This window comes from Abrus precatorius, unplaced genomic scaffold (assembly GCF_003935025.1).
Source record: "Abrus precatorius isolate BTA unplaced genomic scaffold, Abrus_2018 Scaffold7, whole genome shotgun sequence".
NCBI lineage: Eukaryota > Viridiplantae > Streptophyta > Magnoliopsida > Fabales > Fabaceae > Abrus > Abrus precatorius.
In genome coordinates, this window is record NW_020874417.1 from 16139018 (window position 1) to 16199965 (window position 60948).

At 35.9% G+C, this 60948-nt stretch overlaps 2 protein-coding genes and 2 non-coding genes across 4 annotated transcripts; 3 read left to right on the top strand and 1 right to left on the bottom strand.

Moving 5' to 3' along the window:
* The first annotated feature begins 3624 nt into the window (after nt 1-3624).
* On the top strand, nt 3625-4266 carry LOC113871548 (acanthoscurrin-2-like). The gene has a single exon (XM_027508639.1). The coding sequence runs from the start codon at nt 3625-3627 to the stop codon at nt 4264-4266; it is 642 nt and encodes a 213-aa protein (XP_027364440.1).
* Nucleotides 4267-46022: 41756 nt separating this feature from the next.
* LOC113873984 lies at nt 46023-46129 on the top strand. The gene has a single exon (XR_003506048.1). It is a non-coding gene; the product is annotated as a small nucleolar RNA R71 (small nucleolar RNA).
* Nucleotides 46130-52985: 6856 nt separating this feature from the next.
* Nucleotides 52986-53735, bottom strand: LOC113871549. Its single transcript, XM_027508641.1, has one exon. The coding sequence runs from the start codon at nt 53733-53735 to the stop codon at nt 52986-52988; it is 750 nt and encodes a 249-aa protein (XP_027364442.1).
* Nucleotides 53736-54526: 791 nt separating this feature from the next.
* LOC113874007 lies at nt 54527-54633 on the top strand. The gene has a single exon (XR_003506069.1). It is a non-coding gene; the product is annotated as a small nucleolar RNA R71 (small nucleolar RNA).
* The last annotated feature ends 6315 nt before the right edge of the window (nt 54634-60948 follow it).

The following is a 60948-nucleotide window of genomic DNA, read 5'->3' on the forward strand; positions in this document are numbered from 1 at the left end:
GTCACAATTAATTTAATAAGTTTTTACTGCTATATAATAATAGCGATGGTTACAAAATCGTTAAGATTAATTTACAAAACTGCAACAAAGCTATTTTTTGTTTATAATAATAGCGATTGTTTTGTAATAATTATTTTAAGCTGCTTGTTAAACCTGAGAGAGTATTAATGTTTTCTAATTAAATTATTAATTCTACTATCTATTAATATAAAATTAATATTGATAATTATTTTACGTGAAAATAAAAGTAACGAGCCCTTCAAATATAGAAGTACCATAAATTTTATCTTATTTTAGTAAGTAATTATTGTTAATGGTTGGCACGGCCATTGAAATTACCGCAAACTTTTTATTTTTTTATTTTTTACATTTTAGTATTGGTTATAACGGCATGGCATTTTCCTTATTTTTTAACTTTTATATCTTAGTAATGGTTACAATACAATGACTGCAATATTAATTTATAAACGTTCACTTTTGAGCCATTATGAAACTGCCACTGTATAAAGTTTGGAGTGATTTTAACCACTGTCGCTGTTACTAATAACAACCATTAAAATTCGTTTTTGTATTTGGTGTCGTAATAATTTTCTTTTTCTCAAACCCATAATCCTTCGTCACCAGAGACGCCATAACTAAGCAAACCTTAACCATCACCCCCAAGCTTTGACTAGAATCGCGGCTGTTTTTGTCAAAATTGTTCCTCACAAACCCAACAAAACTAAACCAACCACCTTCTTGAACACGAGATGGGATGATAGCATTTTTTTTAATGTTTAAATACTATTTTTCTCTTTATACGAAATCTTTTTTTTTTTCAGTTACAAAAAAAGTTTATAATAAACAAGTCCCTGTATGAAAATATTTTTAAAATAGTGCCTGTACATGACTTCCATGTAACAATATTATCTCGCGTTAAATTGGTAAAATATACTGTACTTCTACGTTTGAGATAGTTTGAGACCTTTCTCACACATAAAAGAGTCATTATCGTTAATTTTATATATTAATAGATAGTAAAGTTAGTAATTTAATTTTAAAAAATATTAATACATTCTAATTTTTTTATATTAAAAAAATCATAATCATTAATCTAAAGAAGGTATAATATCTTCTTAAATTTATAATTGCTGTAATAAACCTTATTTATTTTGATTCTTACATTAATTTATTTTTTCATTATGATCTTTATACATAATAAAAAATTTATTTTAGTCCTTATACAAAAAAAATAATTTAAACTATATGAATTAAAATAAAGTATTTACTATGGTAGCTGAAAAATTGAAAGGACATTATATACTCTTTTTAAATTAACAATTATGATTCTTCTAATGTTTTAAAGATTAAAAGATATTTACATTTTTTAAAATAAATTATTAACTTAATTATATATTAATATAAAATAAATAATGATAATTGATTCACGTGTGAAAGGACATAAAATATTTTTTAATTTATAAAATATTATAAAAATTACTTTAAAATAAAAAATGTGATACATAAGGACTAAAATTAAAAAAAAAATTATATACACCGAAACAAAACTCCTTAAGTAAATGTTAATAATGGAGTGAAATTTAGTGATATTAAATGAATGTAATATATTATTATAAATATGTTTTTAAAAAACGTCTTTACATGCTTATTAGTGTGGGAAGAGTATTGGTTAAATAATTAAAAGTGATTTTTTTTAATAAAAAATATGTTAGAATGCATATTATTTTTAAATGTCTTGCATGCTAACTAGTGTGGTGCTTATATTGGTTAAATAATTAAAAGTGATTTATTTATTTATTTATATAAAAGTATGTGATAGAATGCACTGAAAATCATGAGAGGAGGTGCACTAATAACTTCTTTTAACAAAAACATTAAAGGCACTATTTAGCATTTTCTTTTTAAAAAATATATTAACGAAATATTTTTTTTAACAATATACTCTTAAAAATACTTCTTGTTATTGATCACTTTAATTTTTTTAAAAATTTATCAAGAATAAAATGTATTTTAAAAATAATGTTAAAATTAAAAAATGTGTTACTGGATTTTTTTATTAAAATAGAAAAAGTATTAATTAACTTTAACTACTTTTATTAAATTTTGCAATTTAGTTAATTATACTTCGTAAAAGAGAACAAAGAGAGACTATCTATACCAAACAAATATTAATTGTTAAAAACAAAATTATAAAAAATTATTAAAGTCTCAAAATAAACATAAAATGGAGTACACTTGCAATAATAATAATCATGAATCTCATTAATATCTGTATGTTTTATCCATTGTTGATGTTCTAGGTTCCAACCACACCCTATCTAATTTTGGAGGATTCAATTATTATTTGGTGTCCCCAGTCATTATCTTACCAAACTAACCTTCTAACTTCACTAGATCCTATACTTCCTTAAATCTAACAAAACCGTACCAACCTCTGCTCTCTCCTGTCTGTTTGTGATGGAAATGAAGATTTGAACCATCTCATCCCTTCTTTTAAATATATTCCACGTGTCCTTTGCATTTGTATAATATAGTACAATTTTAATTTCCGTAACATTATTTTGATATAACTTTTGATATGACTGTTGTTCTTTCTGTTACTGTGTATATCTCCAACATCATTTCAGATGTACTATTTCTGGAGCGCGTCAGAAGTGTACAAGATTATGCTTAAAGTGGTAATTATCTATAACTCAAAACTAATTTAACAAGCTAACAAGAGTTAAGTGCTCTATTATCAAATCAACTGAAAATATCACACTTTATATTGCATTTGAATTACGATAGATTTATAAACACTAATGTAAATAAATTAATAAATTGTTAACCTAAATTCATGGGATTAAGATTAAGGAATTAGTTATAAATAAATTTTATGAAAAAAATAAACATAAATATACTTTTTTTTAGTATTTATTTTAGATGCTTAAATTCAACCTTAAAAATTAGACTTACGAAAACTCATAAATTAAAACTTTTTTTAAAAAATAAAGTTTTATTGTCATAAATAAAGACTATTTTAGTGATTTTTGTATCTCAAAGTGATCAGTCTCTGTTGTGATTGAAGATATCTTTTGTGCGCACCAAAATATAGACTTTTGTATGCTTTAATCATATTTTACAGACAACAATGAAATAATTATACATTTGACTCAAAACACAAACTTATGATGCGAAATTAAATAAAATTAAATCGTTAAACATAGAATAAAAACAGCATCTGGATTCCTGACAGCAAAAGGTGTCAGGATTTAGAGAAGCACCGTTAGTTTCTGCAAAATCAAAAATTGTTAGTATTTGTCACTTTGGCAATTACTATGAGGGAAATGGCACATGACATTCTTAAATTCGCACTTCTTTTGATTCTACCTAACCATCTGATACCCACACTTAATAATAAAGATTCCTCATTCTCGAGACATCACAAGTCATAACTATTTTCACTTGCAATCTTTTATTACTCTCAACCGTCCTCTACCTTTTCTTGTATATATAAGGCCGTTTGCATGCATCCCATCCACGTCAACAGGTTTTTTCCGTCGCAGAAAAGCTCATAGTGTGAGTGAGTGAGTGAGAGAGAGAGAGATGGGAAAATGGAATACCCTTGTGTTGCTTGTGCTAATCATGGTGCATGCAAGTGCACGTAATGTTCCAAGTGGTGGTGGCCACGATGAGCAAAAGCTGGACGTGCATGCAAGTGCACCGCGTGCAGAATCACCTAGAAGCAATGGTGTTGGTGACAAGAAGCACTTTGTGTTTGGAGGAGTTGGTGGATTTGCTGGGGTGGGTGGTTTCGCTGGTGTTGGGGGAATAGGGAAGTCTGGTGGGGCTGGTGGCATTGGAAGGTTTGGAGGACTCGGTGGTGGGCTTGGTGGAGGAATTGACAAGTTTGGTGGAATCGGTGGTGCTGCAGGAATTGGCGGGTTCCATGGTATTGGTGGTGGAGCAAAAGGACTTGGAGGTGCTGGTGGTGGTGTAGGTGGCTTAGGTGGTGGTGTTGGAGGCTTGGGTGGTGCTGGAGGAGCTGGTGGTGGTGGAGGCTTGGGTGGTGTTGGTGGTGGGGGGGTTGGAGGCTTGGGTGGTGGAACTGGTGGAATGGGAGGTTTAGGTGGCGGTAGCGGTGGAGGAGGCGGCTTAGGTGGGGCTGGTGGAGGCTTAGGTGGAGGAGGTGGTGGTGTTGGGGCTGCTGGTGGAGTGGGTGGTCTAGGTGGAGTGGGTGGTTTGGGTTGTGGTGTTGGAATCTTTCCCCACTGTCATGATCCTTGACTTCATCATATATTCTTGCACTTTGCATGGATCTTCTTGTTAATGTAGGGCTGCCAGTATTGCTTTTCGTTATATTATCTAGTCCAGTCATAGCTTTTGATTCGCATGTAATGTTATTTTCGACTTCATGTTGTTATTTTGTCTACTAAATTTACTGTTTGAGGTTTCTTGTCAATAAAGGCCGCTTGCATCAATAATGATCCTAGTTACTGATGTCATTGTTTGCTTGCTTGCATGTACTCCACTTGTACTTCCACTGCGTCTTTAATTTCAATGCCATTTGTAGTTGAGTTTCTTTTTTCTTCTTTTGGTCTGTGTAGCTCTTTTTCAACTTCAAACTGCATGCATGGGAATTTGTGGCAACCTTAATTGGTACATTCCTTTGAATTGTCAGTGTAAAGTAATGCTTGATACCCAAACTATAATAATTTCTTACAGTTTTATAATTAACTTCAGTTTTGAAGGCAGCATTTAAATGAAGTAAATTTTATTGAAAAATATAATATTTATCATATTATAATATATTAATATTTTTTAATAAAATTTATTATTATTAAATTCTAAACTAAGGTTAACTTTTTTTTAAAATTTGTTAAATTCGTTATTCATCGTAGTTCCTAAATATGTTAATGTCAGAATTTTAACAAAGTTGACTCGTTAACAGGTTTTATATATCATTCCAGTTATTTTTTTAAATCGGTCTATTCATTTAATACTCACTATCTAATTTATCTTAGCTTTATGTTAAATTGGACATATTTATTGAATAAATATCATATTCTTAAAAAAATTATTTAAAGGACAACTAATTTAAGTAATTTAAAAATGATAATATATTTTGAGATTATATATCCATTAATATATTTTAAAACTTAATCTTCTGACCTATTTTCAAATTAAATTCATTAGCTTATTCAAAAATCAGTTTTTGTCCTATTTAAAAAGTAATTGTTATGAAATATATATATATATATATATTGAAATGGACTTTCAAGTTGAATTAGATAAATCTATTTAAGAAAATTAGATTGGAGCTTAAAATAATTAAATAAAAAAATATACTCAAACATTACAAAACTTGATTTAGCTTAATTTATTTTCATCTTTAACAAAAATAGTTAATCTACTAAAACTTTGAATTTGAAAAATAAAATAAAATAAAATATCACCTATGTATGCTATTAGAACAATCGATCTCTATCAACGTAGTTATATATATAGACCAAATACAGCCAGCTAAGTTATAATCTAAATTCTCCCAAGAGTTTTCCCTTTTACTAGGCCAGTGATAAGTGAAACGTGGTTACAGTCTAAAGATTGACCATAATTAGAATCTATCTAGAAATAAAATTGGATCAAATTAACCTGAACAAGAAAATTACAAGAAAGAAAGAGAAAATTGTGCAGATGCTTTTACCAGCAAACGACCATTGAATTAATGTGGATTTAAACTGTGTTCGTTTTGCCTACAGTTGCCACCACAAATATGTTTAACTATTTTTCGAATGTTTCAAAAAAAATGTTAAACGTATTTTATTAAATATTTTACATTAGTACAAAAGTATGTACTGGATATCTTTTTATAATTTTAAAATAACAAATAATTTTATTTTCAGTAAAATTTTATTTTTAAATTCTTAATGTTTTGTCTCAGACATACATTAAAACAACCAAATATTTAAAAATATATTTATATGCTTTGTCAACATTTAAACTAGAGTTTTATTTTAGTTGAATGATAAAGGAATATGTCCACAATTTCATTCTATCAATTCCATTCCACTCGTAATTTCCATGAATCCTCTTCACTGGAATTGAAATTAATTGAATTAATTTAAGTTAAAAGATATTTTATCAACACTTCTTTCTTAGGGAAAACGTCACCTAAAATTATTTGCATCCACTTGCACCATCCACCTTCTTTCTTATGTATATATCATTTAAGTGAAATAATTTTTATTAATAAAATAAGAATATATTATATGAGACACCATAAAAGGCATGTATGCATGAAACACATGTCAATACAAGAAGATTTCGGCAATAAATAGCTAGTATGCTATTGTGTCTATGCGTTGAAGTAAATGAAAAAGACCTAAATATCTTGTGGGAACTATTGTTCATGAATTTATGAGATTTTGACGTTTGAATTTAAATTTGATTTCCATTTCGTGATTAGATTTTATCCTATTGTGTTTCTCTCTTAATCCTAATTAATTGTATCGTCAGGCGACCGTACCTCGGTTAATTAATAGATCTATAGGATAAAACGAGACAAAGGATTAGGTGAACCAAACCAATCTTTCTCTTCTAATCGTTATTAAATTAATAAGTTCATAGGTTCCTTAAACTTTCTCAAATTGATGTCTTGCATAACCATTGAGATGTTAATTTAGAGAAAGAATATTAATATTGCATGACCATTGGGTATTAATAGTATTCATATGAATGATTGGTAATCACAAGGAAATCAAATTTAGAGTTAAACAGAAAAATAACATAAAGGGTTGAATGAGAAAACTCATATGCCCTAGGTTTCTCTTTGATAAGTTTAACCAAAACGTGCATTATATCCCTTACTCTTAGTTTTATAATTGATTTAATAAATTCTTGTTTTAATTAATCTCGTATCTTTGAAGCTCAAACAATTGAATTAGAAAATTCTTAGTAATTGTAAATCAATCCTTGTGGGATGATATTTTGAGAACTTAATTTAAGAATCTTTTATTTCTTCTCGATGGGTACACTTGCCCTCCGTACAAGTTTTTGACTCTGTTGGCGGAGATTGCTTTTTCAATATTAAGAAAATCTCAAATTTAATTGATTTGAGTAGTTTGTGTTTTACTTTATTTTAATTCTATTTTGTTTATTGTAAAATTTTTCTTTTATATTTTATAATTTTTCTTTTTATTTTATTTTAATTTTTTTATTTCACAATTCCTTTTAATATATGCTCACTCATTCTAAGTGCTCTACAGCTTGTTTTTTTGATTTGGAGATTGAAAGAACAGTTCGTAGACAGAAGGAAGAAGATCAATTCAGGATTACATGACACCTACTGCTAGAGGCACCCCTGGAAGCATCGTAGCCCCTAATGTGGAGGCAAACAATTTTGAATTGAAACTAGCACTCACAACCATGGTCCAAAACTCCATATAGTTTGGAGACATGCCTAACGAAGACCCCAATCTCCATCTGACAAAGTTCCTTCGATTGACAGATACCATCAAATACAATGTAGTCTTCAATGATGCTATTCGACTCTGCCTTTTCCCATTTTTAGTATCTAAAAGGGTGAATGCATGGTTCGCCTAACTCCCAACCAATTCCATCACAACTTGGGAGGATCTCACTCAACAATTCTTGGGAAAGTACTTTTTCCCATCAAGGTCCTCGGAGATATGTTGCTTCCAATAAATAATATGAAGAAGAATCCTTATTCGAGGCATGAGAGCGATTTGGAGAGCTTTTGAGGAGATGTCCTCGTCATGATTTTTCGACGTGGAGACAGGTGCAAATCTTTTACAGTGGCCTATCAATCACCACCAGGGCTACAATTGATGCCACAGCAGGAGGGTCCCTCATAAGAAAAGATCCAGATGATGCATACAAGCTAATAGATGAGATGACATCTTCTAGCTTCTAGTGGCACACCGCTGACTCTTATGACATTAAGAGGAAAGAGACTGCCCCAGTCTACCAAGCAGAGAGCAGCAGCCCACTAATGAACCAAATGGCAGCCCTTGCAAAGCAATTAGAATCTTTAATGAAGGCTCAAGATCAACCTATAAGAGCTTTTGCAAGCCCAGAATCTAAGCAAGAAGAGGCAAATTTCATGGGTAATCACAATTCAGGGTGGAGGAGTAATCTTCCTAAATCTTGGGGGAATGACTTTGGAAGTCAAAATTCAAGTGTTTATCACCTTCCCTATATGCAAAATCAAAGAGCAAGACCAGAAGGGAAAAAAGCCCCTAGATCTCAGTCTAACTTTCAAGAACAAATGATGCAATATGTGCATTACTCTGATAAGAGGATGACAGGGCTTGAATCCAAGTTGGACCAACATGTTAAGAAAATTGATAAGAAGTTTGCAGAAGTCAAAGCTGAAATACTGGCTAACTCTTCTAAGATGAGTGCAGAATTGGAGCAAATTACGAACCTTCTGAGTCAAAGAGTGATGGGAACATTGCCATCTCAGTCTGAACCTAATCCAAGGGAGCAATGCAACGCCATCACCCTCAGAAGTGGAAAGAAATTACAAGAATCGCAGAACAGAGGTGTAACGCCTCGCATTTTGTAATATTAATTATTGTTATTTATATAGATCTAAATGCATATATATGTGTGCATTTTTGGATATATGTTGTGAATATGTGTATATATATGTGCATGCATGACTGGTTGGGCTAAAAATGGGCTAAGTGCAGGGTGTGATTCTGGGTTGTCCTCGCTGTAGCGAAAGGATTCTCGTTGTAGTGAAAGGGCCCTGGGAGGAAGGAACAAAACTGTCAACTTCTTGCTGTAGCTAGAGACGTCTCGCTGTAGCAACAGACCGACAGTTTGGGGTGCATATCTGGGTGCAGTATCGTTATAGCGAGAGGGCCTTGGGAGGAAGGACCAAAACTGTCATCTTTTCACTATAGCGAGAGACGTCTCGCTGTAGCGACAGAGAGATAGTTTCGGGTGCATATTTGGGTGCAGTCTCGTATAGCGAAAGGGTCTCGCTGTAGCGAGATTCTGCAGAAACCACGGTGCAGTTTCATCTGAGATTTTCGCTGTGGCGATAGAGGGCGTCACTCTAGCGAGAATTTCTCGCTGTAGCGAAAGTGTCGTAACCAGAGAGGATTTAAAGGGGTTAGGGTTCGAGGAAGGGGTTAGGGTTCAAGGAGATTTCATTTCTCCCTTCTCCTTTGAAATTCCTCTGATCCCTTCACTCCCAAACCTTATTCTACCAATTACATTGCCTCCAAAGCCGTTCGGGAGCTTGATTGAAGGTTGGATTTAAGTGGGGAACGCTTGGAGGTGAGTTTTAATGGTTAAGATTTTGGTTTTTCATCCTTGCTCTATTTTCTTGGTTTCCCTGGGTTCTCATGGAGTTTCTCCATGTGTTTAGGACGAAATCTATGAGGGGGAGAACTTCTTGGTGGATTTTGTTGTTACAATCTCTAAACGCTAGCAAGTGCACTAGGAATTGCAGCAAGTAATGAGTATTTTTTAATATCAGAATATCGTCTCCACAGGGAATTAGGAAATCAATTATCAATTCATAGAACAATAACCATTTGAGCTATAAGAAATTGGAAGATTTGTAACATTTAGAAATCAAAAGCAGGAACAATTAAAAGGTAAGAAACTTGCAGTAAAAACAGAGTATGAAAGTTGTGATGAAATGAGATAGGAATGAAGAATAGTTAGGAATTTATTTCACAAGAATGTCAATATCAATTCAAGCATGCCTCTGAATATTCAAGTAATTGGTTAATTGCCAATCAGTTTCTCTTATTAATAGTCAAAGTTTAATTCCTTAAATCATTGACCCTAATAAGCAACTAAACCCCCCTAATCCCTTAGGTGAAGTTCAATTTCATGTTGCATTAAGACTTGGAACCTTAGAATTGCATAATTAGGTCTCCTTATCCTAAGAAATCCCCAATTCTGATCGCTAACTCAGATCAGAGAAGCAAATCCAACTTCCATTGGTAAATGTTCCTCTTTGATTAACCATACGAATTTCCATTCACAGATTGCAATAACAGCAGAATTAACAATTCAATTAATCCAAGAACTCAAATTTCAGAAGCAAAAGTCAAATTAATACATCAATTCAAGTTCCATAAACTCCTAACTATGGAGAATTAAGCAAACATTGTAACAGAGAAAGAGAAAGAAGGAGAAGAAGAGAAGAATTGCAAAGAAGCCATCTCCATGAGCTCCAATCCAATGCCTTTTCTTGGAGCTTTGAAATTCGACCCCAATCCTCTCTCTCACTCTCTCTCAACAAGAATCTAACAGAAAAAAATAAAAATGAACCAAAGACCCACCCGAGTTCTGAGCTTAAAACAGGTATTTATAAAAATCTCAATTCTGTTCGTTATCACTCTTGCTGATAAGAGTGGCCACGCAGAAGCTCATGTAGTTTTTAGAAACTAGAACTATCACTTTCGCTGCTAAGAGTTGCAACAGAAGAGGTCGAGTGGTTGCACGTGATCACTTTTGAGAGCAAGAGTGATCACGCACAGCTTGCCTTGATTTACTCCTCTCTGGAACATCCACTTTCGCTGGCAAGAGTGGTAATGTAGAGCTCGCTGAAATTTTTCCTTCTCTGGAACACTCACTTTCGCCAGCAAGAGTGTTAACACAGAGCTCGCTGAAATTTTACCTTCTTTGGAACACTCACTTTCGCCAGCAAGAGTGTTAACGTAGAGCTTGTTCTTCTGAGTAACTTTCTGGAACACTCACTTTTGCTGGTAAGAGTGACCACGCCCAGACTCCCTTCTTCTTTTAAGCTCTGGAACGATCACTTTTACTGGCAATAGTGATCACGCCCAGTGTTTATTCCTCTTTGATGTCTGGAGTGATCACTTTCACTGACAATAGTGATCACGCCCAGTTTGTATTCCATAATTCTTGTGCTTTGAGTCCAAAATTGCTACTCTTCTTCTTCCTTTCCATTGATTTTCCATTTCCATGAACCTTGCTCAGATTATTCCTTCAAAACAAGATTAAATTCTTAATTTCTGATAAAAAAAATCACACCAATGTTAAAATAACTACAAATTGAAATAAAACTTTCAATCATTCTATTTTTCTGAGTTTTTCTACTTTTCTCATGTATTTTCCTTATCAAATGGGTTGGAAATATGCTAAAATATTAGTAAAATATGGATTCATAAGATTTAGCGTGTGGGTCTTCAATCCAAGGTAAGGGGGACTCTACCCTATCTCAATGTATTATAATTCTTGTGTGTTTTGTTGATTAATGCAATGTGGCTGAGATAGGGAGTAGAAATTGTGTGTTTAATGGAAATTAGTGTGCAATGTGATGTGTGCTGGAATAGTTAGGCCCGTGGGAGAAATTATGTGTGTTGAAATGCCATTGATTGATGAATTAATGATATTGTGAACAAATGTTGGCCTGAGGGCCATGTAATATGGATGAATATTAGCTATATGCCGTGTAATATGAAATGAATATGGGCCTAGTGCCGTGTATTTGAATGCGATGTGGGTTGTGTGCCGTGTGTAAGCATGAATATTGTGTGTGTGAATGAGGCATATTAGCGCCGTTGTAATGTGCTGTGAATGGTTCAACGATACACTGGGGTGTGGAGATGAGGACGGTAGAAATACCTTGGGGAGGAGAAAGTGGTGGTGACACTGACTGGGGAACGGGTGCACCATGGGCCACACACTCTCTTCCTGACTAGACCTCTGACCACTACCTTTGCTGAGCGACCCGTGACTGCCCACATGGTATCTGTGAGGCGGGGGTAACCGGCGACCATTCATGGTGTGAATATGTGATCACAGTGCATCGTGAGCATGGCTGGTGCACATGTATGAGATTATTGTCATTATTTGTACTTATGGATGTGAAATGTTGCTGATGCCGTGAGCGCATCGGTATTAAATTGACATGAGCTGTGTGATAATGTTGCCTGTGATTATATTTGTTTAAAGTATTGGAATTATGCTGGAGGTGAGACTCTATGTTGACTGTGTGTTTTTTGGTAGTGTAGAGTACTCACCCTTACATTTATTTTTCAGGTAATCAAGACGATCAACACCGAACTTAGTGAAGGGGTGGATGGAACTGCTATAGGACTAAGGATATTATTTTGAAAACTGTTGTATTTGAATAAGTCCTGTAGCAACTGTTTGACGTAATTTGTAACCCCTTTCTTTATTTGAAATGGTTGATGAAACTTAAATTGAAAATGAAAATTTTATTATTTCAAAAATTTGCAAAATTCCTTACTTATTGAAATTAAAATTAAGGTGTTACAATTTTGGTATTAGAGCAGTTCATCCAAACCGGATTGGGGTATCGGGTTGAAGCATCCAAGATAAGTGTTGATTGTTTTGTTTGCCTGAATTATAAATGTATTATTGATTTGATGTGTTAGACTGTGACTGTTAAATTGTGTAGCTTAGATTATGTTTGGTAGAGGTAGAGGTAGAGGAGCTAAAGGCACCAATGACCTCATGGAACGCATGGCTCAAATTCTGGAAGCCATGGTGCACAATCAAGGTGGAAAGCCGGCTAAGTATCGAGGGTTATCTGCCTTCACTAGGCATGATCCTCCAAAGTTTAAGGGGGATTCAATCCCGAAGGAGCCCAAAGGTGGGTGGCTGATGTTGAGAAGATCTTTAATGCAATGGGGTGCCGTGAGGAGAACAAGGTTGCCTATGCCACTTATTTGCTGTGTGGGGAGGCTGAGGACTGGTGGAGGTTTGCCGATCAGGCCCTGCCACAAGAAGATGGCTATATCCAGTGGGAAGCATTCAAGACCATCTTCCTGGGGAACTATTTTCCCAAGGACTTAAGGAAGCAGAAAGCTAGGGAGTTCCTTGAACTGAAGCAAGAAAGTATGACTATAGGGGAATATGCAGCTAAGTTCCAGGAGCTGATGAAGTACTGGCCTCATTATCAGCATGGTGATAGAGAGGAGGATCTGTGTGCTCAATTTGAGCATGGATTGAGGCCGGACATCTGAGCTGCAGTCAGTGTGTTTCGGCTGACAGATTTGCCCACCCTGGTGAGCAAAAGCAGAATTTTTGAAGCTAACTCAAGAGAGAAGACGGTGGACACTAGGAGAGCCAGCCCAATGAGGTAAGATAGAAGACCCCTAGGTTTTCAAGGGGACCGTACTCGGGATCAAGTAGCTCTCAGTCTCAAGGGAGTTCATCTCAAGAGAAGAGTAGTGGGAGTGGTTCAGGATCGAGTTCTTTCTGAGGGCCTCTTAAATGCTTCAGGTGTGGAGGGCCACACATGGTGAAGGACTGCCCACACCCAAGGATAACTTGCAACAATTGTGGGAAGTCGGGGCACACTGCCAATGAGTGTTGGGCTGCTAAGAGAAGCGGTAGTGCAAGTGCAGCTTAGAGGTCGGAATAGAGAAAGTACGGGGCCAAGTATGGGGCAAAAGTTGAGCATCCCCAGGAGAGTCTTTGCTATGAGTGAGGCAGAGGCTTCACAGTCAGAGGAACTGATTCGAGGTAAATGCGTAATTAAAGGCATATTACTTGATATGCTATTTGACTCGGGTGCTATGCACTCTTTTGTGTTTGTGGACTGTGTGAGGAGTTTGAATTTGCATATAATTGAATTGTCGTGTAATGTTGTGGTGACTACTCCTACTTTGCAATAGACGGAGTAAACCTAGGTCATCTCACAAGGACATAAAATGCATTCTGTTTCTAGTTCCATCATATAATTTCATATTAGCTTAGGGAAGGATTGTTTTGAATTAAATTATAAACAACAGAAAAGTAAAGAACAAGAATAATTTCAACGAAATATGAAGTTCAACCAAATCAAGATCTCAATCACTACAACTTAATTCTCATTGTTACACGAATACAATTTCAACGAATTTCCAATCAACACTAATTCAATACGACATTAACAATCCGAAATCTAAATCTAGATTATGAATTCCATTAAAACAAGAACTGCAATCGCAAATCCAATGCTCTAACAAAATTCAAAAAAATTGATTGATTGAATCAGGTGAATTCACTTATTTCAAATCTGAAATTCTCATTCTCTGTTTAGAATGCAAACGAAAATTCAATATCATGAAAAACATAATTATCCTAATTAGAAAAGAGGAGGAAGAGAGAGAATTCGATAGAACCTAATTTGAAACTCAAATGCAATGTAGTTCTTGAAACCTTGAACCGATTGATGGATTAACCTTGCTTCATGATCATGCTTGCTTCGGCCAAAACCAGAAAATACGAAAAGATGAAAGGTAGAGAGACCAAAATAAAAGAGAGGAGAAGAAAGAATTTAAAATAGAGACTTTTTCAATCCTAAAAAACAATCGAGGGAAAAGAAGGATTCGTACATGGAGTCATAACCTCTATTTAACTCCCTAATGAGGTTCCTAAACACCTAACTAAGTAAAATCAACATTACAATCAAATTCTGAAAATTTCAGTGCAGGGCTGCAACATTGTGACGCAAATTTGGACTTAAAGATTCTCGAACTGGGCTTTTCTCCCAACAGAGAAGTTGTAGATCTCTGTCTTATCTTTCCAAGGACACCAATTTTGTCCAATTCCGAGTAGTGTAGCTCCAGATATAGTCTTTGCAAGAAACTGTGTCAAAATAAGAAATTATGGCGAGAATTAAGAAAGATTTGCATTTAAATCCTAAATAACTTGCTAACAAAAATCTAAACTAACACATCAAAATAGTGCACTAATGAAGCTCAATTAAACCAAAAACATGGAGAGAAAGATGTACTAAAATATGACCATCAGTAAGCCGGTCGTGACGTCATGGGTATGCCTGGGGTGTTTGATAATAGTACATGGTAGGGAGTTTGAGGTGGACTTAATCTGTTTACCTTTTTCACAAGTGGATGTAATTCTGGGGATGGATTGGCTTGCTACTAATCATGTGCTGTGTTCGGAGGGCAAGTGTACCCATCGAGAAGTAATAAAGGGTTCTTAAATTAAGTTCTCGAAATATCGTCCCATAAGGATTGATTTTCAATTACTAAGAATTTTCTAATTCAATTGTTTAAGCTTCAAAGATACGAGATTAATTAAAAACAAGAATTTATAAAATTAATTATAAAACTAAAAGCAAGAATACACTGCACGTCTTGGCTAAACTTATCAGAGAGGAACCTAGGGCATATGGGTTTTCTCATTCACTCTTTTATATTATTTTTCTGTTTAACTCTAAATCTAATTTCCTTGTGATTACCAATAATTCATACGAATATTACTAATACACAATAGTCATGCAATATTAATATTCTTTTCTCTAAATTAATATCCTCAATGGTCATGCAAGACATCAATTTAAAAAAGCTTAAGGAACCTATGAACTTGTTAATTTAATGACGACTAGAAGAGAAAGATTGGTTTGGTCCACCTAATCCTTTGTCTCGTTTTACCCTATAGATCTATTAATTAATCGAGGTACGGTCGCCTGGCAATATAATTAATTAGGATTAAGAAAGAAGCTCAATAGGATAAAATCTAATCACATAACGGAAATCAAATTAAGATTCAAACATCAAAATCCCACAGATTCATAAACAATAGTTCCCATAGCCCTAACTATGGACTTAGTTACTCATGCTAAAGAAAAGAACTAAAACATTCATGAATAAAGCCATAAAGAAAAGAAATAGAAAAAATAGAGTGTGATGAGTTCCCAGTCTTCAAGTACGGTTGCTTGAAGCTCTAAGTCCCGCCAAGAGTGTGCCAAGGATCCCGTGTAACGCCTTATATTTCTTTCCTCAATATATGATAAATTTTCATAAAAATTTAAATAGTAAAATAAATTTTTCTTCAAAATCTCTCTAATGAGAAAGAAACACTGAAATGATATAAGTTTCATTAAGTAAAATTTCATTAATTCATAAGTACTTTAGAAAAACAAAGATTCTAAAGTTTTTATCAGCAACAAACAGAAATAGTAGTTTTACAACTGTTTCAAAAGAATGCTATAGAACTGGAAATATTCATTACATAACTTAAAATAACTAAGTCCTATAGCAGTTCTCATCCATCCATGCACTGTGAGCCTGGTACTATTCGTCTTGGTTTCCTGAAAAATGTTGTGTAAGGGTGAGTCTCTACCCTACCACTCATACATAACACATATTTATCACACACATCTTATCACGATTAAAGAAAACATCATGGCATTACATATCACAGGGTCATATATAGCATATTCTCATCTCAACACAGATTATATTCCATAGATTCACAATTTCTTTTACTTTCATCCACGCTTACCGCGCCCTATGGCCACAGTTATCCGATGCCTCTATCCCGAGGTCTTACACATCCATGTAAATAGTCGCCAGATGGCCCAATGCAATATGGATACAACGCATGCAATAGACGGCCCCTTAGCAAAGGTAATGGTCAGGAGAAGTCGAGAAACGAGTGTGTGGCCATGTGGTGCATTCGAACACAATATTTCATGCACAATCCTGAATGTCACTCACCACCCTGCATTTCCCCAAGATATCCCATATCGTCTCCATCTTCCACTCCCCAGTGTATCTCTGTAACTATTTACATCATATCTTTTTCCATCTCATACTCTTTCAAGTATATTCACATGTTCACATATGCCATTTCTTATGTTCACACATATTTTTCATCATATTTCCACATACTTTTTATCATATACATCAAACCATGGCATATTAATAATACACATCATTTTTACATGAACACAATATATTCAAACATGAAACATCCATCTCTTTGTATATTTCATATCACAAAATCATATAATCATATCAACCATCCTCAATATACCTTATCATGCCTTATTTGGACATAATATCACATTTTCACCATGTATTCATCATACTTCACATAAACAACCAATTATTCTCACTTTTCACCGATTATTTTTCATAAAACAAGGATTATTCCACATATAATCACATACATGACAAGATCTATGAGAATACAAGTAATAAACATAACAAAATGATAAAGTAGAGCCCCCCTTACCTCAAAATAGAGCTTTTGCAAGGATTTAACCAAAGATTTTAACTCTAGAACAGAGGTTTTCCTAAGAACATCATGAACATCTGTAAGAAAAAGAAGAAGAAGAGAAACGAACGGTAAATCTAACTTCAAACTTAGAGAAACTTACTTGAAATCCTTTAGAACGGACGTAAAATCACAGATCTGAAGAGAAATCTAAGTTTAGGAGGTTAAGTATGGGAGAAAATGGCGAGATATGACCTTAGAACCTTCGAGAACCTTGGGTAGGAGTGAAGAAATGAAAATTTCATGTGAAGCCCCCTATTTATAGAAATTTTTTTGAAAATGTCAGTGTCAATGTGATGTAAGCGATGATGTCAGCATGATGCAAGCGATGATGTCAGTGTCAACGTGATGTAAGCGATGATGTCAGCATGATGCAAGCGATGATGTCAACGTGATGCAAGTGATGATGTCAGCGTGAGATCACCAATGACATAAGCGATGATGTCAGCGTGATGTCGCCAATGGCATCGGCGTGATGTCGTCGATGACATCAGCATGATGTCATTGTTGACATCAGGGGCTACTGTACATACACGGTTTCTTTCTGCTCACAAAGTACTACAGATTTTTCTCAATGATATACTATAGGCATGACACAAAGCATAGGATGTTACATCCCGTGCAAGAGAGACGAGATCAGATGTATTCTATAGCCAAAGCCAAGATGTCAAAATTTGCTCTCAAATGGTGTCTCCGGTCTTCTTTTTTATAGGGTTTGAAAACCCTAAAAAATCTTTATAATTGGGCTTCCGGCAGATGAGCACGGCTGTGCAAGGCCTTAAGCACGGCAGTGCATGGGCTCGAAGCACCCCCGTGCTTATTGAATGGGTCTGGGCTTGCTGACTGCTGTGAAGCTCTAATCTTCCATCAATTTGGGCCCAAAATCTACTTACAGCCTCTTTATACCAAACTGTATAATTAATATATAAATTAGTATAAAAACTCAAATAAAATAAAGGTCAAATATGAATATATGGGCTGTAAAAGAGGGCCTAATTATAGACTTATCATGCTGCTGGACTGTAGGGAGAAGACTTTGATCTTTGGTGCGACAACGACAGAGGTTCCAAGGCTTATGAGCCAGGGAGCGTGGGAGAACATGGTAAATGCCAAGGCTTTCATGATTATGTTCTCAATGGAAACCAAAAGTGTGGTTGAGCTGGAGTATATTCCGGTGGTGAGGGATTTCTTGGAAGTTTTTCCTGAATATGTTTCCAAGCTGCCACCTGAGAGGGAGATAAAGTTTACTATCAACCTCATCCGAGAAGCAAGTCCGATTTCTGTGGCACCTTATAGGATGTCACCGGTGGAATTGGCAGAGGTCAAGAAGCAAGTAGAAGACCTATTATAAAAATGGTTTGTGAAACCAAGTGTGTCACCGTGGGGAACACCAGTGCTTTTGGTGAAGAAGAAGGATGGAAGCATGAGGATGTGTGTGGATTACCAGCAACTGAATAAGGTAATAGTCGAGAACACCACTTCCAATGATTGACAATTTGATGGATCAGTTGAGGGGAGCCGCAGTGTTCTCAAAAATTGACTTAAGATCGTGATACCATCAAATCCGAGTGAAGAATGAGGATGTGCCTAAGACGGCGTTCAGGACGCGGTATGGTCACTATGAGTATTTAGTGATGTCGTTTGGAGTGACCAATGCGCCTGCGGTATTCATGGACTATATGAACAGGATCTTCCACGAGTTTTTGGATAAATTTGTGGTGGTGTTCATTGATGACATCCTGATTTATTCAAAGACTCAGGAAAAGCATGCTGAGCACTTAAGGATTTTTTTGCAAATTCTGAGGGAGAGACAGCTGTATGCAAAATTCTCCAAGTGTGAGTTCTGGATGTCGAAGATCCAATTTCTAGGACATGTAGTGTCGAAGGAAGGAGTCATGGTAGACCCTGCAAAAGTGAAAGCAATGGCTGAGTGGCCGAGGCTGACAAATGTGACAGAGGTGCGCAATTTCTTCGAATTGGCGGGCTATTATAGGAAATTCATTGAGGGATTTTCTAAGATAGCGTTGCCCTTAACAAAGTTGACCCGCAAAGGAAAGGAATTCAAATGGACCAAGGGGTGTAAAGCTAGTTTCTTGGAACTGAAAATAAGGTTGATTTCTGCACTGGTGTTGGCTCTATCCGACCTGGAGCAGAAATTCGACGTGTACTGTGATGCATCCGGGCATGGACTTGGATGTGTTTTGATGCAAGACGGGCAAGTGGTCGCCTATGTCTGGAGGCAATTGTGCCCACATGAAGTCAACTATCCGACTCACGATTTGAAATTAGCCGCAGTGGTTTTTGCTCTTAAGGTATGGAGGCATTACCTATATGGAGCGAGGTTCGAGGTGTTCAGCGACCACAAAAGTTTGAAATACCTGTTTGACCAGAGGGAACTGAACATGCGGCAGAGGAGATGGATGGAGTTCCTTAAGGACTATGATTTTACATTGTCTTACCACTTTGGCAAGGCGAATGTGGTAGCCGATGCGTTAAGCCGAAAATCATTGCACGTGGCAACAATGATGGTGAAAGAAATGGAGTTAATTGAGGAATTTCTGGACATGAATTTGGCCACGGAGGTGAGACCAGGGAGTTTGTATCTAGGAGTGACGACGATTCACAACGACTTTTTGGTGTACGTCCAAGATGCTTAGCAGGAAGATGCCTTCCTGCAAGACATGATGAGACAGAAAGGTGAGGGGAAGGACTTGGAGTTCCACCGTGATGAGAATGGGGTGATTAAGTCCCAGAATCGAGTGTGCATTCCTCAAGTGGATGAGCTGAGACAGATGGTGCTAGAGGAAGTGCATAAGAGTAGGATGAGTTTTCACCACGGTGCAACTAAAATGTATCAGAACCTCTGGAAGATTTTTTGGTGGGATGGTATGAAGAGAGACGTGGCTGAATATGTGGCTAAATGCCTAACTTGCCAAAAGGCGAAGGTAGAACACCAACGTCCACTTGGGTTGTTACAGTCGTTGGAGATCCCTAAATGGAAATGGGATAGTATTTCTATGGACTTTGTTTCTGGGTTGCCTAAGACTAGGAACAACCATGATGCCATCTGGGTGATAGTGGATCAATTGACCAAGGCTGCACACTTTCTCCCGATGAACATGAAGTATAAATTGGAAAGGCTTGCAGAATTGTATGTGAGGTAGATAGTTAGGTTGCATGAAATGCCGACTAGTGTGGTGTCAGATAGAGATCTGAGGTTTACCTTAAAGTTTTGGGAGAGCCTACAACGGGCGTTGGGGACTAAGTTGAGACTGAGCTCAGCTTATCACCCACAGACTGACGGTCAGACTGAGCGGACTATCCAATCCCTGGAGGACTTGTTGAGGGCTTGTGTGCTCGAGCAGCAGGGAACTTGGGAAGAGTGTTTGCCTCTGGTGGAATTCATGTACAATAACAGTTACCATGCTAGTATTGGAATGGCACCGTTTAAGGCCTTGTACAGGCGGAGATGCAGAACTTCATTATGTTGGTATGAAACTGGAGAGGCGACTCTATGTGCGCCGGACATCATCCAAAAGCAGAATGAGCAGATCAAAATGATTAGAGATAAAATGAAGGCTGCCCAGGATTGATAGAAAAGTTATTATGATAGAAGGCGGAAGCTGTTGGAGTTTATGATGGGGGACCACGTATTTCTGAAGGTCTTGCCTATAATCGGAGTAGGGAGAGCTCTGAAGTCTCAGAAACTATCTCCTAAGTTTATTGGGCCGTTCGAAGTGCTGAGTAGAATTGGTCCGGCTTCATATCGGATCGCGTTGCCTCTGAATCTCTTGAATCTACATCCAGTGTTCCATGTGTCGCAGCTTAGGCAATATGTGCCGGATCCTTCCATGTGATAGATCTTGACCCCGTTCAAGTAAGAGAAGACTTGTCGTATGATGTGTACCCGGTGAGGATTGCGGATCACCATGTTAAAAAGCTGAGGGTAAAGAGATATCATTGGTGAAGGTAATTTAGAGCTCGAGTGATGCAGGAGATGCCACATGGGAAACGGAGAGTAGAATGAGAGAGTTATACCCGGAGTTGTTTGGGTAATTTATGTGTAGGGTTAGTTGAATTTCGGGGACGAAATTCCTTAAAGGAGGGGAGAGTTGTAACGCCTCAAATTTTGTAATATTAATTATTATTATTTATATATATCTAAATGCATATATATATATGTGTGTATTTTTGGATATATGTTGTCTATATATGTATATATATGTTTATGCATGACTAGTTGGGCTGAAAATGGGCTAAGTGCCTAAGTGCAGGGTGTGATTCTGGGCTTTCCTCGATGTAGCAAGAAGGCCTTGGGAGGAAGGACCAAAACTGTCGCTTTCTCGCTGTAGTGAGTCTCTCGCTATAGCGACAGAGCGATAGTTTGGGGCGTATATCTAAGTGTAGTCTCGCTGTAGCAAGATTCTGCAGAAACCTGGGTGCAGTTTTGTCTGAAATTTTTGCTGTGGCGACAGAAGGCGTTGCTCTATTGAGAATTTCTTGCTGTAGCGAGAGTGTCATGACCAAAGAGGATTTAAAGGGGTTAGGGTTCGGGGAAATTTCATTTCTCCCTTCTCCTTCAAAATTCCTCTGATCCCTTCACTCCCAAACCTTATTCTACCAATTACATTGCCTCCAAAGTCATTTTGGAGCTTGATTGAAGGTTGGATTTAAGTAGAAAACGCTTGGAGATGAGTTTTAATGGTTAGGATTTCGATTTTTCATTCCCTTTCTCTATTTTCGTGGTTTCCCTGAGTTCTTATGGAGTTTCTCCATGTGTTTAGGATGAAATCCATGAGAGAGAGCACTTCTTGGTGGATTTAGCGTGTGGATGGAACTGCTATAGGACTTACGATATTATTTTGAAAACTGTTGTTTTTGAGTAAGTCCTGTAGCAATTGTTTGATGTAATTTGTACCCCCTTTCTTTATTTGAAATGGTTGATGAAACTTAAATTGAAAATGGAATTTTTATTATTTCAAAAATTTGCGAAATTCCTTATTTATTGAAATTAAAATTAAGGTGTTACAAGAGGCATATGCACAACCATGCTTGTTAAGAAGCACGCCCATGCTGATTCTACATGCACACAAGTGCTTATTGATGAGCACGCCCCTGCTACAATAGAAGCACGACCGTGCTTATACAAGCACGCCCATGACAGTGATAAAAGCACGGTCGTGCATCATTATGAGCAAGACCGTGCTTCAAGCGAGGAGCCTGAAAAAGAAAAGAAGGAAGAACCTCATGTTCAACCAAGGCCCTATGAGCCTAAGATACTTTTCCCACAACGGTTGCAAGGTCACCCTCCTTATGATGAAGAGTTCCATAAGTTCTTAGACTTATTGGGCAAAGTGTACATCAATATGCCTTTCATTGATGCTATCTCCAAAATGCCCAAATATGCTAAATTTTTAAAGGAGATTTTGACCAATAAAAGAAAGTTAAGAGCACGTGAAACTATGAAGCTCACCAAGAGTGCTCAGCTATAGTCCTTAAAAAGCTTCCACCTAAGCTTAAGGACCCAGGCAGTTTTACTATTCCTTGCACAATTGGAAAAACTCATACTGATAAAGCTTTATGTGATTTAGGAGCAAGTATTAATCTTATGCCTTATTCTGTTTTCAAGAAGCTTGGAATGCATAAACCTAAGCCGACCTCTATGTCACTTCAGCTGGCAAATAGGTCGATCACATACCCCAAAGGCATAATGGAGAACGTACTTGTAAAAGTTGGGAAGTTTATATTTTCTGCTGACTTTGTGGTACTTGACATGGAGGAAGATGATGATGTCCCCATCATATTAGGGAGACCGTTCTTGGCCACTACTAGGGCCATCATAGACGTATAAGAAGGGAAGCTCACACTGAGGGTAGATGATGAGGAAGTTGTATTTCAAGTTTTCAATTCTTTCAAGTACCCTTCTAGCCAAGAGTCTTGTCACTTTGTGAGCAGTGTAGATGTTGCTTCTCCTCCTCCAATTTATGTGAAGCATGGAACCATAAGAAGAAGGCCAAGCATGAAGCAATATAAGAAGAAGAAAAGACAAAAGCTTAAACCATCCATTAATAAGCCTCCTAATTCGAAGATTAAATTTTCTTCTCTTTATTCCCCATCTTATGAATAATTTTTTTGATGTAATAGGTGTTGGGGAGGCAAAGCTACTGGGGAGACAATTGCATATTAAGGGAGTCACCTCTGAGACTTATACCTTCTTCCCACTATGATTTAACAGGAACGTCAGGCTCGTGACATTAAACAAGCGTTCCCAGGGGGTAACCTGTGTCTTTTATTTTATTTAAATTTTATTTCTTTTGTCTTTATTTTAATTTTTCTATTGTTATTTTATTTTTAAAATAAAGAATAAGCATATTGAAAGATTGCAAGAATGAAGTTGATTGTTCCCGCACATACTTTTGAGCTCTGATCTGAAAGCATGCCCGTGCTCATCCCATACACGGCTGTGCATTCACTGGCAGTTGTGAGAGAAGCTTTACATCATAAGCATGGGCATGCTTAAGATTTTAGCATGGCCATGCTCCCTCACCTTAAGTTGTCGCGTCAAGAATTATCAGGGAACCTCTTTTCTCTTTATTCAATTGCCCTTTTTGCATGCTTTTAATTTGATTGCTTTTAAACATTGATGACAATGTTTTGCTTTAAGTATGAGGGGTAGTTCCTGATTATATAATTGTTATTGCATGTTCTTGAGTAAAGTTTCTATGCTATTTTTTTATGATAATTTAAAACTTTTTCCTTCATGGAACCCAATTTTTCCATATAGAAGAGCATGTTGAGTGATTGTTATTGGCATTATACTTTCATTTGGAAACTAATCATTAGCTAAGTTCCTTACTTTTATGCTCTACGTTAAACATTAACCCACAGATGTGAGTTTTGAGCCTTAAAGAGAATTCTTATCTTAATCTAATTAATTATATCCTTTTCCTTATTGTATTGTGTGATTATCTCCTTAGGATTTGTGCTCTAGAACTTGACTTGGAACTGACTTAAGACTTCTCTTTTTAATTGCACGTTTTAATGTGATTGAGGCATAATAGGATTTTTTATTCTTGACTTTCCGCATGTTTAAGATACAACTAGTTGCCCTTTTTGAGCTTTATTGATCTTCTTGGTCCTTTGCATTAAATTTATAAAATATTTTGATGACCTTGAGTTTATGAACAGAACAATTGAATTGTTGAATTGTTTGATAAATTCTCCTCTATATTTCTCATATGGAAAAGGAAAGAAAGAAAAGTATGAAAAAGAAAATGAAAAATAGAAAAAAAAAGAAAAAGAAAAAGGGTTATATATGATTGAAAGGAGAGAGGAGTAAAGATATTGTTTACATACAAAACTATAAAAATTACTCCAAGAGCTTTGTTTGTAAACTTAGGATATGTTGTAATTGTTATAATTTATTACCCCTTTGTATATCCCCTTTCTTTCATTTATCTCACCTTAATTATTATAACCCATTGACCACATTTTAACCTGAAAAAGACCTTATGATTTTTTACTTGCATTTAATTTATTTAGTGGAGAGTCGGTTCATAGTTAAGCCTATGGTAGTACACTTTTCTCCAGGAGAATTGAGTGATATCTTATTTTGTCCCTTAGTGAGAGAGGAAAGTAGAGTACCTCAATTTGATGTTTTAGTGAAAAGTATGGAAATATAAGATTCTAATTGGAAATCCTTTTGATTGCTTATGCTCAGTGATATTACTCTTGTTGCTCTCTTTATCCCTTCATCTCGGGTTCCTTGTGTGGTATTATGTTTCAAGTTATTATGTTATTCTCTTAACCAGCACTTTGCTTGAGGACAAGCAAACAAATAAGTATGGGGGAGTTGATAAGTTTGTAATTAGGCCCTATTTTACAGCTCATATATTCATATTTGACCTTTATTTTATTTGGGTTTTACACTAATTTATATATTAATTATGCAGTTTAGTATAAAGAAGTCGCAAGTGGATGTTGGGTGCATTTTGGGCCCAAATTGATGGAAGATTAGAGTTTCGTTGTAGTCAGCACGCCTAGACCCTTTCAACGAGCACGAGGGTGCTTTGAGCCCATGCACGGCCGTGCTTAAGGCCTTGCACGGCCGTGCTTATCCACGAGAAGCCCAATTATCAAGAGTCTTTAGGGTTTTCAAACCCTATTAAAAGGAGATCTTAGGCATCGTAAAGGGGGCCCTTTTTGCACCTAGTCTTTGGCTTTCGAATACACTTCTCGTCTATTTTCTCTTGCACGGGATCCTTGACACATGCTTGGAGAGACTTGGAGCTTCGAACGATCGTACTTGAAGGTAGGGAACTTAACTCATTCTAGTTTGCTTTTCTTTATGGCTTTGTTTATGATTGTTTTAGTTCTTTTCTTTAGGATGAGTTGTAACGCCTTATATTTCTTTTCTCAATAAATAAATAATAAATTTTCATAAAAAGTTAAATAGTAGAGTAATTTTATTTTATTTTTCAAAAACTCTCTAAATAGAAACAGACATGGAAATGATATAAAGTTCATAGATTAAAATTTTATTAATTTATAAGCACTTTAGAAAAACAAAGATTCTAGAATTTTCAAAAGAAATAGTAGTTTTACAACTGTTTCAAAAGAATGCTATAGAACTGAAAATATTCATTACATAACTCAAAATAACTAAGTCCTATAGCAGTTCTCATCCATCCATGCACTGTGAGCCTGGTACTATTCGTCCTGGTTTCCTTAAAATGTTGTGTAAGGGTGAGTCTCTACCCTACCACTCATACATAACACATACATTCTTCACAAAACACATCTTATCACGATTAAAGAAAACATCATGGCATTACATATCACAGGGTCATATAAAGCATATTCTCATCTCAACGTGTATTATAGATTCACAATTTCTTTTACTTTTATCTGCGCTTACCGCGCCTTGTGGCCACAGTTATCCGATGCCTCTATCCCGAGGTCTTACACATCCATGTAAATAGTCGCCAGATGGCCCAATGCAATATGGATACAACGCATGCAATAGACGGCCCCTTAGCAAAGGTAATGGTCAGGAGAAGTCGAGAAACGAGTGTGTGGCCATGTGGTGCATTCGAACACAATATTTCATGCACAATCCTGAATGTCACTCACCACCCTGCATTTCCCCAAGATATCCCATATCGTCTCCATCTTCCACTCCCCAGTGTATCTCTGTAACTATTTACATCATATCTTTTTCCATCTCATACTCTTTCAAGTATATTCACATGTTCACATATGCCATTTCTTATGTTCACACATATTTTTCATCATATTTCCACATACTTTTCATCATATACATCAAACCATGGCATATTCACAATACACATCATTTTTACATGAACACAATATATTCAAACATGAAACATCCATCTCTTCGTATATTTCATATCACAAAATCATAAAATCCTATCAACCATCCTCAATATACCTTATCATGCCCTATTTGAACATAATATCACAATTTCACCATGTACTCATCATAAAATCACATAAACAGCTAATTATTCTCACTTTTCATCGATTATTTCTCATAAAACAGGGATTATTCCACATATAATCACATACATGACAAGATCTATGAGAATACAAGTAATAAACATAACAAAATGATAAAGTAGAGCCCCCCTTACCTCAAAACAGAGCTTTTACAAGGACTTAACCGAAGATTTAACTCTAGAACGGAGGTTTTCCTAAGAACATCATGAACATCTATAAGAAAAAGAAGAAGAGAAACGAACGGTAAATCTAATTTCAAACTTAGAGAAACTTACTTGAAATCCTTTAGAACAGACGTAGAATCACAGATCTGAAGAGAAATCTAAGTTTAGGAGGTTTAGTATAGGAGAAAATGGCGAGATATGACCTTAGAACCTTCGAGAACCTTGGGTGGGAATGAAAATTTCATGTGAAGCCCCCCTATTTATAGAAAATTTTTTTGAAGATGTCAGCGTCAATGTGATGTAAGCGATGATGTCAGCATGATGCAAGCGATGATGTCAGCGTCAACGTGATGTAAGCGATGATGTCAGCATGATGCAAGCAATGACATCAACATGATGTCACTGATGATGTAAGCGATGATATCAGCATGAGATCACCGATGACATAAGCGATGATATCAGCATGAGGTAAGCGATGATGTCAGCGATGACATCAGCGTTATGTCACTATTGACATTAGGGGTTACTGTACATACACGATTTCTTTCTGCTCACAAAGTATTACAGATTTTTCTCATTAATATACTACAGGCATGACACAAAGCATAGGATGTTACATGAGTAACTAAGTCCAGAGCTAGGGCTATGGGAACTATTGTTCGTGAATTTATGGGATTTTGACATTTGAATCTAAATTTAATTTTTGTTTCGTGATTAGATTTTATCCTATTGTGCTTCTCTCTTAATTCTAATTAATTGTATCATCAGACGACCATACCTCGGTTAATTAATAGATCTATAGGGTAAAACTAGACAAAGGATTAGGTGGACCAAACCAATCTTTCTCTTCTAATCGTTATTAATGAACAAGTTCATAGGTTCCTTAAGCTTTCTCAAATTGATGTCTTGCATGACCATTGAGGATGTTAATTTAGAGAAAAGAATATTAATATTGCATGACCATTGGGTATTAATAGTATTTGTATAAATGATTGGCAATCACAAGGAAATTGGATTTAGAGTTAAACAGAAAAATAACATGAAGGATTGAATGAGAAAACCTATGTGCCCTAGGTTCCTCTTCGATAAGTTTAACCAAGATGTGCATTGTATTCCTTACTCTTAGTTTTATAATTGATTTTATAAATTCTTGTTTTTAATTAATCTCATATCTTTGAAGGTAGGATGATGTAGGATGATGTGTATTTGATAAGAATGTGGCTAACGTGTATTGGAAATTGTTTATTTAAATGTGTATTGTAATATGATTAAGATAAAATGTAGGATGATGTGTATTTGATAAGAATGATTTGGTTGTGATTGAATTTTGATGAAAATTTGGTGTGCAACATAATGTGATTGATATGTGTGATGGATAGTGGATGTTGTGTGTGATGAAATAATGATGAAAATTATGTGTTGATTATAATATGGTTGAATGGGTGCATATGTGCCATTTTATGAAAACAAATACTATGATGTGATTGGGAATGTGAATAAATGTGTGTGGAAATGGCATGAAAATGTTAGTGTGATTGTGATCGCAAATTGGTTGGAAACTATGAATGGTTACAACGATATACTGGGGGTGTGAAAGATGGGGGCGGTAGAAATACGTCAAGGAAGAGAGGGTGGTGGTGACACTAATAATGAGTGTGGGTGCATCATAGGCCACACACTGTCCTCCTAACTCGGCCTTTGACTAACACCTTTGCTAAGGGGCCCGTGACCGCACACATTGTATCTGTGAGGCAGGGGCTAACTAGCGACCATCTATGGTGTAAAACTGAGTAAGTTCCTAAGGTTGAGAGCGTCAAGAAAACTGTGATCACAGTGCCACAATGAATGTGGCTAACGTGCAGTGAGCGCACGTGTGTTTATGGATTGATTGAAGGTGTAGTGAACGCACCTGTGTGTAAATTGATGTGACTTGATGTGTATATTGATATAACAAATCGATTGATGGTTGTTTAATGAATGAATTAAATTATGTCATGTATTATGTTAGAAGTATGTTGAACGTGCAAGGTGAGTCTCTATGCTTGTGTGTGATAGTGTAGAGTACTCACCTGTACATTTATTTCTCAGGTGACCAAGACAATCAACACTAGGCTCAGTGAAAGGATGGATGAAGCTGCTATAGGACTTAGAAAGATATTTTCAAAACTCTGATGTATTTAAATTATTCCTGTAGCAATCATTTGATATAAACTTATAATCTATCCTTATTCTGAAATACTTTATTGAACTATGTACTGGAAACCATTTGAATGAAAATTTTTATTATTCCTATTTTTACGAAATTTAATTATTTGAAAAGTAAATTAAGATGTTACAATTTTGGTATCAGAGCAATTCATCCAAACCAGACTCGAGTATTGGGGCTAAATCGTCCAAGTTGTGTGTTGATGTGTTTTGTTTACCTGAATTATAAATGTATTTTATTGGCTGACTTATTAAATTATGGTTGCTGAATTTATTTGCTAAACTGTTAGAAATGGATGGTAAAGGTAGGGGAGCTGGAGTCACCAATGACCTCCTAGAGCAGATGACTAAGTTCTAGAGGCCTTGGTGCATAACCAAGATGTGGAGCCAGCTGAGTATAGAGTACTATCTGCCTTTACTAGGCATAACCCTCCTATGTTTAAGGGGAAGTTCGTCCCTGAGGAAGCCCAGAGGTGAGTGGCTGATGTGGAGAAGATATTCCACGCGATGGGGTGCAAGGAAGAACACAAGGTTACCTATGCCACATACATTCTATGTGAGGAAGCGAAAGACTGGTGGAGGTTTGCCAGTCAGACCTTGCCACAAAAGGGTGGCTACATTTAATGGGAGGCGTTTAAAGCAAGCTTCTTATGGAACTACTTTCCCTGAGACTTGAAAAAGCAGAAGGCTCAGGAATTCCTTGATTTGAGGCAAGAAAGCATGACAGAAGGAGAGTATGCTACAAAATTTCAAGAGTTGATGAAGTATTGGTCTTACTATTAGCACGAAGATGGAGAGGAAGACCTATATGCTCAGTTTGAGCATGGGCTAAGGCCAGAGATCCGTGCTGCAATCAGTATGTTTCAGCTGACTGACTTGCCTACTTTGGTGAGCAAGTGCAGAATATTTGAAGCCAACTCGAAGGGCAAGAGTGTGGACATCAGGGGGAGTGGTCCAATGAGGCAGGATAGTAGACCTCCTAGGTTTTTTAAGGGGCTGTATCCGAGCTCCAGCCATTCTCAATCCAGAGGGACTTCATCACAAGAAAGGAGCAGTGGTAGTGGCTCAAGTTCAGGCTCTTTCAAATGGCTGATCAAATGCTTCAAGTGTGGAGGGGCATGTCACAAAGCTAAGAGAACACTAACTAGCAAGTGTACTAGATAATTGTAGCAAGTAATAAAATTTGGAATTCAGTTTTAGTCTCAAGTATCGTCCTCAGTGATTAGTTCTATCAATTATCACTTCACAAGTAAATAACTAGTTGAGTCAAACAAATATTGGAGATGTTTTGAGTATTTGCAAACAAAAGCAATAAGTGTAGAAATAAGAAAATCACAACAAAACAGAGCTACGAATTTTAGTAATGAAATTATATATGAATGAAGTTAGGAATGATTTCACCTCTTCATCAAGTGCAAAACTAAAGTAGATCTGAACTCTAAGTTCCTTAATTGATTGATTATCAATTTCACTTATTTAATCAAAGGACAATCCTTTGCCTCAATGATCCTAATATTCAATTAACTACCCTAATTCCTTAGGTGTAAATCAATCAAACATTGCATTAAATATGAGAAATTAAGCGATCACAAGATTACGAATTATTATCCCTAAGATATCCATAACCTTGACATTCAATTCAGATATGAGAAATTAACTTAACTTCTATTGATGAAAATCTCTCTAGGTTAAATTCAATTGAATAGCTAATTCAAGAATTGGATTAAGAAAAGAATTAAACGTTCAATACAATCAAGATCTTAAAATCCAGATCCACAATCAATTTACAATATCAATATCGGATCCATCAATCCATAACAAAAAGAAATCAAAACATGTTCCTAAAAGAAAAAGAGGGAGAAAGAGTAGAAGAAGAGGAGTTGCAGAATTTCTTCATAAATCCAACCCTCAGCCTGATTCCTCAAGGTCTAGAGCTTGGAAGTCACCTCCAATCTCCCTCTCTAACTCTCCTAAGGTGTGGAAATGAAAAAATGAGAAAAGATCCCACGTTTCTGAGCTAATATCTTATTTATAGAATTTCCTGCCTTTCTGGCGTGGTTACTATTTTTCAATAAAGTAACCACGCAGAAGCCTTTCTGGTAACCTTCATGACTGGAACAATCACTTTTGTTTATAATAGTAGCCACACAGAGCTTGTTTTGCCCTTTGGTCATGCATGTGTTCACTTTTGTTCACAATAAGAGCCATACTTGTTCTGTTGAAGTGCTCTCTGTAACAATCACAATTTTTTGAAATAGTGATAACGTGCAGCTAGTTTTGCCTTTGGATCATGCGCGTGATTACTTTACTCAAAAATAGTGATCACACGTAGTTTATTGCTTCAAATTACACTTGCGCGTGTTCACTTTTATTAAAGATACTGATCACGCACAATTTGTTCTTCTCACCCCATCTTTGGAATAATCACTTTCATTAGAAATAATGATAACGCAGGATCTCTTCTTCATGAGCATGCGTGGTTACTATTGTTGGAAAAAGTGGTAACGCACAAGTTAGTCCTTGAACTTAGGCTCTGGAATGATCACTTTTCTTAAAAATAGTGATCACGCCCAATAACCAGCTTCATTAATCCTTGTTCTTTGTCTCCAAAATTGCTACTTTCTTCTACTTTCTCTCTTGATCCTCCAACCTTATGATTTCAGCTCAGAGTTTCTTACAAAACCAACAAAATTACATCAAAATTCTATTAAATTCACAGTTTGAATTATTGAAGACAACAATTTACTTTATTGAACATTTATATATTTTTATGCAGTTTTCACTTTTCAAATTATATTTTCTATCAAAAATAACCTAGAAAACTACATAAAATCCTAGTAAAATATGCATTTATCAGGACACATATGTTAAGGGATTGCCCATAGCCATGAACCAACTGTGGGAAGTTGGGGTACACTGTCAATGTGTGCTAAGCTGCTAAGAAGAGTGGCAGTATGAGTACAGCCTAGAGGCCTGAATTGAGAGGGAGCACGGGGTCAAGCACGGGACTGAAGCCGAGCATTCCGGAATAAGTCTTTGCCATGAGTGGGGCAGAGGCTTCACAGTCTGAGGAGCTAATCAAAGGTAAATGTGTCATTAAGGGCAGATTATTGGATGTGTTGTTTTACTCAAGTGCTACGCACTCATTTATTTCCATGGATTGTATGAAGTGTTTGGGTTTATATGTGACGGAATTGTCGTGCAATGTTGTGGTGACTACCACTACAGGTATGCCGATTATGACGTCGTGGGTGTGTTTGGTGTGTTCAATAATGGTACATGGAAGAGACATCGAGGTAGACTTAATTTGTTTGTCTCTCTCCCAATTGGATGTGATTTTAGGCCATCATGTTCACAATGGAGGCCGAAAGTGAAGTAGAGCCAGAGTATATTCCGATGGTGAGGGATTTCTTGGAAGTGTTTCCTAAAAATGTTTCTGAGTTGCTGCCAGACAGGGAGATAGAGTTCACAATTGCCCTCATTCCGAGAGCAAATCCGATTTCTATGGCACCGTATAGGATGTCGCCAATAGAGTTGGTAGAGGTCAAGAAACAAGTGGAGGATTTATTGTAGAAGCGATTTTGTGAGACCAAGTGTATCACCATGGGAAGTGCCAGTGCTCTTGGTGAAGAAGAACGATGGGAGCATTAGGATGTGTGTGGACTATAGGCAACTGAACAAAGTGACAATAAAGAACAAGTATCCACTTCCCATAATTGATGATTGTAATGCAATGTAAAAATAGTAAGTATTTACAAAAACTCCTATTTATTATGAAAAATGAAAAAACATGCTAAATGAAAGAGATAAGGAAAGAAAAGGTATTTTAGAATATGCAATAAAACTATAAATGTGAGTACAAAATATGAGTAATCAATTACACTATGTAATGCCCCAAGTTTCGTAATTCTTGTATGATAATACATATGTGTATTTTTATTTATGTTAGTGATGTGGATGTGTATATCTATGTATATACTTATATTGTGTTTGAATATGAATGTTGACTTGTGATTGGATTGAAAATGCTTGAGGATATAGGCTGATGTGCTGCAGCAAGGACATTCTCGCAAAGGTCCTTTGTAACGCCTCTGACAACCACGTCGTAATGGTTTCAAATAAAACTAGATTTTGCAAATAATTTTGTAATATAGAGAACAAACCTAGGTCATCTCACAAGGACACAAATCCATTATGCTTCCAATTTTAAACATGCAACGGTGGTTAATTTAAGGGTTTTGTGATTTAAAGATGAAGTAAAAATGAAAGTAATTTTAAAACGAAAGTAATTTAAATGAAAACGGATCTAAAACTGAAAATGAATTTTAAATTTGAAAACAAATTTAAAACTAAAAATGAATTTTGTACTCCCTGAATTTTTGTAATAATATTTTAATATGTTAATGTAAGTGTATGTGTGTATTTTCATGTGGTTGTATTGTTTGATTTATGTATATAATTATGTGTATGAATGCCTATGGATAAATATGCGATTATAAGAGTGTATATATGTATATATATATATATGTGTGTGTGTGTATACTGAGAATATTGGACTGTGGCTAAATTGTTGATCAAACTTGGCTAAGTGTCTAGTAAAAGGTGTTCTCACTGCAGCGAGAGATGTCTCGCTATAGCGAGAGGGCCTTGAGAGGAAGGCGTGAAACTGTCAACTTCTCACTATAGTGAGAGAGCGACAGTTGAGCGATAATTTAGGATACATTTCTGGGTGCAATTTTGCTGTAGAGAGAGGGCCTCACAATAGCGAGATTATGTAGAAACTAGAGTACAATTTCTGCTGAGATTTTTGCTATAGCCATTCTTACCGATTAAATTGCCTCCAAAGCTATTCGTGAGCTAGATTGAAGGTTGGATTCGTGTTGGGAACGCTTGGAGGGACAAAATTCGTGAGGAGAACGTTTTCTACCATTGGTTGTGCGTGGGTCTTCAATTTCAGGTAAAGGGGACTCTACCCTATCTCATTTTTGTTAGATTTCATTTAATTGCTATGTGTAACCATGTGATTGAGATAAGAGGTCAAAATATGTATGTTTTGATAGGAATTCCATATGAGATATGATGAAATAAGCATTGAATGATGGATATGATAGAATAATTTGATTGTGGTTGGGTTGTCATGCTCTTAATTTATGAATGTGGATTATGTTGAATGTTATGTGCATAGAATGATTGTGCATTAAATGTAACACGAGTAAGTGTGGGCATTTGTGTCGTGTACTGTGAATGAATATAGGCATATGTGTCAGGCCTGAGTGTTGTGTACAAATATGAATAGTGTGTGAATGAGGCATGTTAAATGTTGTTGTGATTATGCTATGAATGGTTCAGTGATACACTGGAGGTGTGGAAGATGAGGACTGTAGAAATGCCTTGGGGAAGAAAGAGTGGTGGTGTTGTTTGCAATCTAAACACTAGCAAGTGCACTAGGATTGCAGCAAGTAATGAGTAAATTTAAGATCCGAGTATCGTCTCCACAGGGAATTAGGAACTCAATTATCACTTCACAGAAAAATAACCATTTGAGCCATCGAATTTGGGAAGAGAGTTGTATCATATAAAAGCAATAATCAGAGCAATCAAAAGTAAAGAACCTGCAGAAAAACAGAGTATAAGATTTGTGATGAAATGAAATAGCAATGAAGGATAGTTAGGAATTTACTTCACAAGAATATCAATATCAATCCAATTAAATCCTCTGAACATTCAAGCAATTGAATAAGTGACAATCAGTTTCACATATACCTAGCCAAAGGTTAATTCCTTAACTCATTGACCCTAACAATCCACTAAACCTCCCTAATCCCTTAGGTGAGATTCAATTTTAGGTTGCATTAAGAATTAGAACTATAAGATTGCAAAATTAGGTCTCCTTATCCCTAAGAAATCCTTAAACTCTGGTTGCCAATTCAGATCGGAGCAAACAATCCAATTCCTATTGGTAAAGATTCCTCTTGATTAATCAAATGAATTTCCATTCAAAGATTGCATGAAAAACAGAATTAACAACTCAATTAATCCAAGAACTTAAAGTTCAGAAGATAAAGTCGAATCAATACATCAATTCGAGTTCCATAAACCCCTAACTATGGGAAATTAAGCACATATTGCAACAAAAATAGAGAAAGAAGAAGAAGAAGATGAAGAAGAATGCAGAGCAGCCATGGCCACGAGCTCCAATCCGATCCCTCTTCTTGGAGCTTCAAGCTTCAACCCCAATCTTCTCTCCACTCTCTCTCAACGAGAATCTAACTAACAAAACAGAAAATGAGCAAAAGACCCCCAATTTCGCGCTTCAATCATGTATTTATAGAAACCCCCAATTCCCTTACAATAGTGATCACGCCCAGCCTGCATCCCAAATTCTTGTATTTTGGAGTCCAACATTGCCATTCTTCCTCTTCCTTTCCATTGATAATCCATTTCCATGACTTTTGCTCAGATTATTCCTTCAAAAACAAGATAAATTCCTTAAGAACTAAGCATAAATTCTACAAATGCGAAAATAACTACAATTTTAAAGAAAACTTAAATTCATTCTCTTTTTCTAAGTTTTTCTGCTTTCTTCATATATTTTTCTTATCAAATGTGTTAGAATTATGCTAAAATATCAGTAAAAATATGGATTCATCACTACCCCAAACTTGAATTTTTGCTTGTCCCAAGCAAATCAAACTAAACCAAGGGTAAGTTCCTCCATTTTCAAATTCAATTAGCAAACTGCTTTTCTCAGATTTTCCAATTTCCAATTCTGTGTTTTCTGCATGATTTTCAATCAAGTTGTTCATCCAAATACACATCATGATATTCCTACTACATAATCATCATTGAGTAAGAATTGCTACCTAAGTTCATATATTTCATCAAAATTCATGTGAGTACAATTAATCAACATGATCACAGCTCACTTGGAAGTGTTTCTCTCATCACTCAACAGTGTTTGAGTGCTGTTTTCACTCTAAATCATCAATTTCACTGCACTCTACCATATGCTTGCCCAATTTCTCCATCTCCTCTGCTTAGTACAATTAATCACACATCTAGAGGGCTTTTTCAGGTTATAACAAGGGTAAGGTTAAGGTAGGTATCAAAGAAAATGGAAAACAATACATGCAATTTCAAAAGATCAGAGGCATTTTGAGTGATTTGTTTTAAAACTAGCCTGGATCTGCATTATTCCTCCTTAATTCTCTCACTTATGCAGCAAACAGAATTTTTCTTACAGCAGAATTTTCACTGATACTTTTCTTCTTTTCTTGCTTTCAGTCACTATCTTCTTTTCGTTGATATTCTTTTTCTTTTTCAGCAGCACTTTGCTGCACTTATTTTCTTTTGAAATCACATTTTTGTTCTTTTCACAGCTTTGCTTCATAAATTTTTCATTTTGCTGCAGCACTTTTGTTCTTTCTTTCTAGCTTGTTGAACTCAAACTTAGATAGCATGCTATTTCCCTTACCCCAAACTTAGAACATTGCTTATCCTCAAGCAATTAAAATCTGGATGACACCCCAAACTTAGTTTTAAAACTCATTCTTGATTAAACTCATTATGCCTCTAATCTTTTGAATGGTAAAAATTGGTTTTTCAGCAAGGCTTATAATGAGGTAATTTCAAGAAAAAGGATATTAAGCTCAAAAGGGTGAACTAAGACATTCAATCATAAAGGAAGGCATTTAGGCTGACTAGGATATCAATCATGGCCTCTATCATGTGGGTGAAAACTGTAACATGCATATTCAATTTAAGAACAAGGGCAAGTTCTAGAGAATGTAGCCAAATATGATTAATCACACAAGAAAAAGAAATAGACAGCTCAAATCTCACTAGGTATTTATAAGTGATCATGTGGATTAATGAAAACACAATGCACTTTTCAGAAATATATGCACCTAGTGGCAACTGCCTCATTTTTTAAAATACAAGTGTGATCTCATTTTGAGAATGGGAAAAACAACTTAAAAAGAAATTCACACAGAATTCATAAAATTGTCAATCATTTTTATTTGACTAACAGCCAACAATTTATTATCTATCCTAGTATTTTATTGTTTTTCAGGAATAATTCAGTGTAATGTGAAGCTAACTCATGAATAAGAGGTAGAGAATGAAACCCCCCTTTCATGGCAGCTTGTGCAAGTGTCAGCTTCCATGGTGTGTGAGTGTTGTGTGGTTGTGACATTTTCTGCACAAAACACCAAAAATTCCGTCAATTATCAAGTGAAAAGGGATTGAATTCTGTAGAATTAATGTGTGTTCAAAACATAATTGTTCAGAATTAGCATGAAACCAAAATATACCAAGTGTGCAAATTACAAACCCAAATTCTAAAATGAAACCAAAAAGTTTGAAACTTAATTACAAGACCGTCAAGAGAAAATTTGAATTAACAGAAAAGAAAACAAAAATCCTAAACTAGTCATCTTGGGCATCCTCCTCATCAGAAATTTCATCTTCATCTTCTTCCTCATCCTCCTCATCTTCTTCTTCCTCCACCACTTCTTCAGTTGGCTGTGGAAAATGAGTCTTGTAGATTAGCAAGTCTTTAAAGACTGATGAGCGTAGACATTGAGCATTCTCGGCCAAATCTGGTGTGTGATAAAGTTTATCTTTGGTCATTCCCATCTTCTGACCAAGATTCATCAACACACATTCCAATAGCATAGTTCCTGCCTTCAAACTACTGTGGAGCTCAGTTTGTCGTTCAGCCAATTGATTTTGCCTTTCAACCAAAAGATGTAGGATGTCCTTCATCTTCATTGGTTTCTCCTTTCTGAACTGGGTGGGGATAGGTGCAGCTGAAGTGCAGGAGGTGGTGGCATAGATTTCCTTTACCATTAAGACAGAGATAGGGGGAGCAGATCTGATTTTCTCTTGGTATTCTCCAACTTCAACCCCTGCATCCTCACAAAGTAAAGTGATTAATGAGGGAAAGGCTAGTGAATCTCTTTTTGTTTTCAAAATATTTAAGATACATTCACTAATTACTTCCCCTACATCAATGTACATATCATTAACGATAGCAAACAATAATTCAGCCCTCTTTACTGCCAGGGTTGAACTATGCTTGACTGGCATGAAAGAGTTCAACAGAAAAGTACTCCAGACTTTAGCAAATGGTAGCAGGTTCTTGGTGGTGATACACTTGGGTTTTTGGGCGAGGTTCAGCTGCCAAGTTGTGCCTGGTCTTCCAATTCTGTGCAGGATTTCAATATAATCCTTGTCTGGACTATTCTTAAAGTCAGTGAAGTCCATCTGCCCAGGTTGCCTTTCAGTGTAAATTTCCAACACTCGATTGATGTTGGCAGCAGTGAAATCCACCCTCATACCCTTGACCATTGTGTGAAATTTGGGAATTTGGTCTCCCTTGAACCGCATTGCATTTGCATAAAACTCCTGTATAATTTCTCTCCAACCATTATCAGCCAAGGAGCAGAAGTTGTCCCATCCCCTTTTCTGAATTTCTTCTAGGTACTCAGGGTAGTTGCCTTCAGCAATTTCAAAGGCTCTATCTGGGACAATCTTCCTCCTCAGAATATTTGCCTTGAAATAGTTTTCGTGAGCAATATTCCTGAACCTTGGATCATGATCAGTAGGGGTAGAGGTAGAAGGAGCATTTCTTCTAGTCGGCTGAGGTGGTGAAAAGGTTGCAGGTGCAGTTACTCTTGGCTGAGGAGGGTCAGCGATTTCAATGGGTGAGGAAGGTGAGACACCATCAGTTCTTGCTCTTTTTGTGGTTGGAGAATTCCTGGCTGTTCCAGCTTGCATATTCCTGATAGATCTCCTTCTTGGAGTGTTGCTGGCAGATCCATCTTTGGTCTTCTTAGAAGGTCCAACTGGTGTATTCAAAGAAGTTCTGACCATTTTGAAGTGGCTGCAAAAAAACAAGCAAGTAATTTGACAGTTTAAAATTCATGACACAGAATTATGACAGTATAGACAATTCAATCAATCCATGTGCAGAATTCCAATTTGCAGTATAAATCTTTTTACAATCAGTTGCTGTCATGAGGATGTAGTCATATAAACACACAAGCAATATTGCAAATTACTAAGCAATCACAGTCAAAATTGGTTAAACCTTTAAATTTGTAGTTTAGAGTGCAAACTCTCAAAGCACATCAGGTTAACGCAGAGATGCTATTATAGGTCATCACATATTTTTTTACATGCTCTCTTATGTAAGCACAAAAGTTATTTATCAGAGCAAAATTGTCACTTTTCAGATATACCAGCACTTAGGTACAAAATTAATCAAACCATATTCAGGGAATTTTAGACTGGCCTTCCTAATTTGTTCCCTCAGAGTTCACAATTTCACCAAGAATGCAGAAAAAGAATCACAATTTTCAACTAAATTTCAACTACTAATGCACTTTCATCCTGCCCACTAGAAGTGCAATACATGCTCGAATGGTTCCTAACAGAAATTATCTTCTGACAGTAAAATTCCATCCAGAATATTGCCTATTGTTTCTTTGAATCACATACAATTAGAACAGTGCACTCATTCATTATCATCAAAGACTAAATATCAGCTTAATGCAGGACTTATCAGTATGGTATCGGTACAATCATGCAGTGCAATATACAGCAGTAACTCGTTCCATACAACTCAGTTCAGACATCAACATTCAAATATTGCATGCAAAGAGTATTTTCGTTGATGGCAACTGAAATATTTCTATTTCTTTCAAAGTCATGTTCAGATTTTTCGCATAATGCAGATGTGAATATGTTAACAGAGGAGATTGAATGACTTTGAAAACCTATTCACAGTATTTAAAGTTCCTTAAATCGAATACGCTCAAGATATTTCCCCACTTGCCATTTTTGACATTTATCCAGAGTTGCAACAAAGAAAAACCCTAAATACAATTTCGTAGAATGCAGAGAACGTACCTTGAGCTTCAGAAATGTGAATGACAGTGAAAAAGAAGGAGCAATTGCTTGCTGGTTGCTTCACGAAAGATTGAAAGTTAGAGGAATTTCAGAGGGAAATGGGGATTTAGGTTTAAATGGATGTGAGCGTGGTTCCTTTATATTGAGTCAGGGGTCACGCGTGTGCACGTGACCACTTTTTAAGTGAAAAGTGAACGTTCCCTTATTAATAAAATTCTGCGTTATCACTCTTGTCGAACAGAGTGAGTATTCCAGAGAGCTTGGAAATTTTGAATGCAATGCACGTTATCACTATTGCTGGGCAAAGTGATAACGCACAAGCTTATTGCTTGAGCGTGGTTACTTTTATCAGAAAAAGGAGTAACGCGCTATGAAATATTCCATACTTACCTGCGCATGGTCACTCTTGACAAGGAAAGGAAGTGATCCAAAGAGTGTGTTTTTCCCATCTGCCTCTGCATTATCACTCTCATCAGTGAGAGTGATTGTTCCAGAGAGCTGTGTTTCCCAGTCAGTTTCTGCGTTATCACTCTCATCAGCGAGAGTGATTGTTCCAGAGGGGAAATCTCAGAATTCCATCTCTGCGTGATTGTTTTCCTGCAAAAGAGTGATTCCTTTCATCAATCCAAGTTCTCCAAACTTTAATTAGCTCACTTAACAAATCGTAATCATTCCAATACACACTCACCATATAAAATACCTATTTCGCTCATCATGTTCACCTTTAATTACATATGCAACATTCATCCAAGGCTGAATTCTGCAGAACATGTATTCACTCCCTACTTATGCAGTTTTGACTTTTACATTACACACTCCTATCATGAACTCTCAATTCATTCATCATTTTTGCTCCAAATTACAGATGCAACAAACATCACAGTTGAATTCTTCAGAATTTCTGCTTAACTTATTCACAATGCAATTCTGACTTTTCCATAACACATTATAGCATGAAGTCCAATTGCATTTATCAGATTCGCTACAAATGACAGATTTAGCATGCTTCAAAATTTACCTTTTGCATCAAAATTACAGAATATGATGAGTATGATGCAGAACTTCGTATTTTGCAGAAAATTTGCAGAATTTGATAACTATTATTCAGACTGTACAAGAACTTTAAACATTCTAATTAATTCTAATCTGCATTCTTGTTTCAGCCACCAGATTTATTCCAAACATCAGATTCAGCAAGGTAACCAAGATGAAAAGTTCAGACTTTGACTTCTATGAATATTGTTAATTCAAAAATAATGCAGAAAACTTAAATTGGGTTAGAAATGTGAGTTGTCTCTCACAAAGCGCTTCTTTAATGTCATTAGCTTGACATTAAATGTTTCTCACTCAAGAGAAACCAGTTTCATGCATGATATGTTCCTTGTAAACTCCTCTCCATGATAGATCTTCAATCTTTGGCCATTGACCTTGAATTCTCTCCCTGTTTTCAGATCTTCTATAAGAATTGCTCCAAAGGGAGAAGTTTCCTTAATTAAAAACGGTCCAGACCATCTAGATTTCAGTTTCCCTGGAAATAATTTTAATCTTGAATTGAATAATAGTACTTGCTGGCCAGGTCTGAAATCTTTTTGCAGAATAAATTTGTCATGGATCCTCTTGGTTCTTTCTTTGTACAACTTTGCATTCTCATAAGCTTGTTGTCTGAATTCTTCCAATTCATGCAACTGTAAAACTCTCTTCTTTCCAGCACTTGACAAATCAAAGTTAAGCCACTTGGTAGTCCAATATGCTCTGTGCTCCAGCTCTAGAGGTAAGTGACAGGCCTTTTCAAATACTAGCTGATATGGAGACATACCAATTGGAGTTTTAAAAGCAGTTCTATATGCCCACAGTGAGTCATCTAGTTTCTTTGACCAATCCTTCCTTGAACTGTTCACTACTTTCTCTAGAATTTTCTTGATCTCTCTATTTGAAACCTCCACTTGTCCACTTGTTTGTGGATGGTATGGAGTAGCAACCTTATGCTTCACACCATATTTCATTAATACAGCTTCAAGATACTTGTTGCATAAGTGAGTACCTCCATCACTTATCAGCACTCTAGGCATACCAAATCTTGAAAAAATGTTCTTTCTTATAAAAGAAATCACTACCTTTGCATCATTTGATCTGGTGGGAATTGCTTCTACCCATTTAGACACATAATCCACTGCAACTAGAATGTATTCGTGTGAGAATGATGGGGGAAATGGTCCCATGAAATCAATCCCCCATACATCAAATGGTTCCACTTCTAGGATGTTGGTTAATGGCAGCTCATGTCTTCTTGAAATATTTCCAGTTCTTTGACATTTATCACAGTTTTCCACATACTTCTTGGCATCTTTGAAGAGTGTAGGCCAAAAGAAACCTGCTTGCAAGACTTTTGCAGCAGTCCTTGAACTTGCATGGTGGCCTCCATATTCTGAATTGTGACAATTCCATAGTATCTCAGCTTGCTCACTTTGTGAAATGCATCTTCTAAGTAACCCATCTACTCCAATTTTGAACAGGTATGGGTCTTCCCACACATAGAATTTGCTGTCATGTAAGAACTTCTTCTTTTGCTGCCAAGTAAACCTCTTTGGAATGAATTGAGTGGCTTTAAAATTTGCAATGTCAGCAAACCAAGGCATGTTTTCCACTACAAATAGCTTTTCATCTGGAAATTCTTCATTTATTTCCAAGAATTCAGTGGTTAAACTCTCCAAAGGAAGTCTGGACAAGTGGTCTGCTACACAATTTTCTTTTCCTTTCTTGTCTTTGATTTCTAGCTCAAATTCTTGGAGTAGCAAAATCCATCTTAATAACCTGGGTTTTGTATCCTGTTTTGTCAAAAGGTATTTAAGAGCAGCATGATCAGTGTATACAATCACTTTTGAACCCATTAAATATGATCTGAACTTATCAAAAGCATATACAACAGCTAAAAGTTCTTTTTCTGTTGTTGTGTAATTCACTTGTGCCGGATTTAACACTTTGCTTGAATAATAGATAGCATGTAATTTCCTATCTTTTCTTTGTCCTAACACAGCACCTATTGCACTATCACTTGCATCACACATGAGTTCAAAAGGTAATTTCTAATCTGGTTTTGCAAGAATAGGTGCAGAAATCAGTTTCTCTTTTAAAACAGAAAATGCATGCAAACAATTATCATCAAATATGAAATCTGCATCTTTTACAAGTAAATTACTCAAGGGTTTAGCAATCTTGGAAAAATCTTTTATGAATCTTCTATAAAAACCAGCATGTCCTAAAAAACTTCTAACTCCCTTAACATTGATAGGTGGAGGCAATTTACTAATGATTTCTATCTTAGATTGATCCACCTCCATTCCTTTCTCTGAAATTTTGTGACCAAGGACAATGCCTTCTTGTACCATGAAATGACACTTCTCCCAATTCAACACAAGGTTAGTATCTTGACATCTCTGCAAAACAGTGGATAGATTAGCTAAACAATCATCAAAAGAATCACCAAAAACAGAGAAATCGTCCATGAACACTTCTATGATGTTTTCTACCAAATCAGAAAAAATAGAAAGCATGTATCTTTGAAAAGTGGCAGGGGCATTACACAGACCAAATGACATTCTCCTATATGCAAAGACTCCAAATGGACATGTAAATGCAGTTTTCTCTTGATCCAAAGGATCCACAGCTATTTGATTATATCCTGAATACCCATCAAGAAAACAATAAAATGAATGTCCAGCAAGTCTTTCTAGCATTTGATCTGCAAATGGTAGTGCGAAATAGTCTTTTCTGGTTGCATTATTTAATTTTCTATAGTCTATGCACATTCTCCATCCAGTCACAGTCCTAGTAGGGACAAGTTCATTCTTTTCATTAGGTACAACTGTCATACCACCTTTCTTTGGAACAACTTGGACTAGACTTACCCAATTGCTGTTAGAAATAGGGTATATTATTCCTGCATCTAACAGCTTCATGACCTCTTTTTTAACTACCTCTTTCATGGTTGGGTTTAACCTCTTTTGTGGCTGCACAACAGGCTTAAAATTCTCTTCAAATAAAATTCTGTGCTTACAAAATGAGGGATTTATACCTTTCAGATCTGCAATACTCCATCCAATTGCAGATTTGTGTTCTCTTAAGATTCTTAACAATTTTTCCTCTTGTCCTTCCTTAAGTTCATTGTTGATGATGACTGGATTTTCATGTTTCTCATCCAGAAATGCATACCGCAGGTGTGAAGGAAGTTGTTTCAGTTCTAGCTTTTGCTTTTCCTCTTCTTTAGCGTCCTTTTTCAGCTCTTCTTTCACTAAATTTTCTGCAGGTTTTTGCATCGGCAGAGCTTCCAATTGCTGCTGCATTTCCATGATATCTTCTTCATTCAGAGTTTCAGATTTGTCATTCCCTGCAGATATTATTTCTTCTAACACAGCAGTTTCATCAAATTCTTTCATATGGTGTTGTGTAATAAAAGCATCCAGTATATCTACCTTCATACATGTATTATCTTCAACTGGATATTTTAAAGCTTCAAACACATTAAATATTACCTTCTCATCTTGAACTCAAAGCATAAGTTCACCTTTTTGCACATCTATTAAAGCTCTCCCAGTTGCAAGAAATGGCCTCCCTAGGATCAAAGGAATGTTAGAATCCACTTCCATGTCCAGAATTACAAAATCTGCAGGAAAAATGAACTTATCAACTTTAACTAATAAATCTTCAACAACTCCATATGGATAAGTGTATGATCTATCAGCTAGCTGCAGTGTAATGTTGGTAGGCTTCACTTCCTCTATGCCAAGTTTCTGTAGAACAGCTAATGGCATCAGATTTATGCTTGCTCCCAAGTCACACAATGCTCTTCCCACAGTGCAGTTTCCTATTTCACAAGGAATGCTAAATGATCCAGGATCTTTCAACTTTTGAGGAAGTTTTCTCTTAAGAATGGCACTGCACTCCTCTATCAAAGGTACTGTTTTGTCATGCTCTAGCTTCCTTTTTCTGGAAAGTAGTTCTTTCATGAACTTTGCATATGAAGGCATTTGCTCCAAAGCTTCTGCAAAAGGAATGTTAATTTGTAATTTCTTAAAGACATTCATAAACCTTTCGAATTGTTCCTCTTGTTTAGGATTTTGGACTCTTTGAGGATAAGGCAGCCTCTTGTATTTTTCTGGGTCTATTGGCTTACAAGCTTCCTCAAAGAGTTGCTTTTTGGTTTTCCTTTCAGAATTCATAGGAACATCTACTTTTTCTTCTCAATGGTCTTTCTTTAATAGCTTAAAATTTCCTTGTTGCAGATCTTGTTCAATTTTTCTCTCTGCTGCATCATTCACTTTCTTTTCTGCTGGTTTAGGGCTTGCAACTACAGCTCCACTCCTTGTAGTTATGGCTTGACATTGCTCTTTAGGATTGATTACTGTATTGCTTGGAAATCTTCCTTCATCCCTGCTGGATAGTTGTTCAGCTAATTGTCCAATCTGTGTTTCTAGTTTCTTCATGGAAGCTTCTTGGTTTTTGAAGCTTGTTTGAGTCACCTTCATGAATTGCAGCATAGTTTCTTCCATCTCAGTCAACCTCTCATTCATAGGTCTGGAAAATTTCTGATTTCCTTGAGGTTGAGTGGATGAATTCCTCTGAAAATAAGGCTGTTGTGTTGCTGGACCTGCATTAGAAAAAGGAAAATTTGAGTTAGAATTCTTTGCAGCAGAATATTGATTATTCCAATTAGAATATTGCTGAGTTCTATTATTCAAAAATTGAAATCCAGGGGGATATGATGGCTGTTGTCTCTGAAAATTGTTCATATAATTCACTTGCTCTTGTGGTTCACTTGTGGATGCCTCACATGCACCATTTGCATGGTTTCCTCCACAAAAATCACAACTTAGCTAACTGCTAGGCATACTCCTTGTTTGCAGATTGTTGATTTGTTGTGTTAAGGCAGCTAATTGTTCTGAAAACATTTGATTTTGTAGCTGATTTTGTGCAAGAAAAGTTTCCAGAACCTTAGCTTCATGACCAGAGTTTCTTCTTTGATTCCTTGAGTTTGAATTCTGATACATTGAAGATGCCATCATGTCAATAATCCTCTGATCTTCTTCCAAGGACTTTGTATTTAATGAACCTCCAGCAGCAGCATCAATCATTGTTCTTGTTACTGCATTCATCCCATTATAAAAAGTATCCAATTGCATCCAATCTGGAATACAATGATGTGGACACCTTCTTAGCAATTCTTTGTATCTTTCCCAAGCTTCATACAATGATTCTCCATCTTGTTGAACAAAGAATGTAATTTCTCCTCTCAGCTTAGCAGCTTTAGATGGAGGGAAGTACTTGGTTAGAAACATGTTCACAAGTTCTGTCCAAGTTGTAATGCTTCCTTGTGGTTGAGCTTGTAACCAACATTTTGCTCTATCTCTCAAGGAAAAAGGAAATAGTCTCAGTCTGATGGCTTCTTCACTAACCCCATTTATTCTTATGGTGTCACATAGCTGTAGAAAATTTGAAATATGTAGGTTAGGATCATCAGAATATTCACTAGAAAACTGATCTTGTTGGACTAAGTGTAATAAAGCAGGTTTAATCTCAAAATAGTTGGCTTGAATAGTTGGCCTGATTATAGAAGAGTTAAAACCTTGCATGTTAGGAATTGCATAGTCCCCTAATGTTCTAATTCTATTTTGTTCTGCCATCTCTATTTCTGAATTTAGTTGTCTCAAAGATGTAGGTGTTCTTTTCACTCTAGGATTGTTCTGAAATTCTGGAGAATGGACAACTTCTAATTCACTATCACTCCCTATGACTTTTTCTGCTCTAGACTCTTTTCTCAATCTCCTTAAGGTTATGTCTATGTCAGGATCAAAGACTAGAGTTGATTTGTTTTTGTTTTTGCCACGCATATACAAATTAAAATGAAGCAAAAGTAAACTACAAAATAGTATTCAGAACTGCACCACGAAAATTATGCAGCAAATATCAGTAAAAGTAATTGAAACACAAGTTTAAAAACTGCAGAATTATGCAGAATGGACAAAATGTCTAACTACAGACTAATACTACAGAAATTCAGAGAAACAAAATACTCAATCTAGCTATTCTTATGTTACTAATGATATTGAAACTCAAATTCCCCAGCAACGGCTCCAAAAACTTGTTGTTTGCAATCTAAACACTAGCAAGTGCACTAGGATTGCAGCAAGTAATGAGTAAATTTAAGATCCGAGTATCGTCTCCACAGGGAATTAGGAACTCAATTATCATTTCACAGAAAAATAACCATTTGAGCCATACGAATTTGGGAAGAGAGTTGTATCATATAAAAGCAATAATCAGAGCAATCAAAAGTAAAGAACTTGCAGAAAAATAGAGTATAAGATTTGTGATGAAATGAAATAGCAGTGAAGGATAGTTAGGAATTTACTTCACAAGAATATCAATATCAATCCAATTAAATCCTCTGAACATTCAAGCAATTGAATAATTGACAATCAGTTTTACATATACCTAGCCAAAGGTTAATTCCTTAACTCATTGACCCTAACAATCCACTAAACCTCCCTGATGAAACGAATTTTAACTACTCGTCATGTAAAAGATTGTCGTTAATCCTCATCAAATATGCAAAGAAATGAATGCAGTACTAGGGTGTTATCCTAGGTCGTCTCCAAGGAACTTTTGGTTGAGAACATACATCGAACAAGTGTGAACATGTATTTTAAAGCAAGTAAATTGGGGGGAGGTTTGTCAATTTCCAGATTTTAAACAAGAACGAAATGTAAATTAATGAAATTCAATCAATTAAAATGAGTAATCCCTAGTCAAGCAATGAGTTCTATCATTATTCTTCCAAATGATTCAGTAATCCCCTTTCTTTCCCTTAAATTAAGTTAATCTAACAAGCAAAGACTAACTTTAACATCCCAATTAAAATTAAGCATCTTAATGGGCTCCAATCTCTATCCCTAAGATTAAGCAACCTCAAGGATTAACCAAAATTAAGCAATTTTGAATTAGAATTTCGTTAGGTAAATTAGGGTTCATTAAGCAATGTTCCCTTCATGCAAATTCCATTTCATTCAGAGATTGGGGTTAATAAATTCAAGAAAAGAAAGATTTGTATTGCAATTAATCCCAAGAATTCAAGATTCATGTGCATTGACAAGGAATTACAAGAAAGTTTAGCCCTCCATGTGGATGGGCTTCACAAAAGAGAGAAAGAAATGCAAGAACGTAAACATCATTAATGCAAATTCAACAAAAATCAAAAGAGAAATTGGAAATTAAAACCTATAGAGGACCCTTGGCTGTCACCCAAGACTCCAATGTCGTAAGAAATTATCCCAATTTGGCAAAGAAAAATTGTGTAAAGTGTCAAAAGTCCCGTACCCTAATTCCTAAAATCTATTTATAGTGGATGACATGTCACCAAAGTGTCCACTTTTGCCTTTGAAAGTGTCCACTTTGGGCCTTGAAAGTGTCCACGCGCAGAATGCAAGGAATGCCGCTTCTCTGGAGTTGCTACTATTTGTGCTGAAAGTAGCTACTTTGGATGGGCGTAGCTACTATGAGAGCCCATAGTAACCATGCGCAGGAAGGCTTCAAAATCAGCGTCCAGGGGCTTCTGAAGTTGCCACTTTTGGTCTTCAAAGTAACTACTTTGGATGCGCGTAGCTACTATGAGAGCCCATAGTAACCACGCGCATCATGCTTCAAAATTGGCGTCCCTGGAGCTTCTGGAGTTGCCACTTTTGGACTTGAAAGTGGCTACTTTGGAACCTTTAATGCCCATGCTTGCTGTAGTTGCCACTTTTACTCCTCAAAGTAGCTACTTTGGGGGCAACTTTCATCTAAGGACCAAGATTTCTCAAATTTAACTTGGGCATTATGCAAAATCATCAAGATAATTAAAATTGCAATCTATATCTATGTAATTAAATGCAAATTAACCAAAAATTAATAAACCTATGATATTTATTCAAAATGTGATTTCTATATTATTTTCACTATCTAAGTCCATTTTTTCTATCAAGAAGCATAAAAAAGGCAAGTAAAAATATAATAAAAAGTGGATTCATCACTCCCTAATCCCTTAGGTGAGATTCAATTTTAGGTTGCATTAAGAATTAGAACTATAAGATTGCAGAATTAGGTCTCCTTATCCCTAAGAAATCCTTAAACTCTGGTTGCCAATTCAGATCAGAGCAAACAATCCAATTCCCATTGGTAAAGATTCCTCTTGATTAATCAAATGAATTTCCATTTAAAGATTGCATGAAAAGCAGAATTAACAACTCAATTAATCCAAGAACTTAAAGTTCAAAAGATAAAGTCGAATCAATACATCAATTCGAGTTCCATAAACCCCTAACTATGGGAAATTAAGCACACATTGCAACAAAAACAGAGAAAGAAGAAGAAGAAGATGAAGAAGAATGCAGAGCAGCCATGGCCACGAGCTCCAATCCAATCCCTCTTCTTGGAGCTTCAAGCTTCAACCCCAATCTTCTCTCCACTCTCTCTCAACGAGAATCTAACTAACAAAACAGAAAATGAGCAAAAGACCCCCAATTTCGCGCTTCAATCATGTATTTATAGAAACCCCAGTTCTGCGCATTGTCACTTTTCTTCACAAGAGTAACCTCGCAGAAGCTTTATGTAATGCGCGTGTTCACTTTCAAGAGCAAGAGTAACCACGCGCAACTTGCAGAGTTGAAGGCTTCTCTGGAACATTCACTTTAATTCATAAGAGTGGCAACGCAGGAGGTCGAGGGCTGCACGTGATCACTTTCATGAGTAATAGTAACCACGCGCAAGTTGTCCTGATACAAGTGCCTCTGGAACGCTCACTTTCATTGGCGAAAGTGACAACGCGCAGCTCATCAGGAATGAAGTCTCTCTGGAACGTTCACTTTCGATGGCGAAAGTGATAACGCGCACTGGCAACGCTCACTCTTGTAAATAAAAGTGATTACGCACAGGCTCCTCTTCTCATTTAGGCTCTGGAATGATCACTTTCCCTTACAATAGTGATCACGCCCAGCCTGCATCCCAAATTCTTGTATTTTGGAGTCCAACATTGCCATTCTTCCTCTTCCTTTCCATTGATAATCCATTTCCATGACTTTTGCTCAGATTATTCCTTCAAAAACAAGATAAATTCCTTAAGAACTAAGCATAAATTCTACAAATGCGAAAATAACTACAATTTTAAAGAAAACTTAAATTCATTCTCTTTTTCTAAGTTTTTCTGCTTTCTTCATATATTTTTCTTATCAAATGTGTTAGAATTATGCTAAAATATCAGTAAAAATATGGATTCATCAGGTGGTCACACCAACAGTGAGCGTGGGTGCACCGCAGGTCACACACTCTCCTCCTAACTAGACCTCTGACCACTACCTTTGCAGAGTGACTCGTGACTGCCCACGCGGGATCCATGAGGCGGGGGTAATCGGTGACCATTCATTGTGTGAAACTGTGATCACAATGCCACAGTGAGCGTGGCTGGCGTGCAGTGAGCGCACATGGTTGTTGTCTATTGATTGTGTGATGGTGCAGTGAGTGCACTAGTGTGTAAGTTGAAATGGAATATTAATTGTGGCTACGACTGCTTGATTTGAATTACTTTAGAAATGTGTGAAATGTACAAGGTGAGACTCTATGTTTAATTGTGTGTATTGAGTAGTGCAGAGTACTCACCCTTACATTTATTTTTCAGGTGACCAAGACTATCAGCACCAGGCTCAGTAAAAGGATGGATGACACTGCTATAAGACTTAAAATGTTTATTTTGTTTTGAAACTGATGTGTATTAATTATGTCATGTAGCAATTAATTGAGTTAAACTATAATCTATCCTTATATTTCGGGATATTTTGCTGAACGAAACATTTGGAAAGCATTTGAATGAAAAGTTTTATTATTCCTATTTTTGTGAAATTTACTATTTTGAAATTTGAATTAAGATGTTTGTTCGGAGGGCAAGTGTACCCATCGAGAAGTAATAAAGGGTTCTTAAATTAAGTTCCCAAAATATCGTCCCACAAGGATTGATTTCCAATTACTAAGAATTTTCTAATTCAATTGTTTAAGCTTCAAAGATACGAGATTAATTAAAAACAAGAATTTATAAAATCAATTATAAAACTAAGAGTAAGGAATACAATGCACGTCTTGGTTAAACTTATCGGAGAGGAACCTAGGGCATATGGGTCCTCATTCAATCCTTTATGTTATTTTTCTATTTAACTCTAAATCCGATTTCATTGTAATTACCAATCATTCATACTGATGCTATTAATATCCACTTGTCATGCAATATTAATATTCTTTTCTCTAAATTAATATCCCCAATGGTCATGCAAGACATCAATTTAAGAAAGCTTAAGGAACCTATGAACTTGTTAATTTAATGATGATTAGAAGAGAAAGATTAGTTTGGTCCACCTAATCCTTTGTCTCGTTTTACCCTATAAATCTATTAATTAATCGAGGTACAGTCGCCTTACGATATAATTAATTAGGATTAAGAAAGAAGCGCAATAGGATAAAATCTAATCACAAAATGAAAATTAAAATCAAATTTAAATTATAAAAGTTATAAACATCCCCTAAGTTTACAAATGAAGCTCTTGGAGTAATTTTTATATTTTTGTATATGAACAATATCTTTACTCTTCTCTCCTTTTAATCATATATAACCCTTTTTCTTTTTTCCTTTTTTTCATTTACTTTTTCATACTTTCTTTCTTTCTTTTTGCACATGAGAGATATAGAGGAGAATTTATCAAGCAATTCAACAACTCAATTGCTCCATTCATAAACTCAAGGTTATCAAAATATTTTATAAATTTAATGTAAAAAACCAAGAAAATTAATAAAGCTCAAAGTGGGCAACTAGTTGTATCTCAAACATGCTGATGACCAAGAATAAAAATTCTATTATGCCTCAATCATATTAAAAACATGCAATTAAAAGAAGAAGTCTTAAGTCGGTTCTAAGTCAAGTTCTAGAGCACAAAACCTAAGGAGATAATCACACAAAACAATGAGAAAAAGGGTACAATTAATTAAATTAAGATAGAAATCCCCTTCAAGACTCAAAACTCACATCTGTGGGTTAAAGTTTAATGTAGAGTATAAAAGTAAGGAACCCAGCTAATTATTAGTTTCCAAATGAAAGTATAATGCCAATAATAATCACTCAACATGCTCTTCTATCTGGAAAAAATTGGGTTCCATGAGGGAAAAAGTTTTAAATTATCATAAAAAATAGTAAAGGCACTTTACTTAGTAACATGCAAATAACAATCATATAATTAGGAACTACTCCCCCATACTTAAAACGAAACATTGTCCTCAATGTTTGAAAGCAATTAACTTAAAAACATGCAAAGAGGGCAATTGAATAAAAAGGAAAGAAGTTCCCTGATAATTCTTGGCGCGACGGCTTCGAGTGAGGGAGCACGCCATGTTGAAATCTTGAGCACGCCCATGCTTATGATGTAAAGCTTTCTCTCACAACTGCGACTCAATGCACGGCCGTGTATGTGATAAGCATGGGCGTGCTTCCAAATCAGAGCTCAAAAGTGTGGGAACAATCACTCCGTTCTTGCAATCTTTCAATATACTTATTCTTTATTCTAAAAATAAAATATAAATAGCAAAAATTAAAATAAACAAAAATAAATAAAATTTAAATAAAATAAAAGACACAAGTTGCCTCCTGGGAGCGCTTGTTTAACATCACAAGCCTGACGTTCCTGTTAAATCATGGTGGGAAGAAGGTATGAGTCTCAGAGGTGACTCCCTTGATATGCAATTGTCTTCCCAGTAGCTTTGCCTCCCCAACACCTATTACATTAGAAAAATTATTCATAAGATGGGGATTAGAATAAAGAGAAGAAAATTTAAGCTTCGAATTAGGAGGCTTATTAATGGATGGTTTAAGTTTTTGTCTTTTCTTCTTCTTATATTGCTTCCTCCTTACCCTTTTTCTTATGGTTCCATGCTTCACATAAATTGGAGGAGGAGAAGCAACATTCATAGTGCTCACAAAGTGACAGGACTCTTGGCTTGAAGGGTACTTGAAAGAATTGAAAACTTGAAATACAACTTCCTTATCATCTAGCCTCAGTGTGAGCTTCCCTTGCTGAACATCTATTATCATTCTTCCATGTCAAGGACAATGAAATCTGTAGGAAACATGAACTTATCTACCTTGACTTGGACATCCTCCACTATGCCCCTAGGATACGTTATTAAACGATCAGCAAGTTGCAGAGAGATTGAAGTTGGCTTGGGTTCTTGCATACCCAACCTTTTAAACACAGAAAATGGCATTAGATTGATGCTAGCACCTAAATCATAGAGCGCTTTATCAAAATAAGAATTGCCTATAGTGCATGGAATTGTAAAACTCCCTGGTTCCTTAAGCTTAGGCAGCAACTTCCTTAATAAAATTGCTGAGCACTCCTCATTCAATCTAACTGTCTCGAATTCTTCCAATTTCCTTTTGTTGCTTAGCATCTCCTTGAGAAATTTAGCATATTTCGGCATCTGTGATATGGCTTCAACAAAAGGAATATTGATGTGGAGCTTTCTGAGGATCCCAAGGAACTTATTGAATTGAGGGTCTCTCTGGCTACTCATCAATCGTTGTGGAAATGGAACTTTTGGTTTTGTCACCACTGGTGCATCTTCCCTTGTCTCCTTTTTCGCATCTGGGTGGTAAGCACGACCTTGCTCATCATCCAACACGGGCGTGCCTTCATTGAGCACGACCTTGCTTTCGTCTAGCACGGTCGTGCCTTCGTTGTCTGCAAGGGCGTGTTGTTCTAAGCACGGCCGTTCTATTTCAGGCAGCATGGGCGTGTAGAGTGATGCAAGGGTGTGCTCCTCCTTCAGCACAGCCATGCATGACTTATGTGTTTGCATCCCATTCAAATTTTTTCCCACTTCTTAGAGTAATGGCATTGCATTGGTCCCTTGGATTAGGCTCAGGTTGAGATGGTAGTGTTCCCATCACTCTTTGACTCAGAAGATTCGTAATTTGCTCCAATTGTGCAGTCATCTTAGAGTAGCTAGCTTGTATTTCAGATCTGACCTCTGTAAACCTTTTATCAGTTCTCTCAATATGTTGGTCCAACTTGGATTCAAGCTCTGTCATCCTCTTATCAGAGTAATGCACATATTGCATCATCTGTTCTTGAAAGTTGGACTGAGATCTAGGATCTTCTTTTCCTTCAGGTCTTGCTCCCTGACTTTGCACATGAGGAGGGCGATAAACACTTGAATTTTGACTTTCAAAGCCATTCCCCCAAGAGTTTGGAGGATTACTCCTCCACCCCAAACTGTGATTGCCCATGAAGTTTGCCTCTTCTTGCTTAAATTCTGGGCTTGCAGGAGCTCTTACAAGTTGGTCTTGAGCCTTCATTAAAGATTCAAGTTGCTTTGTAAGGGCTGTCATTTGGTTCATTAGTGGGCTGTTGCTCTCTGCTTGGTAGACTGGAGTGGTCTTTTTCCTCTTGATGTCGTAAGAGTCAGTAGTGTGCCATTGAAAGCTAGAAGATGTCATCTCATCTATCAGCTTGTATGCATAATCTGGATCTTTTCTTATAAGGGACCCTCTTGCTGCGGCATCAATTGTAGCCCTGATAGTGATTGATAGGCCACTGTAAAAAATTTCTACCTGTCTCCACGTTGGAAAATCATGATGAGGACATCTCCTCAAAAGCTCTCCAAATCACTCCCATGCCTCGAATAAGGATTCTGCTTCATGTTGTTGGAACCAACATATCTCCGTCATAAGCTTAGAGGACCTTGATGGGGGAAAGTACTTTCCCGAGAATTATTGAGTGAGATCCTCCCAAGTTCTGATGGAGTTGGCTGAGAGTGAGGCGAACCAAGCATTCACCTTTTCAGATACCGAGAATGAGAAAAGACGGAGTTGAATAGCATCGTTGCAGACTCAATTGTACTTGATGGTATCTGTCAATCGGAGGAACTTTATCAGATGAAGATTGAGGTCTTCATTAGGCATGCCTCCAAACTGTATCGAGTTCTGGACCATAGTTATAAGTGCTGGCTTTAATTCAAAATTGTTAGCCTCCACATTTGGTGACGCAATGCTTCCATGAGTGCCTCTAGCAGTGTGTGTCATGTAATCTTGGATTGATCTCCTTCCCTCTGCCATTCTTTGCTCTCTCACTTCTTTTCTTTGTCTACGAACTGTTCTTTCAATCTTCAGATCAAATAAACAAGCTGTAGAGCACTTAGAACGAGTGAGCATACATTAAAAGAAATTGTGAAATAATAAAAAAATTAAAATAAAATAAAAACGAAAATTATAAAATATAAAAGAAAAATTTAACAATAATCAAAACAAAATAAAATAAAACACAAATTGCTTAAATCAATTAAATTTAAGATTTTCTTAATATTGAAAAAGCAATCCCTGGCAATAGTGCCAAAAACTTGTTCGGAGGGCAAGTGTACCCATTGAGCAGTAATAAAAGGTTCTTAAATTAAGTTCCCGAAATATTGTCCCACAAGGATTGATTTCCAATTACAAAGAATTTCCTAATTCAATTGTTTAAGCTTCAAAGATATGAGATTAATTAAAAACAAGAATTTATAAAATCAATTATAAAACTAAGAGTAAGGAATACAATGCACGTCTTGGATAAACTTATCGGAGAGGAACTTAGGGCATATGGGTTTTCTCATTCAATCGTTTATGTTATTTTTCTATTTAACTCTAAATCTGATTTCCTTGTGATTACCAATCATTCATACTGATGCTATTAATATCCACTGGTCATGCAATATTAATATTCTTTTCTCTAAATTAATATCCCCAATAGTCATGCAAGATATCAATTTGAGAAAGCTTGAGGAACCTATGAACTTGTTAATTTAATAACGATTAGAAGAGAAAGATTGGTTTGGTCCATCTAATCCTTTGTGTCATTTTACCCTATAGATCTATTAATTAACTGAGGTACGGTCGCCTGACGATATAATTAATTAGTATTAAGAAAGAAGCGAAATAGGATAAAATCTAATTACAAAACGGAAATCAAAGTTAAATTCAAATATCAAAATTCCATAAATTCATGAACAATAGTTTCCCATAGCCCTAGCTATGGACTTAGTTACTCATGCTAAAGAAAAGAACTAAAACAATCATAAACAAAGCCATAATCAAAAGAAATAGCAAACTAGAGTGTGAGATGTGTTCCCGGTCTTCAAGTACGATCACTCGAAGCTCCAAGTCCCACCAAGCATGTGCCAAGGATCCCGTGCAAGAGAGACGAGATTAGATGTATTCTAGAGTCAAAGCCAAGATGTCAAAACGATGTTCTTATGGTGCCTGAGATCTTCACTTTTATAGGATTTGAAAATCCTAAAATCTCTTCATAATTGGGCTTCCTGCAGATGAGCACGGCCATGCAAGGCCTTAAGCACGACCGTACATGGGCTCGAAGCACTCTCGTGCTTATTGAATGGGTCTGGGCCTACTGACTGCTGCGAAGCTCTAATCTTCCATCAATTTAGGCCCAGAATACACCCAAAATCCACTTGCAGCCTTTTTATACTGAACTGCACAATTAATATATAAATTAGTGTAAAACTCAAATAAAATAAATGTCAAATATGAATATATGGGCTGTAAAAGAGGGCCTAATTACAGACTTATCAATGTTACAAATTTAAAAATTGAAAATGGATTTAATTTAACCCATAAAAATAAAAACAAAAACAAAAACAAATTGAGAAATGAAAATGAAAACAAAAACGCAAACAAAAACAAAAACGAAAGCAAAACACAAAACGAATTGGAAAACAAAAATAAGAATTAAAACCACAAATTGAAATCATGAATCACAAACGCAAACTATGATTACTATACTGAATTTTTCCTAAATCTCAAATGTAAAATCAATCAATCGATCAATAGTACACTCAAGAACAAAACCAAATTTAATCAAATTATGCATGCACCAATCTTAATCAAGAATTGCAAAAAAGTGAAAAGACAAACTCGGAGCGATCAATCGATCTTGCAATCCACGCTTGAGACGAGATGATTCGTGAGAAAATAATAATTGAGAACGTAGCGGAATCCAAAAACAGGCAAGTGAATGAAACCAAAAAGGTTTTCTCTCAAAACAAGAAAAAGTCTTTATAAAAAAGCAAAATTATCAAAAGGGAAAAGAGAGGTAGATAGATCTAAAATCTACCTTTTGACCTCTATATATACTAGTCTTAATGAAAACAGAATTAAATAGGCCAAGGCCTCTGCAAGTAATTATAATAAAAGCCCTAAATAAAAATCCTAAATATAAAAGGGTATGTTTTGAGTCTGAACTTCAAAAATTAATAGAAAACAGGTCCAAACTCCAAACAGCATGATCCATATATCCAAATTGAAGCCCAGGAAGTCAGTAATCCATTGCAAAAAAAATCAGCCAAAAAAAAGATCTACAAAAAAAGTTATAGCCAAAATAGTGGACAAAGATCAGAATAGCGAAAATATGAAATATAAAGTAAAGGTAGCAAATATTCATAAAAACTCTAATTTAATGCAAAAAAAATGTAAAAACATGCTAAATGAAATAAATAAAGCAGAAAAGATATTTTGGGCGATGCAATAAGGCTATAAATGTGAGTACAAAATATGAATCATTAGCCTCATATTCCTTTTTCTATATATATATATATATATATGAAAATTTTCATGAAAAATTTAAATGATAAAAGAAATTTCTTTCATAAACTCTCTAATGAGAAAGAAGCAATGAAATTATATATATATATATATATATATATATATATAATTCATACTAAAATTTCATTGATTCATAAGTACTTTAGAAAACTAAAATTCTAAATTTTCATCTACAATAGAGAAAATAGTAGTTTTACAACTGTTTCAAAAAAATGCTATAGAACTGAAAATATTCATTACATAACTCCAAATAACCAAGTCCTATAACAGTTCTCATCCATCCATACACTGTGAGCTTGGTACTACTCGTCCTGGTTTCTTAAAAATGTTGTGTAAGGGTGAGTCTCTACCCTATTACTCATACAAAACACATATTCATCATAAAACACATCTTATTACAACTAAAGAAAACATCATGGTATTGTATATCATAGTGTTACATAAAGCAAGTTCTCATCTCAACACATAAACACATATTATATTCCACATATTCATAATTTCTTTTCATTATTTGCGCTCACCGCATCCTATGACCACAGTTATCTGATGCCTCTATCCCGAGGTCTTACACATCCATGTAATAGTCGCTGGATGACCCAATGCAATACAGATATAATGCATGAAATAGACAGTCCCTTAGCAAAGGTAATGATCAGGAATCAAGTTGGGAAACAAGTGTGTGGTCATGTAGTGCATTCGTACACAATATTTCATGCACAACCCCGAATGTAACTCACCACCTTGCATTTCTCCAAGATATCTCATATCGTCTCCATCTTCCACTCCAGTGTATCTCTATAACTATTTATATCATATTCATTTCCATCTCATACTCTTTTTGAGTATGTTCACATATGTCATTTCTCATGTCCACATATATTTTTCATCATATACATCAAACCATGGCATATTCATAATACACATCATTTTTACATGAACCACAATATATTCAAACATGTAACATCCATCTCTTTGTACATTTCATATCACAAAATCATATCAATCATCCTCAATATATCTTATCATGCACTATCTAAACATAATAACATATTTTCACCATATATCTTCATATATTCATCATAAAATCACATAAACAACCAATTATTCTCACTATTCACCGATTATTTTTCACAAAACAAAGATTATTTCACATATAATTATATATATAACCAGATCTATAAGAACACAAGTAATATACACAACAAAATGTAAAGTAAAGCCCCCTTGCCTTAGGATAAGGATTTCTCAAAGATTTAACCGAAGATTTTGCTCTAAAATCAAAGTTTATCCTAAAAATCATAAGATAACTATAAGAAATTTGAGATGAAGAGAAATGAACAGTAAATCTAGATTCAAACTTAGAGAAACTTACTTTGAATCGCTTAGAATGAACTTACGATCTTAAACCTGAAGAGAAATCTAAGTTTTGAGGTTTAGTATAAGAGAAAATGGTAGTATATGGCCTTGGGTCTCTCTAGAACCTTTGAGAAGTGTAAAGAATGAAAAATTTTATGCAAGGCCCCTTATTTATAAGCAAAATTTTGAAAATAATTTATGGGTACTATTCACACCAAATTTACTGTTCATATTGCCTTACTGTTCATGCTGGAATTATTGTTCATGCCAGAATTACTGTTCACACCGCCTTACTGTTAATGCCAGAATTACTGTTCACTTTTTTTTTAAATAATTTCAAACTGCATCTAAATTTATTCCAATCACACTTAATATCATATACTTTTTTAATTAATACTTAAAAATACTGGGTGTTACATCTTGAGCAATTGACGTGTCTCTGTTGCATTCTCGCTGTAGCGAGATCACAGAAGATATGGGTGTCTCTGTTGCATTCTTACTGTAGCGAGATTATGCAGAAGGTGAGGTGCAAAATTGTCTGATATTTTCGCTGTAGCAAGAGATGCCTCGTTGTAGCGAGAATATCACGACTCTTGGGGTATTTGAGGGGTTTAGGGTTTAGAAAAACATAATTCCCACTTTTTCCTTCATCTCTCCTTCAATTCTCTTGACCTATAACCCGTTTTCACTGATTAAATTGCCTCCAAGGCCATTTATACTCTAGATTGAAGGTTGGGGATGTGTTTTGGACGTTTGGAGGTAAGTTTAATGAGTTAGGGTTTTTGATTTTCACTCTTTCTTCATTCTTCTTGATTTCTCATGGAGTTCTCTATGTATTTAGGACGAAAACTGTGTGAGGAGACTTTCTGCCATTGATTTTATCATGGATCTTCAATCCGAAGTAAGGGAGAACTCTACCCTATCTCTTTGTATTTAAAATTCGTTTATATTGTTAGGTATTGGAATGTTATTGAGATAAAATATAGGAAAATGTGTGTTTAGATGGGAATTTTGTGTTGAGCATAATGTGGTAGGTTTTGGATAATGTGTGATGAAAATAGTTGAATGCGTGTATATATGCCATGTTTGATAATGAATGTTGTGAGACGAATAAGAATGTGGGTGAAAGTGTGTAAATAGTATGTTGATTGTGATTGTATCTGAAATGATTGAGAACTATGAATGGTTATAGCGACATACTGGGGGCGTGAAAGATGAGGGCGATAGGAATATCTTGGGGAAAAGAGAGTGGTAGTGACACCAATAGTGAGCGTAGGCGCACCACAGGCCACACACTCTTCTCCTAACTTAGCCTCTGACCAATACCTTTGCTAAGGGGCCTGTGACCACACATGTTGTATCCATGAGATGAGGGCTAACCAGCGACCATCAATGGTGTGAAATTGAGTAAGTTCTTAAGATTAAGGGCATTAGGAAACTGTGATCACAGTGCTACAGTGAGCGTGGCTAATGTGCAATGAGCGTACGTGTGTATGTGAAATGATTGTAAGTGCAGTGAGTGCACCTGTGTATAAATTGATGTGCAAATATGTGTGTGTTGTTGAAAGGAATAAATTAATGTTGTTAAAGTGTGATTTTATTATATTAGAGGTTGTTATGAAATAAACAAGGTGAGTTTTTGTGTTTGTGTGTGTGATAGCGTAGAGAACTCACCTTTACATTTACTTTTCAGGTGACTAAGATGATTAGCACCAAGCTCAGTGATTGGGGATGGATGACACTACTATAGGACTTAGAAAATTATTTTTGAAATTTGTGATGTATTAAATAGGTCCTGTAGCATTTACTTGATTAAAATTTGTAACCCATCCCATATTTTGAAATACTTGAAACTATGCGTTTGAAGTTATTAGAAATGAAATTTTTATTTTCCCTCTCATATTGTAAAAATATTTTATTTTGAAATAAAGTAAGGTATAACACACTAACACATGCTGAAGTATATTGACATTTCGTCGAGCAGAGTCTCGAAGACAGGATAATTTTGTTTCCTTTTTTGAAGTTAGAAGATCAGCTAGT

Excerpts from the sequence above, each read along its gene's own strand:
- LOC113871548 (XM_027508639.1), top strand. The coding sequence starts at position 3,625 with ATGGTGCATGCAAGTGCACGTAATGTTCCAAGTGGTGGTGGCCACGAT.
- LOC113871549 (XM_027508641.1), bottom strand. The coding sequence starts at position 53,735 with ATGGCTGTGCTGAAGGAGGAGCACACCCTTGCATCACTCTACACGCCC.